A 68,290-nucleotide genomic window follows, 5' to 3' on the forward strand; every position below is an offset into this window, starting at 1 on the left:
GGTCTAGAGGAACAGACAAGGGTGGAGTCGGAGGCTGGGTGACGCTAAGCACTGCCACGCCATTTGCCCCAATGAAGTGTTTGGCTAATTTCGTAGTGTGTCGGTGTTAAGGTACGGTACAGTCAGGGAAGCAAAAATTCAACCAATTTTATCCGAAGATCATTGAAAATTACCCAAAACATGATCGAACCCATTGCCAGCCTAATGTTTTTATTTATTTATTTTATTTCTTTTATGTGTTCGACTCTGGGCATAGGCTTCACAACCCGTTCTCAAGGCCCAGTAGTCCTCCTGCATTCCATACAGCTCCCCCTGTCACCGCTTCGGCGCTAACACCCACCGTCCATATTGAATACATGTTAGGGCTGTCTCATACAGGACTGGTGTACTAGTATTAGCGGGGGTATTTTTATGACATGTCGGCGGGCCTTCTGGAAGATCATTAAGTCTGCTTTAATGAAATTCGAGTCCTTAAAGTGTTCCCTGCCCCAGCCGGGATTCGAACGTGGGTCCATTAGGACTGCAGGCCACCTCTCTACCAATTCAGCCACCGCCTCCCCGTAATTGAACTTGAGGCTACAGTAGCATCATATTTACATCAAAATAACAAAAATAAAGTGAAAAATATACATAATAACAATAGTAGTAGTAGCTGTAACCCCAGACTCGTGTGAACGAGAACCCGGTGGACAGCAGGCCAACATTTCCTTTTCTTTGCTGTCCACCTTTCTCCGTTCGGGGGATAAGGAGGGCGTTAAGGGAAGTTTGTATAACCAGGCACGTCCACCGCCTGGTTGGATCGGTGCCACCACGTCAAGGTGTCCCTCTCCAAGTCCTGCATCGACGTAGAAGGGTTAACTGTTTATTCACTGTTTTAAAATGCAAATACTGAAAACGGAGGCACTTCTGAAACGACTGGACTGAACATCATTGAAGGCTTTGCTGGTGAGGTGGTGCCAGGAATTCGATTGTCTGGTTGTGGATGACTGTGTGACCGACTTCACTAGGCACGCCGTCCGATTGTTCTGCCATTTTTTTTTAAATCATTTTTTTGCTTGTTCCTGGATCTTACTTCATTCCATTTCTTTAGTGATGATGATGATGATGATACACGAGATATATGAGTAACTCTTGCTCACTTTCGTCTTGATATTGTTGTTCTTGGAGGAAATATGATGATGATGATGAGAAGGAGGGGGATTATGATGATGATGATGATGATGATGATGATGATGATGATGATGATGATGATGATGATGACGATGATGACTGAGCGCCAAGAACAGTACATGATACCTGCTCACATGTACTGATACCTGCTCACATGCCTCTTTGTAGTTACTCTTGGAGAAAACGTTCATCATCATCATCATCCCAACCTTTCATTGACCTTCACACTGCATAATCTGCTGATAAGATATGATTCTGTGTAATGATGAGAGCAGCAGTGATAAGTCAGTGGGCAGACGGTTATCTTCAGTGCTCTGCTTAACCCTATACCGCCACCGCCATCACCACCACACTCTCTCTCCTCTCCGTACCGTAAGTCCACATGCTCTTTATTAAAACACACAGGCTCCTATGACTCCCTACCAGCTGAATAAAATCGTCTGAAATAGAGTACTTAAAGCTGAAATAGAATACTGAGAGTTGTCCCAATATGAGAGGGTTAGTGTGTATATTTGGAAACAGTACAGGGGGCAGGAGGAAGTGGGAGGATAGGACAGCCAGAAATATAAGATGTAAAGACAATGTTTACTGATTTTGCTGGGACTGGACTGAACAGGTTAAACTGATCAGAGTGGACAAGCCTTCACCCATCAGTGTATGTACAGCCATGTGCAAAATCTCGACGACTGTCCTTTGCCAGCACTGTGTCCTGCCTTCCATGTTTCTCAGTCCTTTCATTCTCATTTTGTGTGTGCTTCATACTGCTATAACAAGTTCATGTAGCACCTTCCGAAAAATAGATATGGAGATAGACAGATACATAGATATGTAGGTAGATATGATTCTGGACATGGAGCTTTCTTGTTTTGCTAGCTTTGTCATCTGTTCATATAATTATGTATCATAGCCATAGTTTCTGTAACAAAACAGCCACGAGACGACCACCATGTTTGTTGCTCTTTACTTTCCTTTGTACTCCTTTTGTACGCACGTGACACTCCTTCCCGTGAGGCCCAGTAGTCCTTTAGTCCAATTTCCGAAACCCCCACAGCATAGACCACGTTTCCCCTTCATCAGGAGACCACACAAGGGAATATGTCTGCGGTGGAGGTGAAGCAGGTGCTGTCCCGTGCCTGCACTTGGGGGAGGGTCCACACTGGCTGCAGGACCAAAAGGTACCATGTTCACAACTTTCCTGACCGTACACTGTGCATAAAGTCGTTTTTTATGCTTTAAAAAATATATATATATATATATATATATATATATATATATATATATATAGTTAAATAGATATATATATAGATAGAGAGAGAGATAGATAGAAATGTGGATATATATATATATAGATAGATAGATAGATATAAATATATATATGTATATATATATGTATGTATGTATGTATGTATGTATGTATCTATCTATCTATCTATATATATAAATATATATATATATATATATATATATATATATATATATATATATATATATATATATATATATATCGTACACCAGCCACAAAGCATGTCCAGGCAAAATTATTCTTGGTGATAATTGGTACAGGGATTTGTCCATGATTGGTTAATATCCTTCATAAATATTTGCCCACAGGCTCTGCTGTATGTCGATATCCGGAGCAAGACACTGGCGGTTTTTCGTTGACACCGGCAGTCACGAGACGCTGAAAATTGGTGAGTGAATCACACACACACACACACACACACACACACACACACACACACACACACACACACACACACACACACACCACACACACACACACACACAATTTTCCTAGAGTTATGCACCTATTAATGATGCACTCGATGAAAGGAAAGACACATTTTATGAAAAGTTGCAAGAAGGAGTACGAAGGGTACCTAGACATGATGTTTTGATCTGCCTTGGAGACTTTAATGCAGTAATGGGCTGTTCAAATGAGGGATTTGAGGCATGTATGGGTAAGATGATAGTTGGTAGTAGGATGAGTGAAAACGGAGTGAGGTTTGGAAGCTTCTGTCTAGCAAATGACTTAGTCATCGGAGGCACACTCTTTCAGCATTGCAATATACACAAGACAACTTGGATGTCGCCGTGTGGAAAATATATAAATCAGATTGATCACATCGCTATCAGTAGGAGGCATAGAAGTTCTCTGCTAGATGTTCATGTTAAACGGGGAACGGATATTGGTAGTGACCATCAACTCAGCAGTGCAAAAATAAGGTTTAAACTTAAAAATCAGAAGAAGGAAAAAATCTGGTGTTGGTAGATACGATATTGTTAAGCTTAGAAGGGAAGGAGAAGAAAAGGAGGAATTCAGATTAGAATGTAGAAATAGGTTTTTGGTGTTGGAAACGTTGGAAGAGGGGGAGAGAAGTGTAGATGAGATGTGGGAGGATGTGAACAAAGTTTTGCATGAGACTGCTGAATGTACGATTGGAAGGAGACATAGATTCAGGAGAAAGAAATGGATATCAGAGGAAACGTGGGATATGATAAAAAAGAGAGGTGAGGCTAAATTGAGGAGTGAGATGCAATGCGTTGATGAACGAGAGATTGAATTAGCAAGAGCTGCGTACTGGAGTTTGAATTCAGAAGTAAGAAGGTTAGCTAGGAGAGATAAAAGAAGATGTGTGGATGAAAAGGTTGCAGAGACTGAAATCTTAATAAACAAAAATGATGGACAGAGTCAAAGAATAGCATATGAATCGATTAGAGAACTGAGTGGTAATTCAGGTAAACGCAAGGAAATACCAGTGAGAGACAGGGAAGGAAATTTATTGACCAAAGATGGAGATATTAAAAACAGATGGAAAGAGCATTTTGAGACAGTTCTTAATAGACCAATACCACCAGAAGAGGATATACCGTCTGCTCAGGAAGATTTAAATATAGAAACAGGAGAGTTGAGGCTTGCAGAAGTGGAGAAAGCAGTAAAACAGTTAAAGAATAATAAGGCACCAGGGGAGGATGGTTTATTTCCGGAAATGTTTAAAGTGGAGGGGGATAGATTAATAATGATCTTGACCAAGCTATTCAATAAGATATGGGTGACAGGGTTACTACCATCAGTTTGGAAGAATGGTGTAATTGTTAAAATTCCGAAGAAGGGAGACCTGAGTGAATGTGGTAATTGGAGGGGAATCTCTTTGTCACCGATAGCTTTGAAAGTTTTCAGTAGAGTGTTGTTAAATAGGTTGGAGCCGGTAGTTGAGGGTATTCTGAGGAATGAACAGGCTGGTTTTATAAAGGGACGTGGTTGCAATGATCAGATCTTTATAGTTAGGCATTTGATGCAGCAAGTTAATGAAATGAGAGTACCGTTAAGTCTTTGTTTTGTTGATTTTGAAAAGGCTTTTGATAGTGTTTCGAGAGAGACTGGGGAAGATCATGAGACATTATGGAATACCAGAGGAGTTTGTGAGGGTCATTATGAACATGCATGAGGACACATTTTGTAAAGTGATTGTTGATGGTTGTCTGAGTGATTCGTTTGAAGTCAAGTCCGGAGTAATTCAAGGTGGTGTCCTATCGCCTTTACTATTTATATTGGTCATTGATTACATTATGAAACGCGTTGGAACAGAAACCGGTGCAGGTATACTTTGGGGAGAGAACAGGAAACTTTTGGATTTAGATTATGCAGATGATATAGTTTTGATTTGTGATGGGCCAGAAGAGATGCAGAGAGTGTTGGACTGTTTGGTGAGTGAAGGTCGCAAGGTGGGTTTGGTTATTAATTGTGGGAAAACTGAAATAATCAATATGAATATGGAAAATGCGCAGGAATGTGTAATTGGAGGTATGGTTGTAAAGCAAGTTGATAGGTTTAAAAATTTAGGTACTTATTTAGCCAAGGATGGTTCTTTGAACATTGAATTCGAGGAAAGGTTAAAGAAGGCTAATCAGGCAATGGGAATGCTTAAAAATATTTGGAATTATAACAATTTTTCTGTGCATACAAAAATCAAACTTTATAAGGTAATGGTTAGGAGTATCTTAATTTATGGACACGAGTCTTGGTACAGCACAGTGACTATGGAAAATAAATTCTTGGTGTTTGAAAATAAAGCACTTAGAAGAATATTAGGAGTTAAGTGGTGGGAAAGGATACCAAATAGTAGAATTAGAGAAATAACGGGAGTGCAGCCGATCGATGAATATGTTAGATTCTCACGATGGAAGTGGCTAGGACATGTGTATAGGAGACAGGGAATAGTACGAGGTACACCAGGGTGGGTGGCACTTGGTAGGAGAGGTAGAGGAAGGCCAAAAGAGACGTGGGTGAGGACAATGAGACGGGAAGCTGGAGATGAGTGTTGGGGAGATCTTGAGGAGTTAGCACAAGATAGGATGTGGTGGTGTGAGTTCATCGAGGCCCTATGCATCCCCGAGGGTGCCACAGGAAATGATTGATTGATTGATAAGTCAATGATTTCAACAGATACAGAGGAAACACGAAATTTCAAGAACAAATACGAGATTTCCCGAGTGGACTTGAGCTGCTGTAGGTTTAAGTCTGTGGGGTAATTATTCCGGGGAAGCAAATTCCAGAGGTGTAGTTAGGAGAGTAAATTTGTTTTGATACGTAGATGTTCTGCAATATGGCAATGTGACAGTCTGGTCATGAGCCCTACCAGATGACTGTGTAGCGCAGGGGAAGGCGTGGAGAGGTGGCATAATGGATGCAGCTTCGTCTGAATATTTGCCATAAAATTACCTGTAAAATACTGCAAAGGAGACAACATTCCCTCTTACTTATAGAGGAAGTAGTTCACTAGTAATTGCTGGGTTATTAATAATTCTTATAGCATAGTTCTCAATTTTGTTGTTTTAGTACAACCTCTCCGCATGTACTCCACAAGGGTAGGCAATATTCGAGCTGATGGTGCATTTGACTCTTGTAAATTATAGCTCATTGCTCGTCAGTGAAGAAGTTACGGATTCTATGCTATAAGCCAAGTTTCCCTGAGGTGGTTTTTGCAAGTGGTTTAACGTTAGAGGTCCAGCTGAGGGTATTGTCGAAACACCGAGTGTTTCAATACTTTTTAGGAATAGGAATATTCATTGCAATGAAGGTAGCCTAATATGGGAATCAGGCAATATCTATATCTTAATAAAATGGATGTTTTTGGTATTCCTCGCACTGAATAAGACAAAGTTATTTTGCCCCCATTCAATGATCTTAAATATGTCTTGATTTATGGAGAGTGCTGTGCTTGGAGCTATCAAACTTTGTGAATGGGTGTTTAAGTGTGAACGATGTTTGAAGCGTTGAGTCATCTGCAAATGAGTGAATGGGGTTATAGGTGCTAGATAAGAGATAATTAATATGAATTAGGAAAAGGGTTGTCCCAGGACTCATCCTTGTGACATGCGGGCATTTATAATCTTTCTGTTGCTAAGATAAGAGGACAGCAGGGGGACAAAAGATGATAAGCCGTATCAAGGGAGTTTAGATAGCAGGGAACGGCACCACACTCTGTCAAAAGCTTTAGAAATATTAGAGGCTACTGCATGGGTTTCTCCATGTTGGTCAATTGACTGATGGATGGTATGAGTCAGGAGATTGAGTATATCGACACTGGATCTTTCGTGGCGGAAAGCATACTGTCTGTCAATAATTAAGCTGTTGGATTTACAGTATGATGTTTAACAATGTGCTTATTAATGACAACCTCAAATACTTTACCAAGAAGTATGATAGCTATTGGTCTGTGATCAGAGGGATAAGAGGAAATTCTCTTCTATAAAATTGGGTTGATGTTGGCTTCTTTCCAAGAATTAGAGAATAAAAGTATGTATGCATCGTCTGAATAGTTTAGCGAGGACAAGAGCAAGTGAACACTTATTCAAAACTATTGGAGGAATTCCACCTGGACCTGGAGCTTTGTAGGTTGGTAAAGTGTTCATGATAGATTTTACGTATTTAGTTTGTATCTTTTGTGGAGAAATTCTGGGTGAGTCAAGTTCTGGTGTTTGCTCTGCATCTGCTGAAATGCTTGAGAGCCCTGGGAAAATTGTGCTTGGTTTGTGTAGATTGAAATGATTAACTTAGAGTGGGTTAGTTTTGGTTTTCTCTTTCCTCCATAGCTATTATAGAAAACGGAATTGCCTGTCCATTGACTTCGTCTCCGACTCTGTACAGTGTGTGGTGTCCTGCTGCTACTCAGACGGAAGCAACAAATTATTGTCATTATCTTAGCATTTGTGACGGCCCTCCAGAACCAGAAACATCTAAATGAAATGCCTTCTCAGCTGCGCAATAAATAATTTTAATGCTATTATGACCATCCCTTGCTGGAGAACTGTCATCACATGTTGGCTAAGACAAGACAATATTTATAAAGTGCTAGCATTGAGACAGAATATTTTCAGATTTAATAATACACCCGTTGTTGGGAAGTTCGAAATATTCTGCATCACTAGGATTCATCTTGTCATGGCTTCACAGAGACACTGTTTCGAGGTTTGCCAGAACAAAAGATTCATGCCAGTCCGTATCCAGCACAGAGGACGACAGTACTGGAGGCTGGTGGTGTTTTGGATTTAACCCTTTCACTGTTGGCATTTCTGGCATTTCTCTTGATTGAACAAAATTTTCTGGTATTTGCTCAACCCCTTCAACCCGAGAACCCTTTATTCTTTTAAATTTTTGCTTTCTAAAAATTATACTATTGAGGTTCGGACAGAGACTTCGAACAGAGCGAGCTAGAGATACCCTTCATTAACCACTTTATATATATATATATATATATATATATATATATATATATATATATATATATATTGAGGCATTTGTTAAGAATACTGTACATAGATGTCTAGAAGTAAGAAGATAAACCAGTAAAATGGGCCACTGGAATGAAATTATCCACAGAGCTTTAGAGGGAAAGGGCTACTAGAGACATCTTTAAACTCTTTAATTCCCGGGATTTCTCAAGCTAATCAAAATAATCTGGTATTAGACTAAATAGATGTCTATAGGTCCCGGATTCTCTTTGCTTAAGGACGCTCCCTAGCACCTCTTCTTTAGCGATTTATACTGGTATAAAACTGGTTATAATTAAATCTTTCTACGTTATTTATGCAGAGTATGGCGACACTGGAAGGATTTTTGTACCATAAGAGGACAGTAAGGTATAATAGGCAAAATAAATCTCTTAGGAAAAGGTGTTAAGGAGCTCTCTTAGCCGGCAGGAATACGGGCCTAAGTTCGTCTAGAGAAGGGGTTAATAAAGACCTCTTCACCCTGTGGCTGCAGAGACTTCTATAAACTAAGCAAAATGGTCTTAGCATCAGTAATCATCTAAGCAGTTCGTCTTTACCAGGGACAGTGTTCATCTTCAATCTTCACTTGTATTTGGCAGTCTTCCAGGGCGTCTGGTGGTGTAGTGGTTAGAATGCCCCAGTCGTGGTGATAGCCCTGCCACACACACAGGTTCACCTCCCAGTGGGGTGAATGATTTTAGAGAGGGGATATTTCCAGGAGAGGCCCAGTCCGTCTGTCTGTCACTAACGATTATCGTTCGAGATGTGCCTCACTCCTGTAGACTTAGGGTTTTTAGCGAAGGCATACCACACTAAGTAACACATACAACCCTGTCTCACGATACCACACAAAATCATCATCCACACATCACCACACCACAACACACTAAGCAACACACCTTATAACCTTCTCCCACCACACCTCACAAGATCATCTTCCACACCACACACACACCACACTAAGCTACACCACACAACTTTCTCTCACAATTACACAAAATCATCATACCACACTAAGCAACACAATACAACATAGTCTCACCGCACCACACAAATTCACCTTCCACACACGACGCTACACCACATTAAGCAACATTATACCACCTCCTCCCACCACACCTCAAAAATTAATCATGCACGCCACTTCAAGGACATTAATCGATGACCCCTGAACTTCCTGTAATTTATACCACAGGTGTTACAGGTGGGCTCAGGTGTAGACGGCAAAGGAAACTCGGGATGGCGTTACTTGATTTATTAAGCCTAATAGGACAGGTGAGGCGACTTGTATTTCCCAGATTTATACACTGCATTCCTACAAATACATCCTACAACCAGCTATACAGTAAGGTATATACATTACACTTGCACAGAATTACTCATATACTTTTTAATCATGTAATACCACCAAGGGAAGTCAAAAGGTAATCCATGTGCACAGTAGCCTAACCGAGGGATCCTTCACCTCGACAGTGTAATTTGGAACTAGCTGGTCCAGTCTCGTATTTTAATCCTTCGTTCCATAAAGCTAGAAGGAAAGATAGCCACTTAAATCCATCTTTTCGTCTTAAAAAATGGTAACTATGACTCTGACTATATAAACTGTTACGTTATTAGGATCAGTTTCTTAATCAGTCTGGTGAGAAGGTGTGTGAGAGACGGGATAACAGAGATGAACATAGTGGGAAAGTGAGCAGAGTGGGGAGGGACACACACCACTTACCTTAACAACACCTCTAAGTGCCTCACCTACATGACACACACACACACACACACACACACACACACACACACACACACACGCACTTTTTTTTTTTTTTTTGCTTGCCGCTATTTCCAAGTCATGCTTACTGTATGCAGTGATAAATCTCTTCAGATTTCCCTTGTAACCCAACCTGAAAGCCACTGAGATAACTCCATGCCCGTGAGTGATTGCTGCCTTGAAGGGTGTTATAACATGTGCCAGTTATCACTTGTTATTTCTCTGTTCTTCCCACGCAATGTGAACACAGGAAAACGCTTGGATAAACGGTGTTGATAATGTTCTTTCTCTGTTCTTCCCACGTAATAGGAACACAGGAAAACCTTTGGATAAATGGTGATGGTAGTGTTCTTTCTCTGTTCTTCGCAAGTAATGTGAACACAGGAAAACGCTTGGATAATTGGTGTTGGTAGTGCCACCATCTTTTTTACTTAGGGTAGTAAGATATTTGGGGGTGGTGGAGAGGGACGCCTTCAGGTGGTGGCACTGATGAACCCGGTCGACTCCACCGACCGGCTATACAAGCGTCACTAATTTTCGTCCCTATCCCTCTGAAAGGAGGATAGTGGACGGCAGGAGGCGGGAAACTTCGGCCTGCAGTCCACTGGGTTCACAATGAGATGAGCCTCGGGTTACAACCAATTTTATTACGAAGATACAGGCAGACGGACGCAAACAAATACAGATACAGACAGATACATGCAGGTACACGTACAGACAGATACATGCAGGTACACGTACAGACAGATACATGCAGGTACACGTACAGACACGTACATGCAGGTACACGTACAGACACGTACATGCAGGTACACGTACAGACAGATACATGCAGGTACACGTACAGACAGATACATGCAGGTACACGTACAGACAGATACATGCAGGTACACGTACAGACAGATGCATGCAGGTACTGACAGAGACAGATACAGACAGATACAGATACAGAGAGACACATGCAAGTACAGACAGATAAATACAGACACAGGTAGATATTAATGTCTTCTGTGTCTCGAGATGACGGAGGGCATGCGTCGGGCGTCCACTTCGTGGTGCCAGTGGAGGGTGATCCAGACCTACTGGTGGTTGGCCTGGGCAAGACGCTGAGCCTGGTGCGTTGGCCACTGGACCACCGCCACTCCCAGCCCCTCACCGTCACCCCCACTACTCTGTACACCGCTGACAGGCGATTTAACGACGCCAAGTGTGATTTTCAAGGCAGACTCTGGGCAGGTTAGAAGTGTGAGGCTCTGTTCCTAATGTTTTCTGGGCTTGTGTTGTATAAGAGTGCTTGTTTTTCTTATCGTCAGTAATGATGATGATAATAATAATAATAATAATAATAATAATAATAATAATAATAATAATAATTAATAATAATCTGATGACTACCCCCTGCCCCAGGCACTTTGGCGCCCATGGCAGGTGACAGCTGGGAGATTCTGGAGTACAACACGTCGCCAATCCTCAGCTTCGACCACCACCTCAACCCCACCACTTGGATTAAGACGGTTTATGGCAGTGGGTTTGTGGCAGGGGGGTTGTGTTGTGTGTTGTTTTATGGGTTTGTGTTACAGAGGTAAACCAAGTGAGATACCAGAGAACATCACGTCAGTACACCCTACATTCATCCAAACACCTCAGTCCTAGCGATTGACATAAGACGGTTTGTGGTAAGGGAATTTGTGTATTTCTAGCTGGACTGTGTATGGGAGGGATTGTAATTTGGAGGGACTGTGTCTTTGAGGGATTTATATGAGTTCTGGGGTTTCGTACTCTACATGGATCATGGCGTTTTTTTGGATCATTGAGGGTTTGAGTTTGAAAGGTTAGTTATTAGTTGAGTAGACTCACACGCTCCAGTGTGTGTGTGTGTGTGTGTGTGTGTGTGTGTGTGAAATAATATAACAATGAAGCATAAAGCTTAGCTTGGTCATTTTACAGATGACCCTCTCCAACGGCCTGGCATGGAGTCCTGACAAGAAGTCCTTTTACTTCATCGACACCTCCGCTAAGGACATCTATCACTTCGACTATGATGACACAGCCGGGGCCATCAGTGAGTGGGTTTATTACCTCCGCCAAGGAGGTTATGTTTTCACCTGTCAGTTTGTTGGTTGGTTGGTTGGTTGGTTTGTGAGCAAGATTACACAAAAACTACTACGCGGATTTCCACGAAATCTGGTAGAAGAATGGGCCTTGGCCCAGAATATACTCCGTTAAATTTTGGTGCGGATCCGGATAATGGTGCGGATGCAGGATTTTTTTTTTTTTTTTTTCACTTTCTTTAACACTGCGAGATAGGGCGTTTCTCGACATCTTCATAAATTTTTCAGTGAGTATTGCATGGATCTTGATTAAAAAAAAAAAAAAAAAAAGCATATTTAGGATGTTGGTATCTACGAATGTGTACAGTTTGGCACGGATCCATGTAAAATTTCGAATCTAGCGGATTTAGATATGCATTTATAAAAGGGCTGGTGGGCCTTGGGGGAGATGTGCGCTGTACTGAGTGTCATTCTAGTTTTCACTGTTATGTCATTAATGTTGTGCCTTAATATTGCCTATGGTCGTCTGTGCGTGGCGACCAAATGACGCTCACGACAAGTCTGCCAAATAACACTTGGGACATGGCTACCAAATGATGCTCAGAATATGGCTACCAAATGACTCGGGACATGGCTATCAAATGACGCTCGGGACATGGCTATCAAATGACGATCGGGACATGGCTATCAAATGACGATCGGAACGTGGCTACTAAATGTTAATCGGGACATGCTTGCAAAACTCTCAGTGGGGAATGCATGTCTTGTTGTTCTTGTCATCCCTGGATCATGTGGACGTGAACCCAGTGGACTGCAGGCAAAATTGCCCACCTCCTGCAGTCCACGATCCTCCTTTAGGGAAGAGGAAGGCAGGGTTATAGTAGTGCCACCACATGAAGGCGTCCCTCCACAGCACCAAAACTTGCCTCAAAACAATATTGTGCTTGTCTATACTCTCCTAATTCTAACTTGTCCTAACATTATCATCCCTCCATCTTGAACGCTGAGGTAAAGTATGACATTAATACAGGAATATGTTACTACTTGCGAAGGAGTGCTATGAAAAGGCTAGTATCAGCTCTAGTTCACTCCTCAACCCTTGTTACAGCCGGAGTCTACCTCCTCATCCGATTTAGCCCCGCATTATCAGAAACGACTTTACCAACCCTACTACTATTCAGATCTCTAACAATATTTATATCAGGTCTAGGAGCTAATTTCGAATACGACTTAAAAAAAATTATTGCCCTATCAACCCTCAGCCAACTAGGAGTAATATTAAGAATCCTAGCCCTAGGATGTTATTGAATGAGAAATTCTAAGAATCAACTCATCCTCTATCGTTGCAACATACATTTTCGACTGAATATCTTTAATATTCATAGGATTCGTTATATTTATTTCAGCAATAGTACTTTTTTATAGAGGAAGATATATAGAAGGAGACCCCAACATAAACCGATTTATATACTTAGTTTTAGCTTTCGTTCTATCGATAATCTTTTTAATCATCAGCCCTAATTTAATTAGAATTCCTTTAGGATGAGACGGCTTAGGATTAGTATCCTATGCACTAGTAATTTACTATCAAAACGAGAAATCCGCAAACGCCGGAATACTAACCGTTCTATCCAATCGAGTTGGAGACGTGGCAATTCTCTTAAGAATTGCCTTAATATTCGTTGAAGGAGGCTGAAATTTCATTTTCCACGTATTTTACCTGGATGACAAATACTACAGTCGTAGTATTATATCCTTCTGCCACCGAGCTACGTCAAATAAGCTGCAAAAGGACGACAGTCTGAACCAAGTGAAGGTGAAAGAGGTATAGTTGTGGGTGGTGATTCAGTGACGGTTCAGCCAGTCAGAAAACCCACAACCGGGCACAATAAAAACTTACCCTTAACATCCCATGCTCATGTGGAGGTAAAAATTGCTATTAGATTCAGGTATAATATATCTGTGATTATTTGTGTGCGTGTGCTTGTGCCTGCGCCTGTGTCTGCTCCTGTGCCTGTGCCTGATATTGGTGTGTGGTGCAGGTAACCAGCGTGTGCTGTTGAGCTACGAGGCAGCGGGCCTGACTGACCAGATGCCTGACGGCATGACCATTGACGTGGACGGCAACCTGTGGGTGGCCTGCGTCGGTGGTGGACAAGTTAGTGACCAAGTGGCCAGTGGCCAACTGCAAGTGTTAAGTGGCCAGTGGTCAACTGCAAGTGTTAAGTGGCCAGTGGTCAACTGTAAGTGTTAAGTGGCCAGTGGTCAACTGTAAGTGTTAGGTGGCCAGTGGCCAACTGCAAGTGTTAAGTGGCCAGTGGTCAACTGCAAGTGTTAAGTGGCCAGTGGTCAACTGCAAGTGTTAAGTGGCCAGTGGTCAACTGTAAGTGTTAAGTGGCCAGTGGCCAACTGTAACTGTTAAGTGGCCAATATAGCATTTAGTAACATTGAGGCTGATTCCCTGCTCTGCCCTAACCTTTACAAAATATATTATTGATATGTTCCCATAAATTCCACTCCTACATTTACAAGGAGCATCACTGCCTACAAAAGCCCATGTTATCATTAGTAACAATGCGGTACATGTGTGGTGAGATTAACTGGACCATTTTTTCCTTCATTCAACCACCCTGAGTGCTTTATGTGTTGGTTCTTGCAGGTGATCTGCGTGGATCCCCAGGCAGGTCGTGTGATACGCAAGGTGGCGCTACCGTCACTTAACGTCACGTCGGTGTGCTGGGGCGGCGCCGATTAGGCCACACTGTTCGTCACGTCAGCCACAGGCAGGCTGTCTGCTGAACAGATGGCCGCCTGGCCCTCCGCTGGCGGCACCTTCGCCATCACCGGCCTCGGCACCAGAGGATTACCCCCATACAACTACAAGGTTGACCTCCACAAGCTCAAGGACAAGATTAAAAAGTAATCCTCAGCCTCCACCTATACCCCCACCTCCACCAGACCTACTTATTGGCAGATGAAGCAGATGAACACAGTCCACTACCACCATTATACACACACACACACACACACACACACACACACACACACACACACACACACACACACACACATGGCTTCCTGCTTTCTTGTTGGTTGAGGGTTGCATCATTTTTCATTTGTTGCTAATTTTATTGAATATGAATACATTTATAGACATGTTTTTTTTCCAAATGATTGCTACCATTAAATGTTATTTGCTTCTGTTGATATTTCAGTATGTTACTATTAAATGGTATTTGCTTCTGTTGATAGATCAGTTAACCTGTCCAGGCGTGTAATGGAGACACAGAAAGTCTAGAGGAACAGACAAGGGTAGAGTCGGAGGCTGGGTGACGCTAAACACTGCCACGGCATTTGCCCAATGGAGTGTGTGGCTAATTTCGTGGTGTGTCGGTGTTAAGGCACGGTACAGTCAGGGAAGCAAAAATTCAACCAATTTTATCCGAAGATCATTGAAAATTACCCAAAACATGATCGAACCCATTGCCAGCCTAATGTTTTTATTTATTTATATATTTTTCTTTATGTGTTCGACTTTGGGCATAGGCTTCACAACCCGTTCTCAAGGCCCAGTAGTCCTCCTGCATTCCATACAGCTCCACGTGTCACCGCTTCGGCGCTAACACCCACCGTCCATATTGAATACATGGTAGGGCTGCCTCATACAGGACTGGTGTACTGCTATTAGCGGGGGTATTTTTATGACATGTCGGCGGGCCTTCTGGCAGATCATTAAGTCTGCTTTAATGAAATTCGAATCCTTAAAGTGTTCCCTGCCCCAGCCGGGATTCGAACGTGGGTCCATTTGGACTGCAGGCCACCTCTCTACTAATTCAGCCACCGCCTCCTCGTAATTGAACTTGAGGCTACAGTAGCATCATATTTACATCAAAATAACAAAAATAAAGTGAAAAATATACATAATAACAATAGTAGTAGTAGCTGTAACCCCAGACTCGTCTGAACGAGAACCCGGTGGACAGCAGACCAACATTTCCTTTTCTTTGCTGTCCACCTTTCTCCGTTCGGGGGATAGGGAGGGCGTTAAGGGACGTTTGTATAACCAGGCACGTCCACCGCCTGGTTGGATCGGTGCCACCACGTCAAGGTGTCCCTCTCCAAGTCCTGCATCGACGTAGAAGGGTTAACTGTTTATTCACTGTTTTAAAATGCAAATACTGAAAACGGAGGCACTTCTGAAACGACTGGACTGAACATCATTGAAGGCTTTGCTGGTGAGGTGGTGCCAGGAATTCGATGGTCTGGTTGTGGATGACTGTGTGAGCGACTTCACTAGGCACGCCGTCTGATTGTTCTGCCATTTTTTTTTAAATCATTTTTTTGCTTGTTCCTGGATCTTACTTCATTCCATTTCTTTAGTGATGATGATGATGATGATACACGAGATATATGAGTAACCCTTGCTCACTTTCGTCTTGATATTGTTGTTCTTGGAGGAAATATGATGATGATGAGGAGAAGGAGGGGGATTATGATGATGATGATGATGATGATGATGATGATGATGATGATGATGATGATGACGATGATGACTGAGCGCCAACAACAGTACATGATACCTGCTCACATGTACTGATACCTGCTGACATGCCTCTTTGTAGTTACTCTTGGAGAAAACGTTCATCATCATCATCATCATCATCCCAACCTTTCATTGACCTTCACACTGCATAATCTGCTGATAAGATATGATTCTGCGTAATGATGAGAGCAGCAGTGATAAGTCAGTGGGCAGACGGTTATCTTCAGTGCTCTGCTTAACCCTGTATCGCCACCACCACCACCGCCACCACCACACTCTCTCTCCTCTCCGTACCGTAAGTCCACATGCTCTTTATTAAAACACACAGGCTCCTATGACTCCCTACCAGCTGAATAAAAGCATCTGAAATAGAGTACTAAGAACTAAAATACAGTACTAAGAGTTGTCCCGAGATGAGAGGGTTAGTGTGTATATTTGGAAACAGTACAGGGGGGAGGAGGAAGTGGGAGGATAGGACAGACAGCAAAAAAATAATATAAAGACAATGTTTACAGATTTTACTGGGACCGGATGGAGCAGGCTAAGTTGATCAGAGTGGACAAGCCTTCACCCATCAGTGTATGTACAGCCATGTGCAAAATCTCGACGACAATCCTTTGCCAGTACTGTGTCCTGCCTTCCATGTTTCTTAGTCCTTTCATTCTCATTTTGTGTGTGCTTCATACTGCTACAACAAGTTCATGTAGCACCTTCCGAAAAATAGATATGGAGATAGACAGATACATAGATAGGTAGGTAGATATGATTCTGGACATGGAGCTTTCTTGTTTTGCTAGTCTTATCATCTCTTCATATAATTATGTATCATAGCCATAGTTTCTGTAACAACACTGCCACGAGACGACCACTAGGTTTGTTACTGTTTATTTTCATTTGTACTCCTTTTGTACTCACGTGACACTCCTTCCCGTGAGACCCAGTAGTCCTTCAGCCCAATTTCCACAACCTTCACAGCATAGACCACGTTTCCCCCACATCAGGTGACCACACTAGGGAGTATGTCTGCGGTGGAGGTGAAGCAGGTGCCTGTCCCGTGCCTGCACCTAGGGGAGGGTCCACACTGGCTGCAGGACCAAAAGGTACCAGGTTCACAAACTTTCCTGAGCTTAAACTGTGCAGAAAGTTGTTTTTTATGCTTTTAATTTTACATATATATATATATATATATATATATATATATATATATATATATATATATATATATATATATATATATATATATATATATATATATATATATATATATATATACCGTACACCAGCCACAAAGCATGTCTAGGCAAAATTATGCTTGGTAATAATTGGTACAGGGATTTGTCCATGATTGGTTAATATCCTTCATAAATATTTGCCCACAGGCTCTGCTGTATGTCGACATCCGGAGCAAGACACTGTGGCGGTTTTTCGTTGACACCGGCAGTCATGAGACGCTGAAAATTGGTGAGTGAATCACACACACACACACACACACACACACACACACACACACACACACACACACACACACACACACACACACATACAATTTTCCTAGAGCTAAGTCAACCATTTCAACAGATACAGAGGAAACACGAAATTTCAAGAACAAATACGAGATTTCCCGAGTGAACTTGAGCTGCTGTAGGTTTAAGTCTGGGGGGTAATTATTCTGGGGAAGCAAGTTCCAAAGAGGTGTGTTAGGGGAGTAAATTAATTTTGATAGGTAGATGTTCTGCAATATGGCAGTGTGACAGTCTGGTCATGAGCCCTACCAGATGACTGTGTAGCGCAGGGGAAGGCGTGGAGAGGTGGCATAATGGATGCAGCTTCGTCTGAATATTTGCCATAAAAGTACCTGTAAAATACTGCAAAGGAGACAACATTCCCTCTTACTTATAGAGGAAGTAGTTCACTAGTAATTTCTGCATGGGTTATTAATAATTCTTATAGCATAGTTCTCAATTTTGGTGGTTTAGTACAACCTCTCTAAAATGTGTGACTTACAGAACAGTGCCTCCGAAATATACCATAGTGCCCCTGACAACGGGGCAAGCAAAATACAGCCCAGTATGCCCGGGAATGTGCCGACACCCTCACACGGACCCCACGGGGTAGCCGCCACCAGTCGGAACAACTCCCGGCAACAGCGACATATGTCAGCCTGGGCCGTGCGCCCCTATGTCACGCAGCCATCACGCCGTCACCGTCGTAGGAGAAGGACACTACCTTCACAGAGTGGGATTGTTGAGCCAGCTAGGGGTGGAGTTGTCATAGACACTCCAGACAGTGCCCCTCCTCGTGAGACGGCCTATTGTCGCTCCCCTCCTCGTGAGACGGCCTATTGTCGCTCCCCTCCTCGTGAGACGGCCTATTGTCGCTCCCCTCCTCGTGAGACGGCCTATTGTCGCTCCGAAAGTGTTACGGTAGAGACTGCATATTGTCACTCCCACCCTCGTGAGACGACCTATTGTCGCTCCGAAAGTGTTTCGGTAGAGACGGCCTATTGTCTCTCCGAAAGTGTTTCGGTAGAGATGGCCTCTTGTCACTCCCCTTCTTGTGAGATGGCCTACTGTCGCTCCGAAAGTGTCCTGGTAGAGACGACCTATTGTCACTTCCGCTCTCGTGAGACGGCCTACTGTCGCTCCGAAAGTGTCCTGGTAGAGACGACCTATTGTCGCTCCCCTCCTCGTGAGACGACCTATTGTCACTCCGAGGGTGCACAGAAAGAGACAGGGAGCGAGACGTCACCCCGGCAGGAGACAAGAGCCCAGGCCTCCCATCCCAGAGTGGCTCAGACAGGCCTCACAGCCTCCCCTGGCCTCTGCTCCCTATGTCTGGCTCTAGAGCAGACGCACCTGACGGGCCCCAGTGGAAGTCGATGCCGCAGCCCTCCTCTGTCGGTGCCCCTAGACGCTGGAGACCGCAATCCGCAGTCTCTCTCGATTCTCCCCAGGACACCCGGGCGCGATCTCCATACGCCCCTACGACGACGTAAGGCTCCCACTTCCAGCCGAGACTTACAACAGAGGTTCCTGGAGCTATTCGGCCCCAGTCCTGAGGGCCACACTCCTGAGCCCAGCCCGGGAGCCCCGGGTAGCCCAGGACGCGGAAGGACGCCCTTACGGGTTGTCCTGTGCCCTCTTGGTACGCCTCCCCTTGGCAGTGCCCCTAGCCCAGCAGGATTGTCGATGGCATGTTCCCGCCTATCCCCACAATGAATACGTGTGATGTTACAGTGCGACTGATTTAGGTTAAGTGTGATTTCCCCTAGTATAGTATTGTGCAGTGACTTAATATAGTGATTATCGGGGCGAGTAAGATCACAGTGAGAGAATAAAGGACGAGTGTGTGGAACAAGATCTGATGAACTATATATTTTTTTTTTTTTTTTTTTTTTTTATGTGTCCGACTCTGGGCATAGTAACATACCCCTACTACTGTGAGCTCTAAAGAAATATTACGAGAGAGTATTAGTGATATTCCCCCACTCACGCTGCCCGTAACTCTTGTACACCACTCTCTCATCCCAGTATCTAGAGTAAGTGTAAATCAAGAATAAAATCAATTGCCAAAGTCCCTTTGCTAGTGGAAAGCGTGTATTCTTCATTGTTAATATTTGCCTCTCTACAGTATTACCATAATTACCCCCTAGCCGTCACAAGTCACTCCCCGCACCCTCCCGTTTCCCCCCCCCTTGTGAAACTCACCCCCCCCCCGCACCTCCCGCGCGCACCTATATTCACTGCACCCTTAATACACTAGGATTGATTGTGTTGTCATTAATGTCAGATAAGTAAGTATCCTGCGAGATACCCATGTCTTAGATAGGGTTTTATAATGCTATGTATTATGCTGTAATATCTGCTGATTTGTCCTGTGTCTGATTGTGGTAATATACGTGTAAAGGTTATTGACTAGAGTTTTTGTGTCCTGCCTCTCTTTATTGCACTAAGCTCCGGTCTCGAAAGAGGACCCCGCTCCACGTTAGGTGTAGTAGGAACGAGAAGTCGAGTCTATTTCCACCTAGCATTACACTGGTGGCCAGCGGTGGTTCTAGACCCGGGCGTAAAAGAGAGGTAATCAGGAATATTTGGCAAAATGGCAACTAAACCGCACGTTCAGTTACCCATATTTGACCCCGACCAGTATGATATACACACATATCTGGCAATAATTAAACCCTTACTGGATATTGGCTTTGAAAATGACCAACAAAAAATTGCAGTCACACTACCACTGTTGGGTAAAGTGGCGGCGAACATAGCACCGAAAATCGTCCCAGAACTCACCTGGCAGAACTTTACAAAGTTCACTGTACAAGCCATCACCCCATCATTAGGGAAAGTAGTGGCTCTATCCCAATTGGATAGTTTTTCATTCGACGGGGATTTAGATAATACCCTGATACAGGCAAGACGCCTGGTTACTGCTGCCTACCCGGAGGCAGATGAGGAAACCCGGGATCAGCATACATTTAACACTCTGCTCAGAGTGCTCCCAAGTGTTGTTAAGCAACACTTCACTATCCATGACCCAACAGGAGACATGGATAGAGATATACAGCTGATACGGCGCCTCCTGACCGCCTGCCCTTCTCCACAGCAAATCAATGTTGTTAAGAAATTCCCCACCCGACCCCCGGCTCCCCCAGCCACACCACGTCCACCTCTGCCCCACACCAGCCCGACCCCGGCGCCTGGCCCACCCAGGGCACACCCCTCCCGTCGGCGCCCCTCCCCACGAGAAAACCCGAACCTAATTCTTATCAACCCATGGGAATTCACAGCCTGCAACTCCTGCTGCCCCCTTCATGACATACGGGACCAGCTTAAAGCTGCTCGCGGCAGAATCACAGCCCCAGGTTTGCGTAAAGTGTCCGCCTTAGAAGGCGAGGCCCAGGGGACGAGCTGACGCCTGTGGACGAGCCCCATTCAGGAGAACTGGAGCAGGAACAGGAGAATGAAAGCCCTAGCCAGCTGGATTTTTAGGCCCGCCCCCGCACCAACCCATGGTGGTGGGGGCCATTACCCCTAAGTATCGCCCCCCAGTATACCACAAGATGAAAATAAACGACGTGAAGGCCAGACTGCTAGTCGATACGGGAGCGGCCAGGTCCTGCCTTTACAGCCACTATTTCTCCCGCTACAAATCACGGTTTGGCCCACTCCGCCCTACTACCACTCACCTTGTGGACACGGGGGATGGCCCCCTGCCCATCCGTGGGGAAACTCGGGCCCTACGGGTCGACACCAACCAGCCGGTGTCCACCCAACACCCATTCATCATTTTTTATTCCTCCTGCCGGAGTTATGACGGGTATTTAGGGCTGGACTTGCTCCAAAAACTCGGAGCCATGATCGACTGTCGCCACCGACAACTTCAGTTCCGCCCCCCACCCCGTTCCACCCCATCCATTTGCACATGCACGCCGCGGCCCCGGCCGGAGGATTCGCCCCTTTCCTCTCCCCAGTGCCCCCCTTCCCCCCCTTTCCCCGCCCCCCTCTCCTCCCCCTCCCGTGCCTTTCCACCCCACTCCTGCTCCCTCTTTCCCCGCCACCATCTCCGCCGCTGTTACCATCCCCTCCCACCATGAGGCTTGGGTGCCCCTTAACAGGCCCTCAGGTCCATCCGTTTTGTTCTCCCCCCTCCTCCCCTCCTGACCCCTTTCTGCCTGCCTTGTGTCTCCTACCTTCCTCCCACTCCACAACGCCGCCATCCGCATCGCCAATCTCGCCCCATCCCCTCTCACCCTCCCAAAGGGGCCTATCATCGGAGAGATGGAGGAAGCCGAGCCCTGTGCCCCATCCTCCTCCCACCTCCCCACTCCTCTACCCCCCATCCCTGACCATCTCTCCAACCAGCAGTCAGACACCCTACGCCGCCTCCTCCTGGATTTCCAGGATTTGTTTGCGACAGAACCGGCAGATATAGGGCATACCACGTACCTGTCGCACGAAATTCATATGACAGGCCCACCTATACGACAACCGTCCCGACGTAAGAACCCCCAACAGAGAGAAGAGGAGGACCACCAGGTGTGCGAAATGGTAGAGGCAGGTGTTATCTCCCCCTCCACCAGCCCATGGTCCTTCCCCGTCGTTCTAGTAAAAAAGAAAGACGGCACAATGCGATTTTGCATCGACTACCGCCATGTGAACGACGTCACCATTAAAGATGCCACCCCCCTCCCCCGCATTGACGATTCCCTAGACTCCCTCTACGGGGTGTCTTGGTTTTCTACCCTCAACCCCCAGTCTGGATACTGGCAGGTCCCCGTCCATCCGGACCATCGAGGCAAAACGGCCTTTTCCACCAGTAATGGCAAACATTACGAATTTAATGTTCTGCCATTCGGCCTCTGCAACGCCCCTGCTACTTTCTCCAGACTAATGGAATCTGTCTTGAGCGGCCTTACTTGGGAAATATGTTTAGCTTATCTTGACGACATCATTGTTTTTAGCCAGACCTGGGCCAATCACTTGCAGTGCCTCCGTCGAGTTTTCACCAGAATTCGCCAGGCAGGCCTCAAGCTACATCCTTCTAAATGTGTCCTGGCCGCTAAAACTGTCTCGTTCCTGGGACATACTATTTCCCAAGCAGGAATTTCCCCAGATCCCTACAAGCTCCGTGCCATAGCGGACATACCGCCGCCGCAGGATGTCCACGGCGTCTGCACCTTCCTGGGACTCACGTCCTATTATCGTTGCTTCGTGAAGGGATTCGCGCAGATTGCCAAGCCTCTTCACGATTTGACACGAAAAGGGGAACCTTTTCTCTGGACCGAGGACCGGCGAGCTGCTTTTCAACAGCTAAAAGACAAGCTCGTCTCCGCCCCCATCGTGGCCTTCCCCGACTATGCCCTCCCTTTTCGCCTCTACACCGATGTGTCCCTTACTGCAATAGGCGCCGTCCTAGCGCAGGTACAGGCCGGCAGAGAACACATCATTGCCTGCGCCAGTCGCGCTCTGAAGCCAGCTGAAAAGAATTATGCCGCCACCAAGCGAGAATGCCTCGGCATAATCTGGGCCCTCCAATATTTTAGGGCTTATCTTTCTGGGACCCAAGTCACAATAATCACCGACCACCAATCACTCCAGTGGTTACACCAGTCGGACTCCCATAACGCCCAACTTGTCAGGTGGCGCGACACCCTAGAGGAGTTTCAGTACGAGATTTCATAGAGGCCCAGAAAGCTCCACACCAATGCAGATACCCTCTCCCGCCTCCCTATCCACGCGGTACAACCAGACCCGGATCTCCTACAACTCTGGCACCACAAGGAATGGCCCCCCTGGATCCCTGCCCACCTATTCCCTAAGCTATGCCGACAGGGCGACCACCTCCTAACCCCATCCGGTCATATCCTCTTGGCCCCCGATGCGGCACGTGACACCCTGCGCCGCCTCCATGCCCACAACGGCATTCACTTGGGCACCAAAAAATTATTACAGGTGTTCAACAACATTTACTGGGCCCCAAATCCCTCCACCCTCGCCAAGGAAATTATCCAGACTTGCCGCACCTGTGCGCTTGGAAAAGATATCACCCGGTCCGCGGGACCATCGGGCCATATCACCGCCCATAAGCCCTGGCAACTCCTGGTGATCGACGTAGTAGGCCCCCTTCCCCCCAGATCTGGATATAAATACGTGGTCACTTTTGTAGACACATACTCAAAATTCGTAGTAGCCTGCCCGGCTAAGGAACGTCATGCCGTCGCTGTCGCCGATGCCCTTCTCCGACACGTGTTCCCTTACTTTGGCATCCCACAAGCCATCCATTCCGATAATGCCACCAAGTTCTCCGGAAAAGTCTGGGAGGAGCAGGCCAGAATTTTCGGATATAAGATCTCCCACTCCTCACCATATTGGCCTCAAGGGATCGCCGTATGTGAACGTAGCCATTGTACCCTTATCAATCAGCTACGGACCCGAATCGAGGCTACAAAAGACGACGATTGGCCGGCACATGTGAAAATTGTCCAGTGGGGCATGAATTCATGCCCCTGAGAAGACAGGGTTTCCCCCCACCAAAGAATCTTTGGGGAAACTCCCCTCCTACTACCCTTACGCCACCACCTGCAGACGCCAGCTTCCGTTCCCACTACGAATCCGCTACACCTGCTAAAAGGGCGGATATACCACCTACAAAAGAATCTGGACCTTGGACCCGACACAGCCTCCAACCCCTTCAATTTGGGTGACACAGTCATTGTCGCCCAGCTCCCCACTCCCCACAAGCTCGCCCCCCGCTTCACGGGGCCCCACACAATCACCCGAGTCCCCAACCCATACCATGTGGTCATAGACTATCACGGCACTCCCTGTACCCTCCGCAACCGCCACGTGCGGCCTTTCCGCACGCCCACCTCCCCCGCCCCGGCCCCACACCCCCAGCCCCCTCCAGCCCCCGCACCACCCTCTACAGTCACATTTGAGTGCTATGTTTCCTCCTCACCCTCCCACTCCACCCCCCCTACCACCTCCGCCTCCCCGGCTGCCACCACCCCCAGCACCTCACCTGATGCCTCCCCCGCCACCCCTCCCTCACCCTCACCCCTTCCCCCCATTGCCCCCCCCTCAACGCCCACTCCCACCTCTTCCGCCCATGCCACCACACCCTCACCACAACCCACTACCACCACCCCTCCCCCACCCACCATGCATACACCCATTCCACCAACGCCATGCCCCACCGCCCCCATAACATGCAAAACAACCCGCCCACCCCATACACCCACTTCTCCTCCCACCCCAACCCTCAAGACCACCACCACCCGCTTGGGCCGCCTCTCACGCCTGTCCGCCCGATACACACACACCCCTACACCACCCACCTCTCCACGACTTCACACCATCAAGCTACATCAGGCCCAAATCCCCTCTACCTGTACTCTCCAGAGACTCAACGCTGCATTACCACGGCACAAAACCCGGCCCTTACCCTCGGTATCCAGCATTCAGCTTCCGACCACACCGACAGCCACACCAAGCAAGATGAGAGTGAAGCAGGCCGTATGGGCGCCTACCCTTGGCAGGAACCACAGACTCCGCGGGCCACACCACCTGCTAACCCTCCTCCAGTCTACCACCACCGCCTCCACACTCTCCTCACCTGCGACCCGGAGCAAGAAGAAAACCCCTACACCGTCGCCTGGCAAACTGTGCTGCAACATCTCCAGCCCGTGTACACCACCTCCAACACACAAGCATTCCACCTCCAGCCACGAGGACGTGACTTTTTACAGGGGGAGAGTGGTAAAATGCGTGACTTAAAGAACAGTGCCCCCGAAATATACCATAGTGCCCTCGACAACGGGGCAAGCAAGATACAGCCCAGTATGCCCGGGAATGTGCCGACACCCCCACACAGACCCCACGGGGTAGCTGCCACCAGTCGGAACAACTCCCGGCAACAGCGACATATGTCAGCCCGGGCCGTGCACCCCTATGTCACGCAGCCACCACGCCATCGCCATCGTAGGAGAAGGACACTACCTTCACGGAGTGGGATTGTTGAGCCAGCTAGGGGTGGAGTTGTCATAGACACTCCAGACGGCGCCCCTCCTCGTGAAACGGCCTATTGTCGCTCTGAAAATGCTCCGGTAGAGACGGCCTATTGTCGCTCCCACCCTCGTGAGATGGCCTATTGTCGCTCCAAAAGTGTTCCGGTAGAGACGGCCTATTGTTGCTCCCTTCCTCGTGAGACGGCATATTGTCGCTCTGAAAGTGTCCCGGTAGAGACGGCATATTGTCGCTCCCACCCTCGTGAGACGGCCTATTGTCGCTCCGAAAGTGTCACGGTAGAGACGACCTATTGTCGCTCCCGCTCTCGTGAGACGGCCTACTGTCACTCCGAAAGTGTCCTGGTAGAGACGACCTAATGTCGCTCCCCTCCTCGTGAGACGACCTATTGTCGCTCCGAGGGTGCACAGAAAGAGGCAGGGAGCGAGAAGTCACCCCGGCAGGAGACAAGAGCCCAGGCCTCCCATCCCAGAGTGGCCTAGACAGGCCTCACAGCCTCCCCTGGCCTCCACTCCCTATGTCTGGCTCTAGAGCAAACGCACCTGACGGGCCCCAGTGGAAGTCGATGCCGCAGCCCTCCTCTGTCGGCGCCCCTAGACGCTGGAGACCGCAGTCCGCAGTCTCTCTCGATTCTCCCCAGGACACCCGGGCGCGATCTCCATACGCCCCTACGACGACTTAAGGCTCCCACTTCCGGCCGAGACTTACAACAGAGGTTCCTGGAGCTATTCGGCCCCAGTCCTGAGGGCCACACTCCTGAGCCCAGCCCGGGAGCCCTGGGTAGCCCAGGACGTGGAAGGACGCCCTTACGAGTTGTCCCGTGCCCTCTTGGTACGCCTCCCCTTGGCGGTGCCCCTAGCCCGGCAGGATTACCGACGGCATGTTCCCGCCTATCCCCACGATGAATACGTGTGATGTTACAGTGCGACTGATTTAGGTTAAGTGTGATTTCCCCTAGTATAGTATTGTGCAGTGACTTAATATAGTGAATATCGGGGCGAGTAAGATCACAGTGAGAGAACAAAGGACGAGTGTGTGGAATAAGATCTGATGAACTATATTTATGAGTGACGTCCCTTATATACCATTAGTAAGCCTGTGCTGCTTGGAGATTCCTCCGTAGTAACATACCCCTACTACTGTGAGCTCTAAAGAAATATTCTATCTATCTATCTATCTATTGCCAGACGCCTCAATCCCGTTTGGGGTGGCCACAAACAAATCGCCTCCAAGTCGCCCTGTCCCCCGCCATTTCACTGCCCTGCTCCCAACTCACACCCCCCTCTCTCATATACCTCTCCACCCCATCCCTCCATCTCATCCTCGGCCTCCCCCTCCCTCTTCCCCCCTCCACCTCACTTACATACACTCTCTTCGTCAGTCTTTCACCCTCCATCCTCTCCACATGGCCAAACCACCTCAGTGTGTTCCTCATAACGCTTCCTATCACATCCACATCAACACCACAACGCTCCTTTGTATCTTCATTCGTCAGCCTGTCTCTCCACGTGACTCCGCAGGCTCCTCTGAAATAACTCATTTCCACTGCTCTCACTCTTGACTTGTGTCCTTCCAACAATGTCCAAGCTTCACTTCCGTACGTTAGAGTTGGTATCACAATACTGTCATGTAGTAACTTTTTCACTTCCATGCTCACTTCCCTGTTTCTTATCACTGCTTTCAAGGAACCAGCAACCATTCTTCCCTGCTGTACCCTTTCAAGCACTTCACCCTCCAAACCTCCATCCTTACTCATCACACTACCCAAGTACTTAAACGTACTCACATTTTCCAATTCCTCACCATCCAACCTCGCTGTACATTCACTAACTTCACCTCTCTCAAAGACCATCACTTTACTCTTCCCTACATTCACCTTTAGATTCCGTTTCTTACACACTCTCCCAAACTCATCCACCAAGCCTTGCAGCTCCCCTTCGTCTTCACTCAACAACACAGTATCATCTGCAAACAACAGTACAGGGAGTTTCCAAACACTATCCTCTCTCACCAGGGTCACTCCAACATCCACTACCCTACCTTGTACCTCTTTTATTACCCCATCCATGTACAGATTGAACAACCATGGAGACATGACACATCCCTGTTTCAAACCAACTTTCAAAGAGAAAAATTCACTTAGTTCACCATCCACACTCACTGCAGCCTTCGCACCATCGTACATACTCTTCACAGCATTCAACAACTTCCCATCTACTCCATACATTCTTAACACTTTCCACAATCCTTGTCTATCCACCCTGTCATATGCTTTCTCCAAATCCATGAAAGCCGCATACAACTTCTTTCCCTTCTCTAGAAACTTTTCCACTAAAGATCTAAGAATGAATATCTGATCTACACAACCTCTTCCCTTCCTAAAGCCTCCCTGTTCTTCTCCAACTAATTTCTCTGTTCTTTCTCTAACTCTGTCTATAAGTATCCTACCATACACTTTTCCTATTATACTAAGAAGACAAATGCCCCTATGATTACCACACACTTCTTTTTCCCCTTTTCCTTTGTACAAGGGAATAATTATACCTGACTTCCAATCCTCCGGGACTCTACCTTCCTCCCAGGCCAATCTGCACATCTTCCACATCCATTCTACTACTATCTCTCCCCCATGCTTCAGCATTTCACCACACACTCCATCAATTCCTGGGGCTTTCCCCGATTTAACTTTCTTCATTGCGTCCACAACTTCTATCCTACTGATTTCTTCCTGTCTTCTCACCTCCCTCCTTCTCCCAGCCATTCCCCAGCCACTTATACTCGCATTACTTCCATCTTCTACGTTCAACAATTCCTTAAAGTGTTCTCTCCATCTGCTCACTTTTTCTCCCTTCTCCACTAGTAATCTACCATTTTTATCTTTCACTCCCCTGCTAACTTCACTTCCACCCTGTCTTACTCTTTTCACTTCTCTCCAGAACATTTTCTTACAGTCCCTCCACTTTACACTCAAATTCCTTCCAAATTCCTCATCCACTCTCTTCTTACTCTCTCTTACTAATCTTTTCACCTCTCTCTTCCTTTCCACATATAACTCTCTCTTCCGCCTCTCAACTTCTTCCACGCCCCTATTTCTCATCCATTCATTGCATGCTTTCTTCTTTTGTGCCACAGCCTGTTTCACCTCTTCAGTCCACCACGCTGTTCCTTGCACCCCCTCCGTCTTCTCTTCCTTCCACACACCACATCACATGCTGCACATATTTCTTCTGTAAATATCTTACACACACCTTCCACGTCTCCCATCTGCTCCAATTCATATTTGCCCAATCGTTCCTCCACTTCTCTCTTATACTCTGCCTTTTTCTCATCCTCTTGTAACCTTTCCACTCTCCTTGCAACTACTCCTTCCTCTCGTCTTTCCCTTCTTCTATTCCTCCATCTTACTTGCATCCTAATTCTGGCCACCACCAAGTAGTGGTCAGAAAGTCCACTCCCCCAACCTCTATACACTCTTGCATCCTTTACACATCTTCGCATCCTTTCATCGACACACACATAATCAATCATTGCCTTCCTTTCATTCAGTTCACCACCCACCCTTCTCATCACTCGCCATGTATACCTGTGGATCATTTTATGCCTGAAGAGGGTATTGGCTATCACCAACCCCCTCCCAGCACAAATGTCCACTAACGCACTCCCATTCTCATCCATCTCGGCAGGCACACCACACTCACCAACTATTCCATCCACCTTCACATTACCAACTTTACCATTCATATCACCAATCGAAAACACTCTCTCATTCCTTCCAAACTTTTCCATGCACACTTCCACATTTGTCCAGAACTCTTCTCTCACTCTTCTAGCACGATCTTGCGTTGGCGCATACACACACACAATCGCCCACATTTGTATTCCAACTTTCAACTTTACCCACACAATCCTTGACCCAACTGATCCATACTGTCTTATGCTCTTCTTCCATCTTTTACTCACAACTATACACACTCCTTCCTTTGCCCTCTCATTCTCATCTACTCATGCACATATACCCCATCCATATTACGAGAGAGTATTAGTGATATTCCCCCACTCACTCTGCCCGTAACTCTTGTACACCACTCTCTCATCCCAGTATCTAGAGTAAGTGTAAATCAAGAATAAAATCAATTACCAAAGTCCCTTTGCTAGTGGAAAACGTGTATTCTTCATTGTTAATATTTGCCTCTCTACAGTATTACCATAACTCCCCCCTAGCCGTCACAAGTCACTCCCCGCACCCTCCCCTTCCCCCCCCCCTTGTGAGACTCACCCCACCCCCGCGCCTCCCGCGCGCACCTATATTCACTGCACCCTTAATACACTAGGATTGATTGTGTTGTCATTAATGTCAGATAAGTAAGTATCCTGCGAGATACCCATGTCCTAGATAAGGTTTTATATTGCTATGTATTATGCTGTAATATCTGCTGATTTGTCCTGTGTCTGATTGTGGTAATATACGTGTAAAGGTTATTGCCTAGAGTTTTTGTGTCCTGCCTCTCTTTGTTGCACTAAGCTCCGGTCTCGAAAGAGAACCCCGCTCCACGTTAGGTGTAGTAGGAACGAGAAGTCTAGCCTGTTTCTACCTAGCATTACTGTACACTCTCCGCATGCACTCCACAAGGGTGGGCAATATTCGAGCTGATGGTGCACTTGACTCTTGTAAATTATAGCTCATTGCTCGTCAGTGAAGAAGTTACGGATTCTATGCTATAAGCCAAGTTTCTCTGAGGTGGTTTTTGCAAGTGGTTTAACGTTAGAGGTCCAGCTGAGGGTATTGTCGAAACACCGAGTGTTTCAATACTTTTAGGAATAGGAATATTGATTGCACTGAAGGTAGCCTAATATGGGAATCAGGCAATATCTATATCTTAATAAATTGGATGTATTTGGTATTCCTGGCACTGAATGAGACAAAGTTATTTTGACTCCATTCAGTGATCTTAAATACGTCTTGATTTATGGAGAGTGCTGTGCTTGGAGCTATCAAACTTTGTGAATGGGTGTTTAAGTGTGAACGATGTGTGAAGCGTTGAGTCATCTGCAAATGAGTGAATGGGGTTATGGGTGATAGATAAGAGATAATTAATACGAATTAGGAAAAGGGTTGTCCCAGGACTCATCCTTGTGACATGCTGGCATTTATAATCTTTCTGTTGCTAAGATAAGAGGACAGCAGGGGGACAAAAGATGATAAGCCTTATCAAGGGAGTTTAGATAGCAGGGAATGGCACCACACTCTGTCAAAAGCTTTAGAAATATTATAGGCTACTGCATGGGTTTCTCCATGTTGGTCAATTGACTGATGGATGGTATGAGTCAGGAGATTGAGTATATCAACAGTGGATCTCTCATGGCGAAAACCATAATGTCTGTCACTAATTAGGTTGTTGGATTCAGGGTGTTTAACAATGTGCTTATTAATAACAATCTCAAAAACTTTAGCAAGAGATGTGATAGCTATTGGTCTGCAGTCAGAGGGATCAGAGGAACTTCTCTTCTGTAAAATCGGGTGGATGTTGGCTTCTTTCCAAGAATTAGGAAATGAAGAAGTACTGATGCATAATCTATTTAGCGAGAACAGGAGCAAGTGAACACTTTCTCAAAACTATTAGAGGAATTTCATCTGGACCTGGAGCTTTGTAGGTTGGTAAACTGTCTACGATAGATTTTACGTATCTAGTTTGAATTTTTTGTGGAGCAACTTCATGAGTGTCAAGTTCTGGTGTTTGCTCGTTGTCGAGTGATATGGTTGAGAGAGTTGGAAAATTGTGCATTTTTTTTTTTTTTTTTAGGCTCTTTATTTACCATTCAGTACAAGCTCCAACACTCTGAGGAACACTGTCCATGAAGGCCAAGCAGGGAGGGGTGCATGAGAGCAGGAAAAAAAAAAATAATAATAAAATCGGTATCTTAGGGCATAGAAGGTATAGAAGTAATTATCATTACAAGCACAATAATAAACAAAGACATACAATGGCACATACATGGTACAAAGTTGTTACAGTAATTATCATTACATGTTTTGAGATGAGTAAAGTGGTACCTAGATACACACGTATGTACAGTTGCGGACATATCAAACAGAAACATCCCGTCCACCAGCGGGGTGGTGTAATGCTCCCCGCATCTGCTAACACTAATAGGTATGGAAATTCACCAGGTTTCGTTCGGTCGCTCGGACGAATCGAATGATGTGTTCATTGCCGCTGTACGCAGTTATTGGTGATAAATTAACAATGTCCCGCCAACAATATACTGATAATAACGACGTTTGTTAATATGTAATAAATTAGTTTCACTCCTTACATATTCGTATTTTATTCACATCAAACACACAGGTTTCGTAAGTTAGACTTTCTACAAACATCACGAACCATACAACATTTACCGACGGTCAGCACATAAGCCATTACGACATTATTTGAATTCTTGCACCAATCATAATAATTACAAAATTACCGAGACCCACCTCCTCCCTGGCCGTGACTCTGAAACTGGTAGAATTCTTTAAGTGACGTAATTTCATGAGTTGGCGCCACAGGAGGCAGGCTGGGGTGCCCGCGAGACAGGAGGAGGGAGGTACAGTCGTGGCCATAAATAATCACCTATCATCCTGTGCCCCGTCCCTCAGACTGGCTCATTTATGCACGGCAAGTCACACTGCAGTAAGAGTGGCTGAGAGGGAGGGGCCAGGGAGAGAGAAGGGAAGGTGGGTGGGGGGACGAGCGATGGTGCTGGGGTGGAGTAAGGGAGGGGAGGGAGGGGAGGTAGGGGAGGAAGAATGAAATGCGAAATTGTGGCCACATATTTTGTCTATTTTCTTCATTCAGACCATCATATAAAGGAGTTACTATTCGGTAGATAAAGCTGCATTACACCTTGTATAGCGGCGTCAGATACCAAGTTTTAGATAGGTGGTGATATCAATGGCTGGCTTGTGAGTGAAATACTGATGTGACAGATCAAACAAAAGTGCAGAGCCAGATATTTGTTTATTCGTGCATTTTGACGTCAGACGCAGAACGGAATCTGGATGGCTTTGACTTCCGTAATGTTTGTGGAAGAAACGTCCTCTACCCTTACATGTAATTAATTTTTGGAACTAATATTATATGCAACCTTTGACGTGGCTGTGTCCACTGTTAATATGATCACCCTCGCAGTATAAACTCCCTCTATACAGTCACCATCATGTCAGTTCAATAATTATTCAATGATATCTCTATATGGAAAGCCTATTTAAAATAACTGTGCATAAAAGGTAAATAAATTTGATGTCTGTGCTCATGGGTGGATATGGTAACGGTATCTCTCATAATCTGTTAGAGGGAAAATGAAACAAAATCCTACCCAAACTCCCAAAATATATCTGTGTCAATGTTTACCGACACTGGCCAAGCCAAAGCAACCACGAAAGCCTTAATAAGTAGTCCAGTGGCCTCATGCCTTAAAAACCTCATGCAGGTTTCGCGGCACCGAGGAAACAATGTTGGCGGTTTGCTGGTTTCGTCTGAACAGCTGTCACTCGTCCTTGGTGTGCTGGAGGAGGCGGGCTCGTGTCCTCTCGTTCGCTGGCTTCCACTGGTTGACAATCTAGGCTCACACAATCTCGATGGCTCTGCACTAATATTTGATCTGTCACGTCAAAATATCTCTCTCACGAGCCAGCCCTTGAAACCACCACCTATCTAATGCTTGTTATCTGTCGCCGCTATACAAGGTGTAATGCAGCATTATCTACCGAACAGTAACTCCTTTATATGATACCCCGAATGAAAGAAAATAGACAAATTATGTGGCCACAACTTCGCGTTTCATTCTTCCTTCCCTACCTACCCTCCCTCCCCTTCCTCACTCCACCCCAGCGTCATCGCTCGTCCCCCCACCCACCTTCCCTTCTCTCTCTGGCCCCTCCCACTCGGCCCCTCTTACTCCAGTGTGACTTGTCGCGCATTAAGGAGCCAGCCTGAGGCACGGGGTACAGGAGGATAGGTGATTATTTATGGCCACGACTGTAGGAAAGGATGGGGCAATAGTGTTCTGGCTGGTGGGAGGGGGGGCTGTACAGGAAACGAGTGATGGGGAAGGGGAGAGTAGACTGTGGCAGGAAGCTAGGATGGGATGGTGACATGGTGCCATATCAGCTATAGTTTAACGTTGATTATGGAATTTGGTAGTCAGGCCTTTAAACGCTATGCAGACTTTGATCCGTAACGTAGTCTACCAGCATGTTTTGTTATATTGTCCGTAGGACGACCTACTTCCCACGAGGTGGCACATTACACAAACCCTGCATTATTAGTGTATGGTGACGACTGTATCATCACATGGTGATGTATGAAACGCCTCTCGAATGTTTCCCTGATATCACACCTGTTGTCATAGTAATTGGGAGCTCTTCTTGTTGCGTTTACATAGTAACATCTTGGATAACGACTGTGATATCGAAAGCAGAGGAGGGGGTGGAAGAAATTTTCTCTTGCCACTATAAATAATAGTCAACAGTAGTGATTCGTGCCTATGGTTCTCGTTAATATCTGTATGGCACAGATGTAAAGGAAAACGTTATTTACTGAGGGGGGGGGGTGGACTGGGTTCCAGAACACAGGTGGCGATACTGGGGTGGGCTAACAGGTGGGTAGAAAGCTGTACTACAAGATTACTGTAAACCCTACACTGATAGAGTCAATCGTGATATGAAGGACGTGTAACTGTTAACAAATCTGATTCAAAACCCCAGTATCCAGTTCACTGTTCGCCCCTCCCTCTTCCCGACAACTGCGTGCACTCAGACATGGGTACCGACGGAGAGGAGAGATGGCCGTAATGACTGCTACACCATGAACAGTGGATCACATGTTTATACATCAACGACAGTGGTTCACCCGTCTTCTGTAATGGACTGCAATACGCACCGTTACTCAACCAGGGCTACAGCTCCAGGTTCGGACACTGCTGAGATGTGTGGCTCAGTAGCTGCTCTCCTTGAACAAGGCAATGGACAATGGTCCTCGTATTAATCTTTATCCTGTCAATTTCATACACTGTGAACACTTCTCGGTTGTTTAGCTTAAAAACACACACTGCAGATAAAGAGTGTGTTGCATTTAATACAAGCGATTTCTGTAACTAATGACATAGCTAATATAATATGCACATGGTCAGACTGAATAACTGCAGACATTATAACCTTATTCCACCATTACTGCCTCGAGGACTTGTGAAGGAAAGCTTGGGGCATACGACAGTTGCAAAATATGAACCTAAATATAACCAATAACCACTGGCAATGTGTAAAATCAACAGCCAAACACGGTATATAGAAACCGGTAATATAACCAGGATTAAGTAAATCCACCTTTATTTTACACAGGTGCCATACAGGTATTGATGATAATTTCATAGGGACCATCATTACTGTCAGACTATTTGTATTTATTGGTAATAAAGGAAAAATCTACATAGGCCTATTCCTACTCTGCAATATCAGTCGTCATCCATGATGATACTACGTTACAGACTACAAGAGTAATACCCAATCACTGTGACAACAGCTGTAACATCTGACAAACTCTAGGGACGTGTCATATATCTGCACATTAACATACAGTCACCAGACTCATAATACGGGGTTACTGAGCCACCCAGCGGAAAGCGTGTCGTGAATTGTTACAAACCATGACGGTCAATTATAACACGTGGCAACGTCAACATAACGTTTCATGGTCTGACTATAAAATTCCATATTCTCCATGAAACAATGATTTAGTCCAGTCATCACCTTGTAATCCGTCCCTCCCATTGTACCTCCTGTCCTTTACCAAAGTCCACCGTCACCTGCTCAATCACCCCTCTCCTCTAGCCCCCAGTTCGACCACTATTGTCTCCTTCCTCACCCACCTCCCTCCTCCTGTCTCTCAAGTCCTGTGGCGCCACGTCCTGTATGTAGTGAACTTGCTTCGATTTCAGATGTCTACCAATGTTAGGTTCACGGTAGGGAGGATGGGCGTCACGATAATTCACTGTTCAGTGATAGTTGTGGGAAAGCTGTTAACTATGACTTACATGATGAATTGTTAACTGTTGCATGGTCATTACTCGAAACTAAACCACCCACGAAATCCGTGTCATTCATAATAACCATTATGTTGAGGGTGTATTGTGTGACATAGTTTTAGAAAACTTACCCTAATCATGACATGCTATTATTAGTATATTTCCTGGCGGAACACTGCTTATATAATATAATATCACCAATAACTGCGCACAGCGGCAGTGATCACCGCGTTCGGTTCGTCCCAGCGACCGAACGGAATCTGATGAAGTTCCACATCTATCAGTGTTACCAGGTAGGAAAGCGTTACACCAACTTGCTGGTGGACTGGTGTTTCTGTTTGATATGTCCGCAACTGTACATAAGTATGCAGAGAGAGGCACATATGCACACATACAGGTACATGTACGTATGTCATCATCATCATCATCATCATCAGCCATTACAAGTCCACTGCTGACCAAAGGCCTCCCCCAACCTTCTCCACGAATTCCTTGACTGAGCCAATCTTTGCCACGTTTTCCCTGCAAATTTCTCAGTCTCATCCCTCCACCTCCTGTCTGGCCTTTTTCTGCTACGTTTACAATCTCTTGGCGTCCAGTTAGTCAACCTCTTGCTCCATCGATTATCCCTTATTCTTGCTACATGGCCTGCCCACCTCCATTTCTGTTCTTTTATAACATCTATAATATCTTTGACTTTAGTCTGCTCTCTCACCCAAGTTGATCTTTTCCTGTCTCTTAAAGAAATTCCCAACATTGACCTTTCCATTGCTCTCTGAGAACGAATTAATTTGTTTTCCATTGATTTTGTCAGTTTCCAAGTCACACAACCGTACGTCATAGCTGGAATTATACATTCGTTATATACTTTTCGTTTCATACAAACTGGCAAGTTACTTTTCATAATGTCCCTATGTTTACCGAAGGCTTTCCATCCAATTGTAATGCGTCTTTTTATTTCGCTATCATTATCTTTCGTTACTTTTAGAATTGCAATATACACAAGACAACTTGGGTGTCGCCGTATGGAAAATATAAAAATCAGATTGATCACATCGCTATCAGTAGGAGGCATAGAAGTTCTCTGCTAGATGTTCATGTTAAACGGGGAGCGGATACTGGTAGTGACCATCAACACAGCATTGCAAAAATAAGGTTTAAACTTAAAAATCAGAAGAAGGAAAAATCTGGTGTTGATAGATACGATATTGTTAAGCTTAGAAGGGAAGGAGAAGAAAAGGAGGAATTCAGATTAGACTGCAGAAATAGGTTTTTGGTGTTGGAAACGTTGGAAGAGGGGGAGAGAAGTGTAGATGAGATGTGGGAGGATGTGAACAAAGTTTTGCATGAGACTGCTGAATGTACGATTGGAAGGAGACATAGATTCAGGAGAAAGAAATGGATATCAGAGGAAATGTGGGATATGATAATAAAGAGAGGTGAGGCTAAATTGAGGAGTGAGATGCAATGCGTTGATGAACGAGAGATTGAATTAGCAAGAGCTGCGTACTGGAGTTTGAATTCAGAAGAAGGTTAGCTAGGAGAGATAAAAGAAGATGTGTGGATGAAAAGGTTGCAGAGACTGAAATCTTAATAAACAAAAATGACGGACAGAGTCAAAGAATAGCATAGGAATCGATTAGAGAACTGAGTGGTAATGCAGGTAAACGCAAGGAAATACCAGTTAGAGACAGGGAAGGAAATTTATTGACCAAAGATGGAGATATTAAAAATAGATGGAAAGAGCATTTTGAGACAGTTCTTAATAGACCAATACCACCAGAAGAGGATATACCGTCTGCTCAGGAAGATTTAAATATAGAAACAGGAGAGTTGAGGCTTGCAGAAGTGGAGAAAGCAGTAAAACAGTTAAAGAATAATAAGGCACCAGGGGAGGAAGGTTTATTTCCGGAAATGTTTAAAGTGGAGGGGGATAGATTAATAATGATCTTGACTAAGCTATTCAATAAGATATGGGTGACGGGGTTACTCCCATCAGTTTGGAAGAATGGTGTAATTGTTAAAGTTCCGAAGAAGGGAGACCTGAGTGAATGTGGTAATTGGAGGGGAATCTCTTTGTCACCGATAGCTTTGAAAGTTTTCAGTAGAGTGTTGTTAAATAGGTTGGAGCCGGTGGTTGAGGGTATTCTGAGGGATGAACAGGCTGGTTTTAGAAAGGGACGTGGTTGCAATGATTAGATCTTTATAGTTAGGCATTTGATGCAGCAAGTTAAGGAAATGAGAGTACCGTTAAGTCTTTGTTTTGTTGATTTTGAAAAGGCTTTTGATAGTGTTTCGAGAGAGACTATGGGGAAGATCATGAGACATTATGGAATACCAGAGGAGGTTGTGAGGGTCATTATGAACATGCATGAGGACACATTTTGTAAAGTGATGGTTGATGGTTGTCTGAGTGATTCGTTTGAAGTCAAGTCCGGAGTAATTCAAGGTGGTGTTCTATCGCCTTTACTATTTATATTGGTCATTGATTACATTATGAAACGCGTTGGAACAGAAACCGGTGCAGGTATACTTTGGGGAGAGAACAGGAAACTTTTGGATTTAGATTATGCAGATGATATAGTTTTGATTTGTGATGGGCCAGAAGAGATGCAGAGAGTGTTGGACTGTTTGGTGAGTGAAGGTCGCAAGGTGAGTTTGGTTATTAATTGTGGAAAAACTGAAATAATCAATATGAATATGGAAAATGCGCAGGAATGTGTAATTGGAGGTATGGTTGTAAAGCAAGTTGATAGGTTTAAATATTTAGGTACTTATTTAGCCAAGGATGGTTCTTTGAACTTTGAATTCGAGGAAAGGTTAAAGAAGGCTAATCAGGCAATGGGAATGCTTAAAAATATTTGGAAAAATAACAATTTCTCTGTGCATACAAAAATCAAACTTTATAAGGTAATGGTTAGGAGTATCTTAATTTATGGACACGAGTCTTGGTACAGCACAGTGACTATGGAAAATAAATTCTTGGTGTTTGAAAATAAAGCACTTAGAAGAATATTAGGAGTTAAGTGGTGGGAAAGGATACCAAATAGTAGAATGAGAGAAATAACGGGAGTGCAGCCGATCGATGAATATGTTAGATTCTCACGATGAAAGTGGCTAGGACATGTGTATAGGAGACAAGGAATAGTAAGAGGTACACCAGGGTGGGTGGCACCTGGTAGGAGAGGTAGAGGAAGGCCAAAAGAGACGTGGGTGAGGACAATGAGACGGGAAGCTGGAGATGAGTGTTGGGGAGATCTTGAGGAGTTAGCACAAGATAGGATGTGGTGGTGTGAGTTCATCGAGGCCCTATGCATCCCCGAGGGTGCCACAGGAAATGATTGATTGATTGATTGACTTTTAGTATTTGTCCCAGGTAATTGTACTCCTCAACTTCTTCAAGAATTTCTCCACTTATTCTGATGACGCTCTGTGGTGTTTGAGGATTAAACATTACTTTAGTTTTACTCCGGTACATCTTTAGCCCTACTTTGAGACTTTCTCTGCTCAGGTCATTTAACGTTTCTTGCAATGCCTCTTCTCTATCTGAGATTAGGACAATGTCATCTGCAAATCTTAAATGGTTTAGGTTTTCTCCATCAGTGTTCACTCCTTTGTTTTCGCAGTTTAGCTTTCTGAAAATACTTTCTAGGCATGTTGTAAATAACTTTGGTGAAATTGTATCTCCTTGACGCACGCCCTTCTCAATCTTAATTTTTTCTGAGTCCTTATGTAATTTAACTGTAGCAGTTCCCTCTTTATATATGTTTTCGAGCAGTTTTACAATGTTCTCATTCACTCCTTGTTTTCGCAATGAATTTATAATTGCTATGTGCTTCACTGGGTCGAAAACCTTTTCGTAATCAACAAAACCTAAGCACAGTGGTTTATTATTATTCCGTAGTTTTCTCAATTAGCTGACTCACTGTGTGTAGATGATCAGTAGTCGAGTACCCGCTTTGGAATCCTGCCTGTTCACGAGGTTGGTTTTCCTCCAGATTTGTAGCTATTCTGTTTGTAAGGACTTTAGTGAAGAGTTTCTAAATGACTGATAGCAAGCTAAAGGGTCGATAGTTACCTTATTTGTAAAGTAAAATAACTATTGCATTACACCATGTTTTAGGAATTTTCTTCTGTTGTATACATTGGGTAAATAAGTGAGCAAGCCTATTTTGTACTTCTGCTCCTGCATCCAACAGTAAATCTGCTACTATTCCATCTTCTCCCGGAGCTTTCCCTCTTTTCATATTTTTAAGAGAAATATTTACTTCGTCTTGTGTTACCTCAAGTATTTCACTTGTGTCAACAGAAAAGTTAGCTATTGGTACTACTGTCTTTGATGCATACAGTTCTTTGTAAAATTCTTCAACTCTCTTCAGCATCATATCTCTGCATTTAATGGCTTCACCGTTTTTGTCTTTCAGTGATGTAATTTGTTGCTTTCCAAGTGCCATTTTACTTCGGACCTGTTTCAGACTTTTTCCTTTTTTGATGGTTTCTTTGATTTGATCCATGTTTCTCTTTCTTTTTTCTTCTCTTTGTCTTTCGTTGATAAGCTTATTTAATTCCGCTTGTTCTATTTCATCTTTCTTTGTTTTTACTTTCATTTCCTTTCTTTTTTTTCATAAGATCAAGTGTTTTTTCTGAATACTTCTTGGCTTTGGTTGTATTAGGTTTTCCTACTACCTCTGCTGATTCTTTTAGCACTTTTGTCAGTCTGTCATTCAGCTCATCAATGTCACATTCAGCATAACTGAGAGCCTGAAGTCTATTCCTTATTTCCAACTGAAAGGCTGCTTTGTTTTCATTGACTTTTATTGGGCATATCATTATATCTTTAATCATCTTCTTTCTTTCACTTTTGAAATTGAATCTTGCTGTGCAACCCACCATTCTGTGGTCACTTCCAATATTTACTTTGCTGGTAACTGTGACATTTGTGACTGTGTTATTCTTATTTGCTATAATGAAGTCGATTTCATTCTTTGTTTCTCCATCTGAGCTTCTCCAGGTCCACTTTCTCCCTGTTCTTTTGTGAAAGAATGTGTTCATTATTCTCATGTTAAACATTTCTTCAAAGTTTACCAGCATTTCTCCTCTTTCGTTTCTTTCTCCCACTCCAAATTTTCCCATACATGCTTCTCCATTTTTTGATTTTCCAACTTTTGCATTGAAGTCTCCCATGAGTATAGTATAGGTGGTCTTTTCCTCTTCCATAATCTGGGAGATGTCATCATAGAATGTTTCAATTTCTTCATCTGAGCTCTGAGAAGTTGGTGCATATACTTGTATTACTTTCAGGGTATATTTTTTGCACAGTCTGATTACAACCACTGCTGCTCTGTCAGATACACTGCTGAATTTAACAATGTTGTCTGCAAGATTTCTGTTAATTAGAAATCCTACACCACTAACTCTTTCATTTTCCCTTCCTCTGTAGTAAAATAGGTGGCCACTGTCATTGAGCTGAATTACTTTTTCTTCTTTTCTGTGGGTCTCACTCAAACCTACAATATCCCAACTAATGTTTTCCAATTCAGCCATTAAGTTATCAAGTTTGTAATCTTCAGCGAGGCTTCTTACATTGTATGCATAGATCTTCATGGATTCATGGATTTAAGAGCGTTTAATATCCCAGTCTCTAACTTGTCAACACAGTGCTTACTCTCTTTCGGTGACACACTGCCCGTAAGCACAGGAGGCAGTGCGGTTGGACCTTTAGTAGACAATGATCCAACAGGAACGCCCGTCAAATACTTTGCAAGAGAATTGATGTTTGGTTGGGAGGATTGTGGCAAATAATCTCACCTCCCTGCCACATAGTTTCTGGTTAGATGTAATTTTTTCTGCCACCTTATTCGTTATATTCGGTGGAGCCCTATACTGTATATCTATAGGGGGTCCCATGGTCCGCGCCGTCTAAGACGGTACCTTTTATATCTGCAAGGCCTTCCCCTATCCGCCACCCGGGGACGCGCCAGGTAGCAATGGGATCCTGCCCCTGGACATATACGTATATATCTGTGCATATATGTATATATTCACGCACAAGTAGCCATAGACATACTGCATGTACAGGATACGTAGGCATGTATAAAGATATGGGTATGTGTACAGGCGTGCATACATATACATATGCAACATGCACATATATATGATATATTCATATATACATCGACAGGAAGACATATATATGTATTTACACCCTAAGTAGATACATATACATAGTCACATACACAGGTAGATAGATAGACAAAAACGATATGATTATAAAATTACCTCTTGAGTCAAAATCCCAGCACTAGGACAATATATGCACATGCACCTGATGTGTGCATGTGTGGACAACACACACACACACACACACACACACACACACACACACACACACACACACACACACCGCTCGTTGGCGCAGTGGTAACGTTCTCGCTTGCCATCTGGTAGACGGTAGTTCGCGCCTCGCTCAGGTTGCGAAAAGTTTCACTGACGAAATGGGTGGTTACTGTCCCCCTTGAGCAAGGGGACGGGTGTGTGGGTGGGTGAAGGTCACAGCCTTGCCCTTAGATCGGACTATATGAGCTCTCAGCTCCCTTCCGGGAGGGTAAAAGCTGACGATCACGACCATCAAGTGATCCTGACCGACCCGGAGAATTACACACACACACACACACACACACACACACACTGAAATTATTAACTTAGTGTGGGTTAGTTTTGGTTTTCTCTTTCCTCCCTTATCTATTATAGAAAACGGAATTGTCTGTCCTCAGACGTCGCCTCTGTATGCTGTCTGGTGTCCTGAACTGTTACTCAAACAGAGGCTGAAGAAGCAACAGATTACTGTCATCATCTCAGGATTTATGACGGAATTCCAAAACCACAAACATCTATATGAAATACCTTCTCAGCTGTGCGATTTATAAATTTCATGCATGTTACGCTGAGTGTTTTTAGGCCGACTCCTCGTACTAAAGACACTAGCTACTGAGTGGGGTCCTCTTTCCAGACCGGAAGTAATGCACTAACAAGGGAACAGGACATAAAAACTAGGCAGTCCACCTTTAACACATCTATTACCTTAATTACAACACCTTAACAATATTACATAGGATGGTATTATAAACAGAGGATACAGATATACAAAGTTACGTTAGTGTAATATGGGATATTCACACACTCCTTAATTATGCTTTATAATAGGTTAAGAGTCCATAAGTGGATGGAATTCACTTGTATCAAAGTCCAAAAGGTCTTAGCGTGTCGGGGCAATAGAGATGTCTGGGCTTGATGAGCCAAGGAGGGATTATTACTATAAATTAACAAGGGGGGTAGAGCACTAGAGTTCACTGTTTGGGCTCGGCGCGGCAACTCTCGCCCGCGCGTACACTGACAAGGGGGAAGCCTACTCTAGATTGGACTTTGGGATAGCACTGGTCGGATGAACCCGGAACTTATAGTCTTTGCTAGGGGAAGGTATTTACGGACACTTTTTGGTGTAATCCCGCTGGTTCGCTCTGTCACTGGATCACTACAGGAAAGGGAAAGTCACTATTCTTGCCCGAGTTTCTGGGGCGATATCACTTTGTCACTGTAAGGTGTAGGTCCTCACTCTGGTCACGGTGCAGGGAGACCCACTTGCCTGGGGTCTCGACCTGTTGTAGACCCTCCTCTGGTCACGGTGCAGGGAGACCCTCTTGCCTGGGGTCTCGACCTGTTGTAGGTCTTCCTCTGGTCACGGTGCAGGGAGACCCTCTTGCCTGGGGTCTCGACCTGTTGTAGGCCCTCCTCTGGTCACTGTGAAGGGAGGCCTGTCTGTGTTGGCCTTAGGGACTGGGGCCAAACAGGTGTAGCAGACGGGGCTGACGTCGTAGGGTCTGCGGCAGGGGGAGGTCGGCGTCGACGGGTTGCCGGGCTCGCCTAGGGGTCCGAGGACTGCGGAGGTCTACTGGGGGATGCGCCGTCAGGTGTGGGCTGCGGCCTCGTCTCCCGCTGGTACCTGGGGAAGACAAGAATTTCCCGGGGGTAGGAGGTAGGTCCCGACTGGGACCAGGCCTCTGTTCAGGTGACACTTTAGGGGCAACTCCCCCGGGTGGTGTCCGGCTACTCCTGCAGGAGTTAGCTGGCTCTAGAGGACACACGGAGGCCGTGGTCTCTCTTGCACTTATGGAGGGTACCACAGAGGCGACTCTCTCTCTTGTCTTTACAGTTGCCGTGGCACCAGGTTGATCGGTCCTGGGACCCACTTGTGGCGGTGTGTGAGGGTCTCTTACCCTTAGAGTGGTTAGGGGCGTGAGCCCCGTACAATCCACTATTGGGCCTCCTGCCCTATTTGTTATAGAGGGCTCTCTTCCCTCGTCAAAGGACCTCCTGTCCTGATTGTGGCAGAGGGTATTACGCCCTCGTGGCTCACGGTGGCAGAGGATACAAGCCCCTCGTGGCTCACCTGGGTTGTTGCGGCAGAGGAAGGTACTTCCCCGTGGCTCGCGGTGGCAGTAGGTGTAAACACCCCGTGGCTCACCTAGGGACCTCCTGTCCCGTTGGGGTGAAGTTGTGGTCGTCACCACAAGACTACGAGGGACTGACGTATCAGTCCCACCCCACTGCTGTCGATGGTTAACCCGCCGTGTAATTTGTTGCGGGTCTAGGCTCACCTGGTGTTGAGGTAGTTGCGGGAAGAAGGGGCACAGGTCAGTGGTGGTTGGATGACCCTCTTGTCCCGGGTCACTAACCTGACCGTTATCTCCTCCTCGGGTGGTGGGGTGGTGGTGGCCCGGTGGTGGTGTGGGGGGTGGCGGGGCGGAAGGTCCGGTCGCGGGCATTTTAATGCAGTTATGACCATCCCTTGCTGGAGAACTGCCATCTGATGTAGGCTACGACAAAAAAAATATTGCAAAAGTGCTAGCATCCAGATAAGATATTTTTAGATTTAATAATACACCCTCTGTTGGGAAGCTAGAAATATCCTGGATCACTAAGATTAATTTTCTGTGATTCAAAGCTCTTGTCAAGGCTTCATAGAGACACTGTTTCAAGCTCTGCCAGAACTAGAGATTCATGCCAGTCCATATCCAGCACAGAGGACGATCGCACGGGTGGCTGGTGGTGTTTTGGACTTAACCCTTTCACTGTTGGCATTTCTATTGGGTGAACAAAATTTTCTGGTATTTCCTTAACCCCTTCAACTTGAAAACCAGAGGCAAATGACCCTGATAGTTGCGCCGCCATGTAACTTTTATCTTAATCAACCCGAGAACCCTATTTTCTCTTATATTTTTACTGTCTAAAAATTATATTATTGAAGTTGGAAGAGAGACTTCCAGCAAGGCGGGTTAGAGGTACCCTTCATTAACCATTTTTTTTTTAAATTGAGGCATTTGTTAAGAATAAAAAGATGTCTAGAAGTAAGAAAGTAAACCAGTAAAATGTGCCACTGGAATGAAATTATCCACTGTGTTTTAGAGGGAAAGGGTTGCTCGAGATATTTTTAAACTCTCTAATTCCCGGGATTTCTCAAAGCCAATCAGAATAATCTGGTATTAGACTGAACTGATGTCTAAGTCCAGTATCCTCTTCGCTTAAGGACGCTCGTTAACACCTCTTCCTTAGCAATTTATTTTTGGATATAACAGGCTATATACGTTTGCACGTTATCTATGCAGAGTATGGCGACACTGGAAGGATTTTTACCATACGGGGACAGTAAAGTGTAATTGGCAAAATAAATCGATTAGCAAAAGGTGTTAAGGAGCTCTCTTAGCAGACAGGAATACTGTCCTAAGTTCGTCTAGAGAAGGGGTTAATAAAGACCTCTTAACCCTCTGGCTGCAAAGACTTCTATAAGCTAAGCAAAATGGTCATAGCCTCAGTAATCATCTAAGCAGTTTGTCTTTACCAGGGACAGTGTTCATCTTCAATGTTCACTTGTATTTGGCAGTCTTCTAGGGTGTCTGGTGGTGTAGTGGTTAGAATGCCCTAGTTGTAGTGATAGCCCTGCCACACACACGGGTTCACTTCCCAGTGGGGTGAATGAACGGTTTTAGATGAGGGAGTATTTCCAGGAGCGGCTCAGTCCGTCTGTCTGTCACTAACAATTATCGGACGAAATGTGCTTCACTCTGTAGACTTTAGGGCTTTTAGCGAAGGCATACCATACAAAATAACACCATTCTATACCCGCTGTTGTAGACGGCCATCGTTCTTCACCTAGATCTATCAACAGTGGTGTTCCTCAGGTCTGTCCTATCACCAGCTCTCTTCCTTTTATTCATCAATGACCTTCTAAGCTGTACATCTAACCCTATCCACTCATACGCTGACGACTCCACCCGTCATCTTTCCATTCGGTTCCCGCAACGTCCATCTCAGCAGTTACTTCAACAAACAAGGGATGAGGCTATGGCACACCTAATGTCTGACTTGGCTCGTATCTCTGACTGAGGTAAAAATAATATGGTTGTTTTTAATGCATCTAAGACTCAGTTCTTACACCTATCATCCCGATAAAATCTTCCACAGGTATACCCACTAATGTTTAATAATATTCACCTTAATGCTGCATCATCCTTGAACATGCTTGGGGTTTCATTTACTCGGGACTTATCTTGGAAAGATCATATTACATCTCTTGTAAAATCTGCTTCTAAGAGATTAGGTGTGCTAAGCCGACTCCGCTCTTTCTTTACCCCTGCACAATTGTTGACTCTATACAGGGGTTTTATCCGCCCCTGTGTGGAGTACAACTCTCATGTGTGAGGAGGCTCCCCATATACAGCTCTTCTCAATAGGGTGGAGTCAAAGGCTTTTCGTCTCATTATCTCTCCTCCTCTTACTAACTCCCTTCAACCTCTGTCTCTTCGTCGCACTGTTGCATCTTTATTTCTTTTCTATCGCTACTTCAATGGTCACTGCTCTTCTGAACTGTCTGCATGCATTCCTCCACCTCTACAATGGGCGTGTAGCACCCGTCTAGCAGCAAATTCTTATCCCTTTTCTGTCCAACTCTCTAATGCAATAGTTAACCGTTACTCTCAGTCCTTCATTTATGCAACAGGTCAACTCTGGAACTGTCTCCCTCTGTCTGTGTTTCCTGCTTCCTATGATCTCCAGTCTTTCAAACGCAGTGTGTCCAGGCATCTCGAAATGATCGGATCTTGAATTTGGCTCTCTCTCTCTTGTATTTTGCTTTTCTGTTGGAAGGAACAATAATTGCGGGCTCGTGGCCTTTGGTTCCTTCTTCTTTGCATAAAAAAAAAAATCAACCTTGTCTCACCATACCACACAAAATATCATCCACACCACACCACACCATGCAACACACCATACAACTTTCTCCCACCATTCCACACAAAATATCATCCACACCACAGCACACGCCACACTGCACTACACCACACTACACCACACCACACCACACTAAGTAACACACCATACAACCTTGTCTCACAATACTACACAAAATTATCATCCACATCACACCACACCACATCACACACCACACCACATCACACACCACACCACACCACACACACACCACACCACACTAAGCAACACACCATACATCCAACTCCCACCATACCATACAAATTCATCACCCACACCACGCACACCGCAGTAAGCAACACCATACAACCTTGTCTCACCATACCACACAAAGCACCTTCCACACACCACAGAGACTCACCTTCCACACACCACACCACACCACACTAAGCAACGTCATACCACCTCCTCCCACCACACCACACAAAGTCACCATCCGCACCACACCAAGGACATTCACGGAGAGCCCTGAAATTCCTGTAATGCATGTCGCAGGTGTTACAGGTGGGCTCAGGTGCAGGTGTCAAAGGAATCTCGGGATGGCGTTACTTGATTTGTTAAACCGAGTAGCACAGGTGAGGCGACGTGTATTTCCCAGATTTATACACTGCATTCCAACAACTACATCCTACAACCAGCTATACAATAAGGCATATACATTACACTCCCATAGAATTACTTTGATACCTGTTAATCAAGTAATACCACCAAGGGATGTCGGCAGGTAATCCAAGTGAATAGTATCCTAACCGAGGGCTCCTTCATCTCGAAAGTGTAATTTGGAACTAGCTGGTCCAGTCTCGTATTTCAATCCTTCGTTCCATAAAGCTAGAGGGAAAGAGAGCCACTTAAATCCATCTTTGCCTCTTAAAAAATGATAACTGAGACTGACAATATAAACTGTTATGTTGGTAGGATCAGTTTCTTAATCAGTCTGGTGAGAAGGTGTGTGAGAGACGGGATGACCCAGATGAACACCGTGGGAAAGTGGGCAGAGTGGGGAGGGACGCACACCACTTACCTTATCAACACCTCTAAGTGCCTCACCTACCCGACACACACACGCCCTTTTTTTTTTTTTTTTTTTTTTTTTGCCGCTGTTACCAAGTCATGCTTACTATATGCGTGATAAATCTCTTCATATTTCCCTTGTAACCCAATCTGAAGGCCACTGAGATAACTCCATGCCCGTGAAAGTGTTTGCTGCCTTGAAGGGTATTATAACAAGTGCCAGTTATCTCTTGTTATTTCTCTGTTCTTCCCATGCAATGTGAACACAGGAAAACGCTTGGATAATTGGTGTAGATAGTGTTCTGTCTCTGTTCTTCCCACGTAATATGAACACAAGAAAACGCTTGGATAAATGGTGTTGGTAGTGCCGCCTTGTTTTGTATTAAGGGTAGTAAGATATTTGGGGTGGTGAAGAGGGACGCCTTCGTGTGGTGGTACTGATAAACCCGGCCGACTCCACCGACCGGTAATACAAGCGTCCCTAATCTTCGTCCCTATCCCTCTGAAAGGAGGATAGTGGACGGCAGGAGGCGGGAAACTTCAGTCTGCAGTCCACTGGGTTCACAATGAGATGAGCCTTGGGTTACGACCACTATTACTACGAAGATACAGGTAGACGGACGCAAACAAATACAGATACAGACACTTACATGCAGGTAAAGGTACAGACAGATACATGCAGGTACTGACAGAGACATACAGACAAATACAGATACAGACACAAGTAGATATTAATGTCTTATGTGTCTCGAGATGACGGAGGGCATGCGATGGGCGTCAACTTCGTGGTGCCGGTGGAGGGTGATCCAGACCTACTGGTGGTTGGCCTGGGCAAGACGCTGAGCCTGGTGCGTTGGCCACTGGACCACCGCCACTCCCAGACCCTCACCGTCACCCCCACTACTCTGTACACCGCTGACAGGCGATTTAACGACGCCAAGTGTGATTTTCAAGGCAGACTCTGGGCAGGTTAGAAGTGTGAGGCTCTGTTCCTAAAGTTTTCTGGGCTTGTGTTGTATAAGAGTGCTTGTTTTTCTTATCGTAGGTAATAATAATAATAATAATAATAATAATAATAATAATAATAACAATAATAATAAGAATGATAATAATAATAATAATAATAATAATAATAATAATAATAATAATAATAATAATAATCTGACGTCTACTCCCTGCCCCAGGCACTATGGCACCCATGGGAGGTGAGAAGAGGGAGATTCTGGAGTACAACACGTCAACACTCCTCAGCTTCGACCACCACCTCAACCCCACCACCTGGCTTAAGACGGTTTGTGGCAGGGGGTTTGTGGCGTTTTTTTTTTTTTTTTTTTGGAAGGGGGTGTGTTGTGGGTATGTGTTATGGACTTAAATTGAGAGAGACACTTGAATACAACACGCCAATACTCCTTAGATTCAACCAAAAACGTCAGCCCTATTGCCTGACTTAAAACGGCTTGTGGAGGAGTGTGTGTGTGTGTGTGTGTGTGTATGTGTGTGTGTGTGTGTGTGTGTGTGTGTGTGTGTGTGTGTGTGTGTGTAAAATAATAAAAAGATGAAGCATAAAGCCTAGCCTGGTCATTTTACAGGTGACCCTTTCCAACGGCCTAGCATGGAGTCCTGACAAGAAGTCCTTTTACTTCATCGACACCCCCGCAAAGGACATCTATCGCTTCGACTACGATGACACAGCTGGGGCCATCAGTGAGTGGGTTCATTTTCACTGTTATGTCATTAGTTTTGTGCCTTGATACTGCCTATTGTACTCTGTGCGTGGCGACCAAATGACTCTCTGAACGTGACTCAAATGACGCTCTGAACATAGCTACCAAATGATGCTGGGGACATGGCTACCAAATGATGCTGGGGACATGGCTACCAAATGATGCTGGGGACATGGCTACCAAATGATGCTGGGGACATGGCTGCCAAATGACGCTGGGGACATGGCTACCAAATGACGCTGGGGACATGGCTACCAAATGACGCTGGGGACATGGCTACCAAATGACGCTGGGGACATGGCTACCAAATGATGCTGGGGGCATGGCTACCAAATGACGCTGGGGACATGGCTACCAAATGATGCTGGGGACATGGCTACCCAAATGACGCTGGGGACATGGCCACCAAATGACTCTTGAACATGGCTACCAAATGATGCTCGGGACGTGGTTACCAAAGGACGATCGGGACATGGCTATCAAATGATTTGGGACATGCCTATAAAACTCCCAGTGGAGAAAATTTGTCTTATTGTTCTTGTCATCCCTGGATCATGTGGACGTGAACCCAGTGGACTGCAGGCTTAATTGGCCATCTCTTGCAGTCCACCACCCTCCTTTAGGGAAGAGGAAGGCAGGGTTATAGTAGTGCCACCACAGGAAGGCGTCCATGCACAGCACCAAAACTTGCCTCAAAACCAATATTGTGCTTGTCTATACTCTCCTAATTCTAACTCGTCCTAACATTATCATCCCTCCATCTTGAATGTGAGGTAAAGTATGACATTAATACAGGAATATGTTACTACTTACGAAGGAGTGATGTGAAAAGGATGTACAGTCATAGTATTATATTCTTTTGCCACCGAGCTACGTCAAATAAGCTGCAAAAGGACGACAGTCTGAACCAAGTGAAGGTGAAAGAGGTATAGTTGTGGGTGGTGATTCAGTGACGGTTCAGCCAGTCAGAAAACCCACAACCGGGCACAATAAAAACTTACCCTTAACATCCCATGCTCATGTGGAGGTAAAAACTGCTATTAGATTCAGGTATAATATATCTGTGCTTGTTTGTGTGCGTGTGCCTGCGCCTGTGTCTGCTCCTGTGCCTGTGCCTTTGCCTGATATTGGTGTGTGGTGCAGGTAACCAGCGTGTGCTGTTGAACTACGAGGCAGCGGGCCTGACTGACCAGATGCCTGACGGCATGACCATTGACGTGGACGGCAACCTGTGGGTGGCCTGCGTCGGTGGTGGACAGGTTAGTGACCAAGTGGCCAGTGGCCAACTGTAAGTGTTAAGTGGCCAGTGGCCAACTGGAAATGTTAAGTGGCCAGTGGCCAACTGGAAGTGTTAAGTGGCCAGTGGCCAACTGGAAGTGTTAAGTGGCCAGTGGCCAACTGGAAGTGTTAAGTGGCCAGTGGCCAACTGGAAGTGTTAAGTGGCCAATATGGCACTTAGTACTATCAAGGCTGATTCCCTGCTCTGCCCTAACCTTTACAAAATATATTATCGACATATTCACATAAATTCTACTCCTACATTTACAAGGAGCATCACTGCCTACAAAAGCCCATGCTATCATTAGTAACAATGCGGTACATGTGTGGTGAGATTAACTGGACCATTTTTTCCTTCATTCAACCACCCTGAGTGCTTTATGTGTTGGTTCTTGCAGGTGATCTGCGTGGATCCCCAGGCAGGTCGTGTGATACGCAAGGTGGCGCTACCGTCACCTAACATCACGTCAGTGTGCTGGGGCGGCGCCGACTACGCCACACTGTACGTCACGTCAGGCACATTCAAGCTGTCTGCTGAACAGATGGCCACCTGGCCCTCCGCTGGCGGCACCTTTGCCATCACCGGCCTCGGCACCAGAGGATTACCCCCATACAACTACAAGGTTGACCTCAACAAGCTCAAGGACAAGATGAAAAAGTAATCCTCAGCCTCCACCTACACTTTCACCTGCATCAGTTTCACTTCCTGGTACATCACTGGCGCCAAAGAAGTAGCTGATTACGTGAATGACCTAATGTCAGGAGCAACTACAATGAGCAGGACCAGGGACAATTTTTCCATCCTAAATCAAAGAAAGTTTCAGACCAAAAAGACTGTAAGATGAGAAGTTTTCAGTAATACATGACTCCGCTAATAGGTAAGCCTTATATAAATCTTTCATATACTGCATGGCAGAGTTGAAGGGCAAATGTAAATGTAATGGTGGACATACACTTATAAGAAAGTTCTGTACAAGAATCTAGATAAGTACTAATAACTAATAATGTCAAAAATATTCACTTCAACACAAAAGGCACAAACAATGAATTGTTCTCTCTATCTGCACTATTTTGTATTGTTGGTTGTTTGATATGAGCCAAGACGGAGGAAGAAGCCTTGCAAGCTGTAGCAACGTCAGCAACTGCAGGCAGGGAGTGTAGACTGGCAATTAATAAAGGAAAGAGCAACATCCTGACCCATCATGAGAAAGAAAAACTACTCCAACATATTGTATATGTGATAGAATGTAACAAATGCCGTAAGATATCTGGGAGTGACGACAAAAAACAGTACTATCTTATCTATCTATCTATCTATTGCCAGACGCCTCAATCCCGTTTGGGATGGCCACAAACAAATCGCCTCCAAGTCGCCCTGTCCCCCGCCATTTCACTGCCCTGCTCCCAACTCACACACCCCTCTCTCATATACCTCTCCACGCCATCTCTCCATCTCATCCTCGGCCTCCCCCTCCCTCTTCCCCCCTCCACCTCACTCACATACACTCTCTTCGTCAGTCTTTCACCCTCCATCCTCTCCACATGGCCAAACTATCTTATGAGTACACAAAATTGGTTTGATTTAAGACAGCTGGGTGTCAGGTATATTAATTCTTGCTGCCTCCAGACGATTTTGTTTGATTTAGAAGGAGACATTTTCTGGTATGGGAGCATCTCTCGGGGCGGCCTCGTCCGTCTGCGTCACCCTTATGAAGTGCTTCATTCCCGTAGACTTTAGTGACTCTAGCAAAGCCACACCACATCACACCACATACCCTCTCATACCACACCACATCACCCTCCCACACCACAGCAAGCAAAACAACCCTCCCACACCAGCTACCACATCACACCACACCACACCACCCACCCAAGTCACACCATACCAAAGGGCCCTGAAGCTTCCGCATATAATAGTTGTGTACTTGTGTGAGCTGAAGGGGTTAGATGGAGCCTTCCTTAACCCTTTCATCATGGCGTTCGTGAGGTAAATGAATTCGTTTGAGAGAAGCACGACTATAGAACAAGCGTCATCGTAGGGAAGGGGTCAGGAAGGCAGCATAATGAACAACTGGTGTGGGAGATGTATCTATTTGTGTAGCTATCTATTTTTCTATCTATCTATCTACCTATTTCTTACCTATATACTTACCTTTATACTTACCGACTTACCTACCTACTTACCTACCAACCTACCTGTCTATAAACTGTCTATCTATCTGTCTATTTGTCTCTATCTGTTTATCTGCATCTATCTATCTATATATCTGTCTGTCTGTCTGTCTATAAACATCTATCCATCTATCTGTCTGTCTGTCTGTCTATAAATATCTATCCATCTATCTGTCTGTCTGTCTGTCTATAAATATCTATCTACTTATCTGTCTATCTACCTGTCGGTCTGTCGGGCTTCCTATCTATTTCCATGTCTAATTATCTGTTTATTTGTTTGATTGACTGCCCCCCCCCTGTTAATCTATTTATTGCCTGACGCTTCATTCTGTGAGGGGTGGTCTCGCCAAAAGGACCCACCTCCAGGCATTTCTGTCCCTACTCATCAACGACCTCTCTTCCCTCGACACCTGCCTTACCTCAGAGACAGACTGGAAGACGGAGACAGACAAAAGACAGAAAGAGACAGATAGACAGACAGGCAGACAGGAAGAGGCAGAGAACGTAAAAAGAGAGGATAACTGCAGCAGGTGAGTTGGCTCTTGTGAGGCATTTCCTACAAGAGGGTGACTAAAACAGAATAAGACAAGAATTGTAAAGAAGACAGAAAGAGACAGACAGGCAGACAGACAGAAAGAGACAGTGGACAGACAGGAAGAAAGAGACAGACAGACAAAAAGAAAGAGATGGACAGTGAGGCAGGTAGAGGGGCCAATTAATTCCTTCACCATTACATGGGGTGGTGGGTGGTGGCGACCACCATCCACTCACTTGATGTAGCACTCCCTACTTCTTCCCAAGGCAACTCTACACTGAATTATAAGCCTAATGCTTTCCTGTAACCCAGAAAACCATTTACAACGCTGGGTGGTAGTCATATAGCCAAATACCGATGTGATGTGGAGACCGCTATGGTGCCCTGTTAACTGGGAGGAGAGGCCCAAATGTGCAGTCCATCGGGGAGCCAAACCTCCACACTTTCCCCCGCGCCTCACTGTGGAGAGGCGCTGTCTACCGCAAAGGAATATAGGTTCACTACACGGGATAGCCCTGCAGGGACGATTGCTTGCCTGCAGTTGGTGGGTCTGCTCGGCCACAGACTGGGACTGCATTACTACTACTCCTGTGATGATGACGACGGCGACAGGTGTGCTGGACAGGGACACCTGCATGTGGTGGCACCGATATGGCCGCCAGGTGGTGGGGCTGTGGTGGCACCGATATGGCCAGGTGGTGGAGCTGTGGTGGCACTGATATGGCCAGGTGGTGGAGCTGTGGTGGCACTGATATGGCAGGTGGTGGAGCTGTGGTGGCACTGATATGGCAGGTGGTGGAGCTGTGGTGGCACCGATATGACCAGGTGGTGGAGCTGTGGTGGCACTGATATGGCCAGGTGGTGGAGCTGTGGTGGCACCGATATGACCAGGTGGTGGAGCTGTTGTGGCACCGATATGGCCAGGTGGTTGAGCTGTGGTGGCACCGATATGGCAGGTAGTGGAGCCGTGGTGGCACCGATATGACCAGGTGGTGGAGCTGTGGTGGCACCGATATGGCCAGGTGGTGGAGCTGTGGTGCACAGATATGGCCAGGTGGTGGAGCTGTGGTGGCACCGATATGGCCAGGTGGTGGAGCTGTGGTGCACAGATATGGCCAGGTGGTGGAGCTGTGGTGGCACCGATATGGCCAGGTGGTGGAGCTGTGGTGGCACCGATATGGCAGGTGGTGGAGCTGTGGTGGCACCGATATGGCCAGGTGGTGGAGCTGTGGTGGCACCGATATGGCCAGGTGGTGGAGCTGTGGTAGCACCGATATGGCAGGTGGTGGAGCTGGCTGATTATACAAACGTCCCTCAGCTCCCTCCCTATGTCCCGGAAGGAAGATGGTGGGATGTAGAAGGGCAGCTTCAGTCTGCAGTCCACCGGGTTCACGTTGCAGATGAACCTGGGGTTACAACAACAACAACTACTGCTGCTGCTACTACTACTACTACACCTACTACTACTACTACTACTACGCTACTACTACTACTACTCGTACTACTACTACTACTACTACTACGCTACTACTATTACTACTCGTACTACTACTACTACCACTACTACTACTACTACTACTACTACCACCACCGCTACTACTACAAGGGTTCTTTTCAAAGCTGAATAAAGTCGTCTGGCGCCAGGAAAAAGAAACTGAGACATGCTGATAAAGAAGGACTAACACCTTCAACCCGAGGACGTATCGCTTCGAATCCTCTAACTTTTGTTATCAGCTGGAAATTGAGCTGTCCCAACCATGAAAGGGTTAATGATGATGACATGAATACTCTCAGGCTCCCTGACTCACTGTACGCTAAATTCATTCGTCTGGTGTTAGCTGGAATAAAACAAAAGGGAAGACACGACCATGAAAGAGTAATGATCATCTGTTCGCACCATCGCTCACAGAGTTCACCGTCCTGCTTTCATCCGCTTCATTCATCTCCAGACGATTTTGTGCAGCTGCGGAAAAAGATCTCTCGCACTGGAGGGGGTAATGAATGCTAAATGTATCATCTTCAGTTCAAAATATCTCCATATATGTAGGGTACGATATTGCCTGAAGCCAGCAAGAGGAAACCATTCATGGAGGAGTTAATAATAGCTGTTCGAACTTCTACTCGCAGAATTGACCATCCCGACGTTTTCCTTCAATTTAGAAAAGGCCTCTCTTATTATAGGGATTAATGGAGGCTATATCTAACCCCTCCAGTCAAAATATCTTGCCTCATTAGTATAACATCGTCTGGAAATAAAATAAAAATAAAAAACACACTATAAGATAATGTAACCTAGGTGAAAAAGTTTATGTCAGCGGTGTCGAACCCTCCACTGCAAAAGTTCAGTCTATAGGTTCGAATCCTTTGAAGCCCTGACCCTGCCCGATGCTCCTCAATTCCCCGACAGACCTGAGAGGGCAAGGACGTGCCGACAGGGAGCACCTGAGGTAAGATATTTTCGCTGATATTGCGTTTGCTTTACTGTTATTATTTTATTGTAATGTTTAATGCTGGTGTATTATTTAGTCAGAGGTGGCTATTATTTACTGATGTGATGTGGGATGCTCAATATCCCGGCTTCCTTAGCGAACCTTTTTTTTTTTTTTTTTTAATCTAGTTTTTTCACTTTTTTTAATTCGTGGATATTGGCTGAATAAACGTGGCAATTATTTACTGTTTTTATAGGTTATTTATTATGCTGGGTTTTGCGTAAAAATTTAAGCTTTTTATTATCATATATGGGTTATTATAAAGCCATTGCCCTTGAACAGTATTTAGTGAGGGTAGTTGCTTCCATATCTCATTGACATCGGTGACGTTTTTGTGTTTATTTATTTATTTTTTGTTCCGTTTTACTTAAGACGATTTTTTTTCAACTTTGATGTGATGTTTGACAGAGAAGACACTAAAGGCTACCTCTGACTACACCAGGGCGATAGTCACCCCTACACCAGTTCAACAGTCACCCCTACACCAGTTCAACAGTCACCCCTACACCAGTTCAACAGTCACCCCTACACCAGTTTGATAGTCACCCCTACAACAGTTTGATAGTCACCCCTACACCAGTTTGATAGTCACCCCTACACCAGTTCAGTAGTCACCCCTACACCAGTTCAATAGTCACCCCTACACCAGTTCAACAGTCACCCCTACACCAGTTCAACAGTCACCCCCACACCAGTTCAACAGTCACCCCTACACCAGTTCAACAGTCACCCCTACACCAGTTTGATAGTCACCCCTACACCAGTTTGATAGTCACCCCTACACCAGTTCAATAGTCACCCCTACACCAGTTCAATAGTCACCCCTACACCAGTTCAATAGTCACTCCTACACCAGTTTGATAGTCACCCCTACACCAGTTTGATAGTCACCCCTACACCAGTTTGATAGTCACCCCTACACCAGTTTGATAGTCACCCCTACACCAGTTTGATAGTCACCCCTACACCAGTTTGATAGTCACCCCTACACCAGTTCAATAGTCACCCCTACACCAGTTTGATAGTCACCCCTACACCAGTTTGATAGTCACCCCTACACCAGTTTGATAGTCACCCCTACACCAGTTTGATAGTCACCCCTACACCAGTTTGATAGTCACCCCTACACCAGTTTGATAGTCACCCCTACACCAGTTTGATAGTCACCCCTACACCAGTTTGATAGTCACCCCTACACCACTTCGATAGTCACCCCTACACTAGTTAGTCACCCCTACAGCAGTTCAGTAGTCACCCCTAACCTGAATGAGTCGGTGTGAAGGGAGCGAGAATAAAAGAAAATGCTTCTTCCCGATTATATAATTTATTGGTGGTACACACACACACACACACACACACACACACACAGGCTCTCGCACACGCTCTCGCACTCGCACTCGCACTCGCACACACGCGCGCGCGCGCGCGCACACACACACACACACACACACACACACACACACACACACACACACACACACACACACACACACGCACACGCACTCGCACACGCACTCGCACTCGCGCGCACACACACACACACACACACACACACACACACACACACACACACACACACACACACACAGTCATATACAATTTGAGATCTGTTCTTTCATTGTGTAAGTTCATCAATGCTGCAACAAGAGTTTAGGCATAAAAATATACATGAAAATACCATTATTATGAGGATTGGCAGACTGAGGTGGTTTGGGCGTGTGGAGAGGATGGAGGATGACAGTTGGGTGGGCAAAGTGAGAAGTGTGTACGCTGGGGGTAGGGTTGCGAGAGGCAGACCGAAAAAGACCTGGGATGAGGTCACAGAGTGTGACCTCAGAGATAAATGAATGAATAGGGAGACTGCAAGAACTCGCCAGTATAACTCACCAGTATAATATGCGGGCCTGTGTATGCACCTATTGGTGCTTTAATGCTCGCCTCACAAGCTTCTCTTGTCTACGTATTTCCTAACCTCATTGGGTTTTCATAAACTTATCATAATTTTTATTAAATTGCAAGAGATCAAGCAACATGAAAAGCCGCCATTAGGTAACCAAGTCATGCATGCAACCATGTTGCAACCTTTATATACAATACGATCATGTTGCACTTGTATTTGCCTGTATTGATGTTTTCCTGGTACGAAAACGAGTAATTTTTTAAATGCGTACTGTAAGAGGTATATCTGCCAGGAATCACCCTTCCCGCCCTCCTTTTTTTTTTTAATGCTGAGTCTGGTTCTGCATGGGGCTAAGTCTGATTTCTTTCTTTATATTGAAAGGCAGATTAATTCGGCAGATGGTGACATTTTTTGTTTCTTTAATATGTAAACTGTAGCCAGTGTATACTGTATGTGGATTTTGTTCTTGTCACCCCAGGTTCATCTAATTTGTAAACCTGGTTGACTGTAGACTGCAGTTTGTATTATTATTATTATTATTATTATGGAAGGAATGCGAGTATAAGTGGCTGGGGAATGGCTGGGAGAAGGAGGGAGGTGAGAAGACAGGAAGAAATCAGTAGGATAGAAGTTGTGGAAGCAATGAAGAGAGTCAAACTAGGGAAAGCCCAAGGAATTGATGGAGTGTGTGGTGAAATGCTGAAGCATGGGGGAGAGATAGTAATAGAATGGATGTGGAAGATGTGCAGATTGGCTTGGGAGGAAGGTAAAGTCCCGGAGGATTGGAAGTCAGATATAATTATTCCCTTGTACAAAGGAAAATGGGAAAAAGAAGAGTGTGGTAATCATAGGGGCATTTGTTTTCTTAGTGTAATAGGAAAAGTGTATGGTAGGATACTTATAGACAGAGTTAGGGAAATAACAGAGGAATTAGTTGGAGAAGAACAGGAAGGCTTTAGGAAGGGGAAAGGTTGTGTAGATCAGATATTCCTTCTTAGATCTTTAGTGGAAACGTTTCTAAAGAAGGGAAAGAGGTTGTATGCGGCTTTCATGGATTTGGAGAAAGCATATGACAGGGTGGATAGACAAGGATTGTGGAAAGTATTAAGAATATATGGAGTAGAAGGGAAGTTGTTGAATGCTGTGAAGAGTATGTATGACGGTGCTAAGGCTGCAGTGCGTGTGGATGGTGAACTGAGTGAATTTTTCTCTTTGAAGGTTGGGTTGAAACAGGGATGTGTCATGTCTCCATGGTTGTTCAATCTGTACATGGATGGGGTAATAAAAGATGTAAAAGGTAGGGCAGTGGATATTGGAGTGGCCCTGATGGTGTTTGGAAACTCCATGTACTGTTGTTTGCAGATGATTCTGTGTTGTTGAGTGAAGACGAAGGGGAGCTGCAAGGCTTGGTGGATGAGTTTGGGAGTGTGTGTAAGAAACGGAACCTAAAGGTGAATGCAGGGAGGAGTAAAGTGATGGTCTTTGAGAGAGGTGAAGTCAGTGAATGTACTGCGAGGTTGGATGGTGAGGAAATGGAAAATATGAGTACGCGTAATTACTTGGGTAGTGTGATGAGTAAGGATGGAAGTTTGTAGGGTGAAGTGCTTAAAAGAGTACAACAAAGAAGAAACAGGGAAGTGAGCATGGAAGTGAAAAAGTTACTACATGACAGAATTGTGATACCAACTCTAACGTATGTATGTGAAGCTTGGACGTTGTTGGAAGGACACAGGTCACGAGTGAGAGCAGTGGAAATGAGTTATTTAAGAGGAGCCTGTGGAATCACATGGAGAGACAGGCTGACAAATGAGGATATAAAGGAGCGTTGTGGTGTGGATGTGGATGTGATAGGAAGCATTAGGAGAAACACACTGAGGTGGTTTGGCCATGTGGAGAGGATGGAGGGTGAGAGACTGATGAGGAGAGTGTATGTGAGTGAGGTGGAGGGGGGCAGAGGGAGAGGGAGGCCGAGGATGAGATGGAGGGATGGGATGGAGAGGTATATTAGAGGGGGGGGGGGTGCGTTGGGAGCAGGGCAGTGAAATGGCGGGGGACAGGGCGACGTGGAGGCGATTTTTTTGTGGCTACCCCGAACGGGATTGAGGCGTCTGGCAATAGATAGATAGATTATTATTATTATATCTTTAAAGTTTTATTTCACATTTGGTACTGCCATGTAATATATATCGTGTCATCTCCAGATGCTACTGCTCTTGCTACAACCAGACAGTTTTATTAATCAAGGTTTAGATGCAAAGGACTAATGTGTTATATATTTTTCAGGTGCGTGAGTTGACTCAGCCGTGGAATCTGCCTACAGAGAGGGGGAGGGAGGGAGAAGAACACCAAAGTAACACGAACCAGCTGTCAAATTAGTACCAACCAGCTGTCAAATTAATACCAACCAGCTTCCAAAGCAATACCAACCAGCTGCCAAAGTAATGCCAACCAGCTGCCAAAGTAATACCAACCAGCTGCCAAATTACGGTAATACCACCCATCTACCTCTACTCTGGTAGGTGACCAAGTGTGAGTATATTTTGTTTTTTCTGTGGTTGTAATCCCATCTGGATGGGAAACCAGAAGTTATTTCTCCTACATTCCACCATCCTCCTTATTTGGAATAGGGAGTTGAGAGAGAGGGAGGGAAAGACCGAGGATGAGCTAGGCGAGTGGGAAGGTATATGAGAAGGATGTGTGAGTCAGCGGGAGGGCAGTGAAATGGCAGGGGACAGGGCGACATGGGAGCAATTTGTTTGTGGCCACCCATTACGGGAGTATGACATCGGGCTCTAGAAAAATAGATAGTGTAGATTTACCCAGACCAGGGACCAGTATCTCTCTGTGGTGTATATTTGATTTTTTGCTGAGTAGATAAAGATGGCTGGATGAGTTTTGTATGGGGGGGCATATGACGAGGGTTGGCAGCATTTATTTAGCTTCAAAGGTGTTGGATGGATTATTTGATGGGTGTTACGAAGTGCGTATGTGTGGATACTTATGCCTGTGTGGTGATATCAGGATTCCAGGGGCTTGAATGGTGTGTGGGGATGTGGTCAGGCTGTGGCACAAAAGAAGAAAGCATACAATGAATGGATGAGAAATCGGGGCGTGGAAGAAGCTGAGAGGCAGAAGAGAGAGTTTATATGTAGAAAGAAAGAGAGAGGTAAAAAGATTAGTAAGAGAGAGTAAGAAGAGAGTGGATGAGGAATTTGGAAGGAATCTGAGTGTAAAGTGGAGGGACTGTAAAAAAAATGTTCTGGAAAGAGGTGAAGAGAGTAAGACAGGGTGGAAGTGAAGTTAGCAGGGGAGTGAAAGATAAAAATCGAAGATTACTAGTGGAGAAGGGAGAAAAAGTGAGCAGATGGAGTGAACACTTTAAGGAATTGTTGAACATAGAGGATGGAGGTGAAGCGAGTATAAGTGGCTGGGGAATGGCTGGGAGAAGGAGGGAGGTGAGAAGACAGAAGAAATCAGTAGGATAGAAGTTGTGGAAGCAATGAAGAAAGTTAAATTGGAGAAAGCCCCAGGAATTGATTGTGTGGTGAAATGCTAAAGTATGAGGGAGAGCTAGTAGTACAATGGATGTGGAAGATGTGCAGATTGGCCTGGGAGGAAGGTAGAGTTCCGGAGGATTGGAAGTCAGGTATAATTATTCCCTTGTACAAAGGAAAAGAGAAAAAAGAAGTGTGTGGTAATCATAGGGGCATTTGTCTTCTTAGTGTAATAGGAAAAGTGTCTGGTAGGATACTTATTGACAGAGTTAGGGAAATAACAGAGGAATTAGTTGGAGAAGAACAGGGAGGCTTTAGGAAGGGAAGAGGTTGTGTAGATCAGATATTCATACTTAGATCTTTAGTGGAAAAGTTTCTAGAGAAGGGAAAGAGGTTGTATGCGGCTTTCATGGATTTGGAGAAAGCATATGACAGGGTGGATAGACAAGGATTGTGGAAAGTATTAAGAATATATGGAGTAGATGGGAAGTTGCTGAATGCTGTGAAGAGTATGTATGACGGTGCTAAGGCTGCAGTGCGTGTGAATGGTGAGCCGAGTGAATTTTTCTCTTTGAAGGTTGGGTTGAAACAGGGATGTGTCATGTCTCCATGGTTGTTCAATCTGTACATGGATGGGGTAATAAAAGAGGTACAAGGTAGAGTAGTGGATGTTGGAGTGACCCTGATGAGAGAGGATAGTGTTTGGAAACTCTGTACTTTTGTTTGCAGATGATACTGTGTTGTTGAGTGAAGACGAAGGGGAGCTGCAAGGCTTGGTGGATGAGTTTGGGAGAGTGTGTAAGAAACAGAATCTAAAGGTGAATGTAGGGAAGAGTAAAGTGATGGTCTTTGAGAGAGGTGAAGGCAGTGAATGTACAGCGAGGCTGGCCGGTGAGGAATTGGAAAATGTGATAACCTTTAAGTTCTTGGGTAGTGTGATGAGTAAGGATGGAGGTTTGGAGGGTGAAGTGCTTGAAAGTGTACAGCAGGGAAGAAAGGTTGCTGGTTCCTTGATAGCAGTGATAAGAAACAGGGAAGTGAGCATGGAAGTGAAAAAGTTACTACATGACAGTATGTGATACCAACTCTAACGTATGGAAGTGAAGCTTGGACGTTGTTGGAAGGACACAAGTCAAGAGTGAGAGCAGTGGAAGTGGGTTATTTAAGAGGAGCCTGTGGAGTCACATGGAGAGACAGGCTGACAAATAAGGATATAAAGGAGCGTTGTGGTGTGGATGTGGATGTGATAGGAGGCGTTATGAGGAACACACTGAGGTGGTTTGGCCATGTGGAGAGGATGGAGAGTGAAAGATTGACGAAGAGAGTGTATGGGAGTGATGTGGAGGGGAGGAGAGGGAGGGAGAGGCCGAGGATGAGATGGAGGGATGGGGTGGAGAGGTATATGAGAGAGGGGGGTGTGAGTTGCGAGCGGGGCAGTTAAATGGCGGGGGACAGGGCGACGTGGAGGCGATTTGTTTGTGGCCACCCCGAACGGGATTAAGGCGTCTGGCAATAGATAGATAGATAGACTTTATCATATAAGGGTGGGAAAAGGTGAATGATTTTTTTTTTCTTTTTTTTTATATACTATGACAGCTTTTATCTTGACTGCGGGACCTGTAGTATGGGACCTTCTGATGATGCTGTAGAGTTTATACTTGTTACCACCAGACTGTTTTATTCATATTAGAAGAGAGCCATCACTGTGAAGGAATTAAATCTATATACAGCCCTGTTTGGCACTATAGTCTAGCTTAGAATAGTGCTAGTCATGAAGTTACATAAATAATACAGCGCCATAGGACAGTAGTGTCTTTTCTGCTGGCTGAAGGTGCCCTCTTCATGCTGTTCACCTTCCTCCTTTTGGGGGATAGGGAGGTGGATGAGGGATGTTTCTGTAAATGAATAGTGGAGATGCTTAGTTATATAGTTACCATATGAAGACATACACTCCTCATTCATGTCCTTCATTCATATCGTGTATAAAGGCTCCACCTCTCCTGTACCTTAACAATGATGCAAATGATATTCAAGAGAACACTATGATGTAATACACAAAATAAGTTGCCTGGCAAGAGGTGCTGAGAGACCTCATATGCCCCAAAATAATATGGCCCAAGGCTTTCTTTATTCAAATTTTTATCCTTTTTATACATGGTGAGAGCTGGGGGGAGGGCAACATGATGGCAGAGGACAAGACAACACAGACCATTTGTTCATGACATCTCCCTCCCCTGCAGAATTAAGACTGTCAGGGTTTAGACATTACAATTACCGGTATTATTATTATTATTATTATTATTATTATTATTATTATTATTATTCCGGGGGATTGAATGATAAGTGAATGGAAGCGTGGCCCATTGGACTTGGCAAATTTGGGCTGTCTGGACATTGCTATTCCTCACCCTTCCCGAGGGTGGGAAAGGAGGAGGTCCGGATGATGATGATGTTTATTATTATTATTATTAGTATTATCGTTATTATTATTATTAGTATTAGTATTATTATTATTATTATTATTATTATTATTATTATTATTATTATTATATTATTCCAGTATTATTATTATCATTATTATAGATAGGGAGATAGATAGCAGTCTATTAAAATTCCTTTTCTCCCTATGAAGTAAATTTTCCACTTGTCCCCAAGCTATAGCAGCTGTTGTGGCCCCAGGCTCACCTGAAATGGGAACTCAGTGGACTGTAGGCATGAAGTTACCCTTCTGCTGCAGTCCACCATCTACCTTTCTGGGAAGAAGGAAGTACTTGAGGGACTATAACCAGGGACTTGAACCAGACAAATGACGTCAAAATGGATCAGTTCATCTTAGGTCTCACGTACTAGTAGTTGTAGATGCAACCCCAGGCTCATCAGAACATGAACCCAGTGGACTGCATGCAGAGTTACCCTTCTGTAGTCCACCATCTTCCTGTTGGGGGATAAGGATTGGGTGTAGGCAAGTTAATATAATCAGGTAGCCTCCCCCCCCCACCCTATTAGTGCCAATCCAGCACCAATACAGTAAATGTTAATCAAGATCTGTATTGAACTCCACAGATGAAAGGTTAAATTATCAACACACCTGAGAGTATCTCCTAAAAACTTGCCCTATTTTCAGGGGCCACCTGTGCTCGTCAAGCTACTGCTGCTGCATCTGATGGGGTTGATGCTGATGCTGCCAATGGAGTTGATGCTGATGCTGCCAATGGGGTTGATGCTGATGCTGCCAATGGGGTTGATGCTGATGCTGCCAATGGAGTTGATGCTGATGCTGCCAATGGAGTTGATGCTGATGCTGCCAATGGGGTTGATGCTGATGCTTCCAATGGGGTTGGTGCTGATGTTGCCGACAGGGTTGGTACTGAAGCTACTGTTGCGATTGGTGCTCCTACTGCTGCTGCTGCTGCTGCTGCTGCTAGGGTCGGTGCTGATGCTGCTTGCTCAGTTCTCTCTCATTACACATTGGCCTCTATCCTCTGGGGAAATACCTCTTACTGCCCTGAAGAGGTTCCTCCAAGGCCATCAGTCCTCAAATCCCATCTAAACCTCAGCTCTTACTACTGCCACCACTACCATCACTACCACCGCTACCACCGCTACCACCACCCTTCTGAAATGTGAGTTACACATTATTTGGTTTGTCCACCTTGGCTGGGTGGAGAGTTTTGTTCATTGGCAGCCTATTACCCAAAGCTCAAAAGCAGAGTAAGACAAGGATAGCACTGTTGTGACTTTGCATCCTTTCCAAATCACTTTTAAGCCAAGTTGAGGTGGACAGAGTATTTTAGCAGTTGCTCCTCTTTTTTGGAAATTTTTGTTCAGAATTCCTCATCCATCCTTGGGTGTTCAAAGGAGGTAGGGCTGATGATAATCATAATGCCTAATGATGACGATGCTAATATTATCCTCAGTAGCAGTGCTAAGCTCCATAACTAAATGATTCCACCACTAAGGTATACGAATACAAGGCCAGATTATTTATTTTAAGTACTCATCTAACTTTGCTAATTGATGACGATGATGATGATGATGATGATGATAGGATGATGCAGTGCCAGGAATCAATCCCTGACACTATCAGGCTGGCAGCATCTTAGGAACATTAATAATCGCAAGGCCTAATAAAATCTCAAACTGGTAAATCTTTAATCATGTCAAAAATAAAAGTTCGTAGCTCAAATGTTCGTAAGTGGGAGAGCAACTGTCTCTATTCCATCTCACACCAGATGATTTTATTCAACTGAGATTCATGGGGGTCTAAGGATAATAACTTGTTTGTTTATATTAGTCTATGCTCAACTGCCATAGTTCTTGTTCCTTAACTGTTTTGTTAATATTTTTTTCCTGTGGCCAACCGGACGTTTATTTATATAGTGATGTGGATATGCTTTTTGGTGCCTTTTTATTTCTATTGATTTATACTGTAGTCAGTTTGTTTGCACCTGACAGACATTCATAACCTCTTTGCTTGGTTGATGGCCAAGTGCAGTCAGAAAGGAGAGTTAATTTGACTAGTAACCAAGGAGGCTCAGCCCTATCTCATCACTAAAGCTTATTGAATTTTATACACTAACAACTCAGTATTCAAGTTATAAAAGTTGTCTGGTTCTGTCAAATGAAAACAAACTGACTATAGTTATGTGTTGAATTGTAAAATGTTTGTTATTTTCACATTTCTGTTCTTATTTGCAAACTATGGGAAAATGTGCCTTTGTCTTGTCATCTTAAGCTGTTTAAAGTTGTCTGGAAAGATCCTAAGATTCCCCAGTGGACCAACTGTTTTGATATGCTGTTTCAAGTCATATAGTCATTTGCCATATTTTCTTAGGCATGTACAAGACCTGATTTGCCTATCAAGTCCCTTCCTATCATCTCTTAACCCGTGGTATCTTAGAAATCAGCAATATTATTTGTTGAGCAAATTATTTTGTGCAGTATGCGATATTAGGTTAGGCAGACTATGTTGTATAACGCTGTACGCCCTCTAACATCACAAACAATTATATATTTTAGGAATTAGTATATTGCCTTTGAGGAAGAGTAGGATTGCCAAGGCTCTTCACTGCATATGTTGATATTTCTAATATTTTGATGCTTTCTCTTTGTTTATGGATCATTTTCTTTTATGGGGATGGGGATTTTTATGCTTATAAGGTGTAGTCAGGATTCTAAAGGCTATTCTTAGGCTATGCTGTTGATATTTCTCCTACCTTTTAGCTTTTGCTTTGTATGTGAATCATTTTAGGTGTTTGTGATGGTGCTGGTGTCTGTCAGGGTAGGTTGTGGTGGTTTGCGATTCTGTAGGAGAGAGAGAGAGAGAGAGAGAGAGAGAGAGAGAGAGAGAGAGAGAGAGAGAGAGAGAGAGAGAGAGAGAGAGAGAGAGAGAGAGAGAGAGAGAGAGAGAGAGAGATTGATTGATTGATTGATTCTGGTGCCTTAGTGCTAAAAATCATTACAGGCCTCTGACCCTCTCATCACCTGTTCTAATAATCTTTTCCCCCACCTTCCCTTCAAGCAGAATAATCAATTCTTATATTTCGTTCCTTTGTCAATAGACGCTAAGCATACTAGATCAAGATTATGCAGCCTTGAAGCTTCTTTGCTACATATTAGTAAATCTTGTCATGGTTTGTGGGCCCCTCTGGGTTCAGGGTCTGGTGTTTTGGCAGCATTAACATCCCTCTTTCCCAGACCCTGGATAAAAGAAATGTAAATTGGTTGATGGTGGTGGTTGCAACTCCATGTTCATCAGGCCTTCCTGTGGACTGACTATACAAATCCTGGCAGCCCCAAAGAGATATGTTGAAGAATTGTCTGTTGTGGTAGGGTGGTACATGTGGTGAGTGTGGTGTGGTGTGTGGGAGAAGGCATTACACTGTGGTACTGTACATGTGGTGAGTGTGTTGTAGTGTGGAAGGATGCATTACACTGTGGTATATGTGGTGAGTGTGTTGTGGTGTGGGAGGATGATAGTGTGGTATATATGGTGAGTGTGTTGTGGTGTGGGAGGATGATAGTGTGGTATATATGGTGAGTGTGTTGTGGTGTGGGAGGATGATTGTGCGATTATGGTGTGGGAGGATGCATTACACTGTGGTATATGTGGTGAGTGTGTTGTGGTGTGGGAAGATGATAGTGTGGTACATATGATGTGTTGTGGTGTAGGAGGAGGATTATGTGATTATGGTGAGTGTATTGTGGTGTGGGAGGATGATAGTGTGGTTCATATGATGTGTTGTGGTGTGGGAGGATGATAGTGTGATTATGGTGAGTGTGTTGTGGTGTGGGAGGATGATAGTGTGATTATGGTGAGTGTGTTGTGGTGTGGGGGGATGATAGTGTGGTTCATATGATGAGTGTGTTGTGGTGTGGGAGGATGATAGTGTGGTACATAGGGTGAGTGTGTTGTGGGAGGATGATAGTGTGGTTCATATGATGAGTGTGTTGTGGTGTGGGAGGAGGCATTACAC

At 45.0% G+C, this 68,290-nt stretch overlaps 1 protein-coding gene and 1 pseudogene across 1 annotated transcript; both read left to right on the forward strand.

Annotated features, from left to right (window-relative positions):
• Positions 1-2,265: 2,265 nt before the first annotated feature.
• On the forward strand, positions 2,266-14,680 carry LOC145416956 (regucalcin-like; annotated as a pseudogene).
• A 2,151-nt stretch (positions 14,681-16,831) lies between these two features.
• LOC145416957 (regucalcin-like) lies at positions 16,832-52,042 on the forward strand. The gene is made up of 8 exons (XM_080285805.1): positions 16,832-16,879; positions 17,302-17,400; positions 17,680-17,761; positions 48,976-49,191; positions 49,407-49,513; positions 49,812-49,926; positions 51,090-51,205; positions 51,623-52,042. Exons 1-8 carry the CDS (start codon positions 16,832-16,834, stop codon positions 51,884-51,886), a joined length of 1,047 nt encoding a protein of 348 aa, XP_080141931.1. The 3' UTR covers positions 51,887-52,042.
• Positions 52,043-68,290: the final 16,248 nt, after the last annotated feature.

The sequence above is a fragment of the Coenobita brevimanus genome, chromosome 108 (assembly GCF_032717465.1).
Source record: "Coenobita brevimanus isolate Jiangsu-jjx chromosome 108, ASM3271746v2, whole genome shotgun sequence".
Lineage (NCBI taxonomy): Eukaryota > Metazoa > Arthropoda > Malacostraca > Decapoda > Coenobitidae > Coenobita > Coenobita brevimanus.

What these genes read in the sequence shown, in the direction of transcription:
- LOC145416957 (XM_080285805.1), top strand. Translation starts at nt 16,832, where the DNA reads ATGGAGCAGGCTAAGTTGATCAGAGTGGACAAGCCTTCACCCATCAGT. An exon ending in TCATGAGACGCTGAAAATTG is followed by an intron (nt 17,762 to 48,975) that starts GTGAGTGAATCA and finishes ATGTGTCTCGAG; the next exon opens with ATGACGGAGGGCATGCGATG. An exon ending in CCACCACCTGGCTTAAGACG is followed by an intron (nt 49,514 to 49,811) that starts GTTTGTGGCAGG and finishes GTCATTTTACAG; the next exon opens with GTGACCCTTTCCAACGGCCT.